At 35.8% G+C, this 72089-nt stretch overlaps 1 protein-coding gene across 1 annotated transcript; it reads left to right on the top strand.

The window, feature by feature from the left end:
* The first annotated feature begins 13403 nt into the window (after positions 1–13403).
* LOC149775602 (sulfotransferase 1B1-like) lies at positions 13404–49035 on the top strand. The gene is made up of 5 exons (XM_089943700.1): positions 13404–13785; positions 30069–30389; positions 31381–31478; positions 41070–41250; positions 44540–49035. The coding sequence occupies exons 1-5, from the start codon at positions 13611–13613 to the stop codon at positions 44665–44667; spliced, it is 903 nt and encodes a 300-aa protein (XP_089799826.1). The 5' UTR covers positions 13404–13610; the 3' UTR covers positions 44668–49035.
* Positions 49036–72089: the final 23054 nt, after the last annotated feature.

Below are 72089 nucleotides of genomic sequence, written 5' to 3' on the forward strand. Positions count from 1 at the left end.
ATATAAATAGTTTTGATACTATGAACACTTCGGACCCCCGAGTGATATTCCCATGTTAAAACTATGGACCAATTTAACGTAGGATTTCACATATGAGCCCCAAGTGCTCCGCGTACTTTGTGCATTTGTATAGTCCCCAACTGCCACATACCACTGCTACCGTGTAATTACATATCCATAGAGCTATTTATATCAAGGGAACGAATACTATTTAACCTATAAGTAAACAGTGATGGTTTGAGATGTCCTACCTCAAAATGACTCGAATTCCGACTCTGTGCATGTGTCATAAAAAGGTACATTTGCATATATAGTTTAAATGTAACAGTACATTAAAGATAAATGCTTAAAATGTGTGACCGCACATGAGATGTTTATTCTTGCTTTGGGATATAATAACCAGAATAAATAGGTTCTAATCGGCAGACACATGTTTTACTGAACGAGTAAGACAAATAATGGAAGAAAATTTGAAATGTAATTAAAGAAATATGGTTTCCTTGCATTGAAAACTTTACCTCCTAACGAGGTCTACTTGACATTGATTTTCTGTATCTAAAACTAAGGTACGAGTTTGAAGCAATAATATAAACTCAACATGTACATGTTTAGTACTTCTGAATCATATATATGTATATATATATATATATATATATATATATATATATATATATATATATATACACACACACACATATGTGGCAGCCAAATACGATTGAGAAAACACAGGCACAAATGCAAATGAACTGTTTTATTTTTGTTTTAAATTTAGTTTCTTTCCATCAGATGAAACGGATGGAAAATAATGACGATGGCATTAATGTATATTCTACTTCTAACTAAGCCTTTTCAAGAAGGCACTATTTCCGGAAAAATATGGGACCGACTATATAATATTCGGCGATTCAGACCAGGAAATGTTTATTTTGTATTTTATCTCAAGACAATATGTTTGTACTTATTAGATTCAGAATAAGAGCATGTGTGTGTGTGTGTGTGTGTGTGTGATGGGGGTTATTTAAAACGTAACTTTTCAAGCTATTTGTGGACAGGAAATATTGTTTAAAAAAGGTACAGTCTCCCACCACAGCCACTAAAATGAAAGCGTCGGTCTAAAACCCGTATCAAGTTTCTATGCTTTTTCATATTTACATGCCACAGTGGTGTTTTTCACGCTCTGTAATAGGCATCAAATTACATATTAGAAACAAAACGTTTATCTTAACATCAAACATTTGTTCTATATAAAATGCTTACCTCACGAAGGAACGCATCCATGAAAATAAAGCAGATTGCCCAGGGCCAGATTGGGGATGGTATAACTCCTCACTCCCCGGGCTAAAAAAAAAAAACCGGTACACACATCTACGTACCGTCGTCTTTCACTTAAAATTTGACCATCGTTTTATTCGTGCGCACGTTTATTTGGGTATTCTGAACACTTTTAGTAAGTAGACACACACAGTTTTTGCTTTTGTGTTCTTTCGAGGAAAGTGAGGGCTCTTTTGAAATTTTGACCCACCCTCAACACTTGACCTGACCCGGTCCTGACTGTCTGCATAAAGTATCAATTTATTCCCGTCGCTGCATCAATCAAAATTGTACTAATCCAGAGGGGGGCCCCGAGTGGCCGAGTGGTCTGAAACGCTCTCCGTTACGGATCATTGCCATCTCACCTCTGTCTGCGTGGGTTCGAGTCTAGGATTCAGCCAATGTGGATATGTGAGAAAGCGTGCCAGTAGCTTCTCGTGGGTCGGTGGTTCTTTCTGGGGTTTTCCCGGGTTCTTCCTCCACCATTAATACTGGCCGCCATGTATAGCCTATCGTGTGCTGAAAAATGGCGTTAAACCCTACAACAACAACAACAACTAATCCAGAGCTGTCAGTCAATTACCGGAAACCATGCACTAGCGTGTGACCAGCATAATCATCAGTTCAGTGGGCAGGTTACCTGGACACGGACGTAACGTAGATTGGGATCCCTGATATGGGAGCGATCTAGTAAACAGTAAAGAAGTAATGATAAGGTTTCATTATTTGCTTAAGTAATAGCCACCTCGTGACAGTCCTTCTGGAAGACTTGGTTGGGATCTAGTCGCTACCGTGTGGTCAGCTGCCATTTAATTTCTCTCTCTGAGGTCCATATCCTCTAGTTATAGTAGTCCTATCACAAAAAATTATGTATATGCGTCATAAATTTTGCCCATGGTTCAAAATAATGCACCAACATAATGCCTACGTTAGGATCCTGTCGTCTACAACTAATCAATGATGAAGCATATATATATATATATATATATATATATATATATATATATATATATATATTCTAAGTTTCTATCTCTGTCTAAGACTCTTCGAAAAGCCCTTTACCTATAGTATAACATCCTACCTTGTGTCCTTGTCCACTAATTGTACCTAGCGAATAAGTAGATATTTCTATTATTAATCTTAGACCCCTGTACATGACGTAGACTAATACACAAACATTATGCTTATTCTGTAGTGAACTCCCCCTTAAGTCCCTCTCCTCTAATTATACTGAAGTTTTCCTTTGTTCAAAATCATGTACCAGAGTTAGGTCTATTCTAAAGCAAAATACCTTAGGCCCTTGTCCTATAACTCTATTCAATGAATAAGCATTTATATATTTATTAATTACAATCCAAGGTTTTTTTGTTTGCTATGGACTCTTAGAAAAGCGTTAACGGTCAACTATAATATAATGTGGTGTTTGGTCGGGTTTTGGGGTGGGTTGCTCCCAATATATGATTTAAATTACTATGGAAGTCACACCCAGGCTCGATTTTGAAGGAAGTGAAATTAGTGATAGAGACGTAAATATCCGAGCCCCCAGCCAACAATGCCGAAAGTTAAATTATTGAGAACATGAAGGTGAAATTCAAAGGAATAACAATTTAATACAATTCAATATTCAAATGATAATATTTTCCAAACCACTCTTCTTCCTCTCATTCAAGTGATAGCCTATTGCATCCTGTGATTTATAGTGAGATCGCTTTTCCACCTGTCCTTGTTTTCTACTCAGCACGATGATTCATAATGACTGGGATTTCTAGTCTAAACTACTCAGTTAAATTCGGGTTTAAATGGTGACCACACCCTCTCTCAATTTCGACTGGATATCGATTCTACCCTGTTCTATTCAATTTAAAAGACAATGATCCGGCCGTCTGTCAACGTGATGAGATTCACGATGCCAATAAGGGTCCTTTGTTCTTGAACAAAGCTTTCCAAGTCCACATGTGATTTGTGACACCCAACAAGCTGGGCTCTCGTAACAATTACGAACAGGACCATTATAGCTGCGGGGTATAACATATATACATGGCTTCTAACCAATTCCTTTGTTCTTGACTTAAGTAATCGCGGGCAGGCAACGTGACATATAATACATACTATATATCAGAATGTTAATTTTTCGCTAAGCAACTCAGAAATGTGCGTTGAAAATGCATAGTTTTAATTCACCGAGGAAAAAATAAAGATATATTGTGGAAAATGCTCTGGAGATATTTTTATACTTCTGGTTATAATAGGATTTCTGGTAGTGGCATACTGTCGGGAAGTCACTCAAGTTTAACGTATGTGATGATAATGTTTGAATCTAGTGAACCAACTGCAGCCTGAACGAGACGAGGATGTTGGCAAGGATGAAGACCCTACAGAGAATATAAGGCATAATGAGGCTGATTGGGCTACTAATTATGGTAATTGTTATTATCATAATGGTAACTATTATTATTATTATTATTATTATTAACGGTACTAATTTAGTTCCCATAGTAAACCTATGCAAACACCATGATATTAAAAATACAATAACTTAAACTGTTTGAGCGCTGATGATCAAACCTATATTTATCAGTATAGAGGAAACCGGGATGTCAGCTTCCGTGTAGAGGAAAGGATATAAGCTGCAGCATTTTCTGGACCTGCACGTGTTTCAAACATGATTCCGCACCAAAACGTCAGATGCTAATTTTAGTAATGAGTGTTCAAACCTCAAGACTGTTAAAGGACTGGAATTCCATCAACAAAATAATGTCTCGATGAAAGAGTTCTCACTTACAATTAGGATAAGCTCTCCAAAGATTCTTTTTCCTACAACATAACTTACATTATTAACCAATATTTAGAATTTAAAAACACGGAAACCTTTGCTGAGTACCGAGGTCCATAGGTACGTATAGAAAGCACCCGTCTGTCTATGTATCTGGTTTTAGAGCGTATTTGGGCGGGTTATGTATGTTTTACAGATTGTTATTTTTAAGCTAGAGGGACACCCTTGCTGAATACCCAGGTCCCTCAGGACCTGTCAAAGGTGCCCATCTGCTAGTTCAAATTTATTTTTAAGTAAGGTCGGGTTGTTTATTTTATGATTTTAGGGTGTTTTATATTTTTTCTTTTGGACTGGGTGTGTCTAGGAATTTAAGCATGTTTTGGTAGGTCATATTTATGTTGGCGTTGTTTTTTTATATAAGGAAATCTGGGTAAGTGGAAAGGGATCCAATTTTGTTTGAGCTTTTTGAAATTCCATTCTAACATCCTGATAATTTGAGCATCTATTGAATATATGTGGCAGGTCTTCAATGGTTTTGTAGTGATAGAAATCGATATTAGCAGGCTTGGGTCCTAGATGTTTGCCAAAACCTCCTGCTAATTTTGTTTTTCCGGTTACAATGCGATTGATAATTTTGTGGTCCAGGCTGTTCACTTTGGGTGGTATGATGGACCTATTGGTTTCTTTTATAATGGAGTAGAGTATCCTGCCTTTGGTAGTGGAGTTCAGTGCTCCTGCCATTTCTGTCTAATGTAGTTTCTTGTTATGCTTTGGGCTTCTGTTACGCTATATCTGAGTGGGGCAGGGTTAGGGTTCCTTAACATATATTTTTGCAACTTTGTCGGCTAGCTCATAACCAGGTATTCCTATATGCAAAGGTATCCACATGAATTCAACTATCTGACTCGCTGTGGATAATTCCTTAAGCATATCAAAAGCTCTAGCAAAGAACTGCTCTTTTTATTTGGTGCTGTGAGATTTGATGGATTCTTTTACACTAAGTGAGTCACTGATGATAACTGCTTTTGGAACTTTTTGGTCTTTAATCTATTTTAACGATTATATTATTGCCCAGAACTCTGTGGTGAAATTACAGCATTGATCTGGTAATCTGGATCCCATTTGTTGAATTCGGGAATAACCACTGCAGCTGCTGTTCTGGGCCGTTCAGTTGTTTTGGATCCGTCAGTGAAAATTTTTACAAAGCCAGAGTATGTGTCTTGTATTTGCATTGCTACGATGGTTTTGAGTTTAGATTTTTGTTCCAATTTGTTTCCATAATTGATGACTCTAGTGTTGATCCTAGGGGTAGGGTTTGTCCAAGGGGCGGTGTCAGGCGAGTAATTGTACTCTTCTTGTAGAGCAAATGTTGGCAGCTTTCCCCGAGTTCTAGGATTTGTTTGCCACCGGGTGAGTTAGGAACTAATTTGTGGCTAAACGGTTTGTTGCATTTGCTAATGGTTACTTTTGCAGCATGCGAGTCAGGGTGATTTGTTAATCTATTGGAGTATCGGAGGAGCATTTCCTGTCTTCTTAGTTTTAATGGCAGTTCACCGGTGAGGACTTGAAGTTCGTCCAATGATGTCGATGGTAGAGTGCCAGTGCAAACAGATAATGCTTTCCTTTTGATGGTATCCAGTTTGTTCAATAATGTTTGTTTCGCTGAGTTGTAAACTTGGCATCCATAACCTAGCTTCGACCTTATAAGTGATCTATAGATGGTTAATAGGGTTTCTTGATTGGATCCCCAGGTTGTCCCTTTAAGATTTCTTAAGAGATTAATATCTTTATTGCAATTTTGAATTAGTTGTTCAATCTGGTGTTTCTAAGATAGATGCTTATCAAAGAACATAACCAGGTACTCCATTGCATTTAAGAGAGATAACCCTACTGGAACTAGACAGGGGTAAGAGTTATCAGGCATGTGTACCATATTTAAAAAAAAAAACAAACATAAAAAATACAAAATATGATCTAGATAGAAATTAACATAAACTCACATGTTGCCAAGAGGCTCAACTTTTTTTTTAAAGTCTAACAGAAAGCACAACTCTTACATAATGCACCAATCACAGTTAGTGTTGGTATTTATTTAAACGTCTTAACCACACCACATCATTCAATTTCACGCATCGTTTGAACTAGTCCAAACAACACTCACACTGGAGAAAAGGTCAGTCCATTTTTTCTGCCTATACCGCCCTCCTCCTAATAGAAAAAACCAGCTGGCTGACTCTCTCTTTTGGAGCAGTTCCCGAAACTCCTGGACTATGGAAATGCGATAGGTGGCAACCTGGTTATTCTTGGAGATTTCAGCTTTCACTTTGAATGTCCCAGAAACCCAAATACATCAAAACTCATAGATTCTATTAATGTTTTCGACCTGAAACAGTCAGTTAACCAACCCAACCATAAATACGGTCAGATTTTAGACTGGATTCTTCAAAGACCTGATGATAACATTCTACGGTCCACCCTGGTATCCCATGACCTTGCATCAGATCACCTCTGCATTATATGCCATCTTCACGTATCAGTCCCTAACCCTCCACCTTTATCTGATATTAAGAGAAACCTCCATATGATAAATATAACCAAACTAATGCACGACATCCAAGCTAACTTAACAACTTGCTTACCTCCTACCACAGAACAACTCGATAACTACCTGCGTTCATTGCTTGACAAACTGCACCAACTACCAGGTGCAGAGTATCAATTCAAAAGTGTTCTCCAGGGTAAATCAGTGTTAGGGACCAGCTTCGCACTGCTAAAAGAGACCGCCGTAAAGCGAGGAGGCTTTGGCTTTCCACCAGACTCACTATTCATAAGCAAATCTATGAAGCCGCTAAGAAGAATGTCACAAATATAGTCCATGCAGCGAAATCAGCCATCTACACTACAAAGATCATGGAAAGTTCCTGCTGCAAAGAGCTCTTCGTGATTACTAACAAGCTAATGTCAAGGAACAAATCTACACCACTTCCAACTACCTTCTCTCCAGTCGACCTTCCTGACATGTTTGCAGATTTCTTCCATGACAAAGTACAAACCATTAGAGATAAGCTTGACACCACAGTTTCAATTGATTTGTCGTCACCATACGGTTGGGATACAGAATTAGAGCGGCAACCATTAGCAGCATTTGAACCCGTCTCTATGGATTTCGTACGTACAATCGTGATGAAGAGTGCACCAAAGTAATGTGAACTTGATTCAATTCCAACATTACTGCTGCTTGTGTTCTTAGATCCAGTATTGCCTTCACTAACTGATGTTATTAATACCTCTCTCTCATCCAGGGAATTCCCATCATTTTTCAAAACTGCCATTGTAAATCCGTTGCTAAAGAAACCAATACTAGACCATAACGATTTAAAGAACTACCGCCCAGTATCTAATCTCCCACTCATATAAAAAATCTTAGAAAAGGTTGTTCTATCCCAGCTTGTATCTCATCTAAATTCAAACAGTCTTTTTAGCAATGTACAATCTGCATATCGCCCTTGCCACACTACTGAAACTACTCTTCTAAAAGTAGTTAATGACATTCTCTCTGCGTTGGATAGCGGAAAGTTTACAGTCCTCACCCTCCTTGATTTGCCTGCAGCATTTGAAACAATAGACCATGATATATTACTTCACCGTCTCCAGCATGTATTTGGCATTCATGATACAGCCTTACTGTGGTTCAAGTCCTACTTGGTCAACAGGACACAAATTGTGTCTGCAAATGTAATACACTCCAGCCCAGTTGATCTATGTTGTGGTATTACACAGAGGTCTGTTCTTGGACCTGTTCTCTTCATTCTGTACACTCAGTCGCTCTCAAGTGTCATAGATTATCATCCAGTCTCACCAATAGTACGCTGATGACACCCAAATATAAAAATCTAGCCACCCAACTGAAGTTGATGCTAACATCCAAGGTGTAGAGAGGTGCATTTCTGATGTGAACAACACAAAGACCTTCTCATTCATATCCTTTACCTCAAACAATAAATATCAGCAACACCAACATTAAATTCAAACAATCAGTACGAAACCTAGGTGTTACTCTGGACAGTACTTTCACATTGCACCAACATATCATGAACATATGCAAGGCTGTATGTTTTGAGCTGAGACGCATCAGCTCAATTCGCAAATATCTTTCAGTTGATGCCACTAAAACACTTGTGTGTTCATTAGTACTTAAAAGACTCGACTACTGTAACTCAATTCTGTCTGGTTCATCTCAATATCTGCTCCAGAAGCTTCAAAAAGTTCAAAACACAGCTGCTCGGATCATACTTAGAGTACCACGATCTGAGCACACCTCCCCGCTGCTCTGTACCCTACACTGGCTATCCATTCGATCCAGAATCAAATTGTGAGAATTTGAATTTATTAGAGAAAAGACATCATGGTAAGTAAAGTCTGATGAAAACATTATAACTTTAGTTTGTAGGAAAGCGTCGTTATTGGTTGCCAGTTGTGTGTGATATTTCTGAAAATGTGACTTTAGTTATAATGTTAGTCGACATCAAAACACGCTAGACAGCGCCGGTAAGACTCATCACCCCCAGAACAAAAATATCGGGTGATGTGTCTTACATTGTAGGACTACATGTGGCCATAAAACACAATAAATTTTACTATATGTTCTTTACATTTGTTTCTCTGTACTGACCTTTCCACTGTGTGACAATCAATATAAATCATATGTTAATCTAAAATACCTTCAAAGATGATTTCACGGTGTAGTTCTTGTCAAAGGTTGACGTGCTCATTTTGGATATGCTAGACTGTCAACAGAGCAGCATGTAAACAGAACACAGATTTCTCTTCCGGATCATCACCAAAGCCTTATTCCTCACTGTGCACTGTTGCCAAAATACACACTGACAACCACACCATGATCTAATATTCTCAAGAATAAACAATTACCTTTAAATCCCTACCAAACATTCATAAATAAAACTCTTCTATCACCACCAAAATGAGAGAGGAAAAATGTTCTAAAAATAGACTAGAACTACACGGGTACTGAACTGGAAGTACTAATTGTGACCCCGATTCCATGTATTCCGTGATGATTCAGCAATTTTAATGGGAAGCTTGGGGTTCGCAGTAACATTCTCTAAGGGGGCGGGACTAATCTACTCATTTTGGCTCTATGCATTAAATGATATATTATGAATTTTATTTTATTGATGATTTAAGTATTTAAGTCCATATGATAAAACTTATAATATTTAATGCACATTACTGCAATTTCTGACGCAGTATAGTATTTTTTTCCCCATTACAGCTCATTACTGTACATTACATTGGTGGCGCTCTATAGTTTCGTATTCTGCATTTAGAATTTTAATGAAAAAGAATTTTCACGGCTTTCCTCACTGGTTATACTGGTTATTTAAAATAGACCTTGTATATGTTAGGTATAGTTTGAAGAACCTTTCATTCTCTTTATTTTGGTGTATCATTGATGGGTGTAATATGGGTTATAGAGTATACAGCTTGGCCTTACTCCAGATGTGCACCTTTAAAAAAAAAAAGTGCTAGCTCCACTTGGTCATTTTCACTTCTTGAACTTAAAAGGTAAATTGTATTTTAAAAAAAGAGCTGATAACATTCTATTACATTTTATGTATTTGGTAATTTATTCATTGCACTTTCAGAAGCTGGTATTATCTAGTCTGGCAAGGTTCATTTTCCCTATTTTAATAGCAGCTATGGGTAGTGTACTTTAGACTAATCTAGGCCGATTTTGTAGTACAAGGAAGCAGTCATTTTAGATTGCAGTGTGCTTAAATCATGTACAATTTCCAAAGAAATATCGTCCATATTACATTAATGTAGCAAAGAACTATGCCAACATTCTCTCCATTTGACATGTTTTAAATGCAAACCTCTTCACCGTACATACGTCACTCTCTCAAAAGTACATAATAACTGTGTTTAGGGAGCCCCACCCCCCCCCACCCCCCAGTGCAGACCAGGTCGAACACTCTTGAAGGTATCACGGTACCAGTCCTTGTTCCACATACATCATTACTAATGGTTTGTGAAATAAATATACTTTCTATCCTACCTTAGCATACGTGTCACATACTCTCAAAGAGAACAATGTTAGATTGTTAATGTGACAAGGACATAAGCAGTAGTCCGAGTTAACTCTGACCCTTGCCACCCCATTTTTTTATATTTGGACATTTATGTTGGGGTGTAGGGTCAGAGCGCATTCCCTACACCATTTGGTGTCGGCATGGTGTAGCCGCTTTCTAGCCGACCCAGCACATTTGAGCCACCTTTCCTCAAGATATACCTGCATGAAATCGATAGGAATATGGTTCATTTTCTCAGAAATTGCGATCATAACATTCGTTATTTCTTTAATCCGCTGATACACAAGATGAAAGTACATCGTTGCTAAAATTTGACCTGGACAAGGCCATTTGTATTCCTAGTCACATGACTACACAACTCTCGCAACCTACATCTCAATGATATCAGAGGTCATACAGTCGCGTGATGTCAACAGACCATTTCTAGTGTTGCTGTAGGAAAACAAATCGAACATATAAATAAGTCACGTAATTTTTATAGGAAAATGAAAAACATAAACTTCTCGAAAAAATTATTGTGAAAACAATGACGAAAATCTGTAAATGTTGCAGAAATTTAAAGAAAAACAGATTCACTACGAAGAGCACGCGTCAATGTGGTAGTCACGTGACACCAACAAAAAACCTCGCTGACACGACAGGTTTCTGTTCGATGTTCTCAGAACAAATATGTTGAGAATTAAGTGTGCATTATATTTATTTACGAACATTAAGTGACTTCTATTTAATATGTCGAAATTATATGTACAATGGGAAATTTGTTTATTGTCTATATCACGTGACTATATGACGGCTGATGTTATTCACATGTAGGTTCCGAGAGTCGTATAGTCATGTGACTCGGAATGCAAATAACCAGGTCTAGGTCAAATTTCAGCAACAAAGTACTTTCGTCTCGTCAGTCAGCCGATTAAAGACATGACAAATGCTATGCTCACGATTTTTGAGAAAATAAGTCATATTCCTATCGATTTTATGCAGGTAAAATATCGAAAATGTGGTGGCAAGGGTCAGAGGAAACTCAGACTAATAAGCAGGTACTCCATTTCATTTAAGAGAGATAACTCTGTTTGAACTACACATGGGTAAGAGTAGCAATAGGGGATGATTTTTTCATAATTATAGAATATATAAAAATGGAATGTTTTCTGCATAATTTGAGCGTGCAGATTTAAAAAAATGAACCCATCTTTACAATATCTTTTCAAATAAATTCACAGGAAGCATTCAAACACATGTACCATCCACCATTTTTATAATTGGTCTTTGGCAATTTTTGAAAATTCTTGACCTCATGTTATTTCAAGCTGAAATTTGCATATTTCTTACATATATTTTATATAGAAATATTTTGTGAACATTCAGCTTTAAGTATAAATTGACTTTTTATATGTTCCAAGAATTCAGGAGACCCCTGTGCCTTTTTATTACCCACCCCCAACATTTTTTGCATGAAATACTAATTTTTTGACTTGTACACAAGTTGAAATTAATGTTGCTTTTAAAATGGAATATTTTCTGTTTAATTTGAGTGTGCATATTTCATAAATTAGCCCATCTTTATGATATCTGTTCAAATAAATTCACAGGAAGCATTCAAACACATGTACCATCCACCATTTTTAATACTAGTCTTTGGTCACTTTTTGAAAATTCTTGACCTCATGTTACTTCATGCTGAAAGTTGCATATTTTTTACATATGGTTATATATAAATGTGTTGTGAACATTCAGCTTCAAGAATAATTCACTTTTTCTATGTTCCTTGTACTTCTGAAGACTTTCTGTGCCTTTTAATCACATGCCCCCGGACATTTATGCATGAAATAGCATAATCATGAGTCATACCAAGTTGAAATTGTATGTTACTCTTAAAACCAATAGTGCATATTCATTACAGTTTTCTTGTACATATATTCATTTATCTGAAATCACAATTTAGTAAATAACAATTGCTATTTTAGAATTTAGTCATCATAAGATATATTTGGTCAGTTTTCATATCTATAAAATAAAATAAATGACAAAAGGTTTTCCACTAAGTTTTCATAACAGTAAGTCAAGATTTGTATAGTGTCAGCTTAGGATGGTGCAACATTAAATTTTGGATGTCCTAACTTTGCGATATTTTCATAATAATTCTGACCCTTGTTTTGAACAATATTACATAGTTCATGAAGTAAAGACAATTGTGGTATCAGAGATAGAGAAGAAACTGGCACTGAGTTGGTTCTCAATAAATATTTATGATTATGTATTTGTTTAAATGGAGAAATACTACAGATCAATTCTCTATTTCTTGGCTTATGATGACAATATTCATACTGATATTCACAACAAAATGGCATGACATTTTTTAAATGAATTTGTTTCATGCTTCAAAATTCTGAAAAATAGTTAACTTTTACCTCTTTTCCGTCCCTACTAAACATGAACATTTTAATTTTAATACCAGTGTCTCTAGATAAGAATCGTACGTAGGACAGATGAACTGACATTAATAGTATCTCAGTGATAACAATCACATACATATTATTAATACGTCTAGTAGTATCACTGAGCCGGTGAGTGATAATCCCGTCTCGTCTCTAACCTCGAAAATATATTACACAACAAAAGTTGTACAAATATTTTGTTATAAGTTTGATATAATGAATGACAGTACGTCTGTATAATCCGATTCCTTCCTATAAACATCTGCATTTTCATACAATCAAGTTTTCGTTTGTTTTTGAACCCAAATTATGTCGTATTGTTGTCATTGTTTACATTTTGTACGTACCCATGTGCCGGGAAGAGTTACCGTTCTTGCTGGCATGGGTGACCTTTGAAAAAGACGTAATTCGTGAGTTTTCCGCAAATATTCGCTCACATTTTAGCATTATTCTCTTAAAAAGAACTCCAAAGTATTTAAAAAGTAGGCGTAGGTTAGCGTATATGTTCGTTTATTTCGATTTTCAGCGTTTTGAAAAATTCGTTTTTCGTTTTTTTTTTTCTTCCGCTGAATAAGTTGTAGAAATGGCCCAGTGTCATATACGCTAAATATTTGACCTTTCAACCATGAATACATTCGGATGTAATAATGTCGGCTTTTTACATATTAAAGCGGAGAAAGTACCGGTGTAATGATGTTGACATTTTGAGAAAACGTTAATCTTGATCGCCAGTGCCATCTAGCGGCCTCCCCTATTGCTAGTAAGAGTTATCTAGTCAGAACAGATATACCGTAAGCTCCGCCCACCTAAGTGTTGTGCAAACGGTACCGTTATTGTCGGGTGTATTTAACGTGTCTGGAGAACTGTGCTTGTACTTGTATCCTCTGGCAAAGCCAGATAAGCATGTAATGTAGTTAGAGTAAAGAGAAAGCCATCACTTATAGCCGCACTTCGCGTGAAATCGGTATTACAAACGCAATGTCGGTTATTAAAATAGCAGATAGCGGAGGACACACAGTCACCTTGACGAGCATCGATGGATACCGCATCAGTTCTTTCAAACCACCTGAGATTCTACGAGAAATTTTTAATAACATTCCACAGCTGAAATGTCGACATGACGATGTTTTCATTTGTGCTCCAATTAAATCTGGTGTGTAAACTCTCTCTCTCTCTCTCTCTCTGTAATTTTGTCATACTGTTGGTATTTTTCCATGTGCACCTGAAATTTTGTTCATCAGTTTGTGGCTTAGCAGTACAAATGTACAAGAGTTTCCTTGGTGGAATAAGAAAATACAAAATGCACAGCATGAGATGGGGATCTTACGCATGAATTTGAATAATTCGGTGAGGTGGGTGCAGTCTACACTGTAAAACATAGCACATGTTGTTATATATGTATATACAATTTTGGAAAAATATTCCTTTTGCATGGTTGTGTTTCTCCGATTCTCTGTTAATGCTATTAACGGTTGCATTATTACATTGATAAAAAGAAGTCACGATTTTACAAATAATTTTAGGACCACGAGTTTTAATGATGGTGAGTTCAGTTGTAGGATTTTACTTTCTATTCTAAATTTTTTTCTACATTCAAAAATGAATTATTGTGTTGGCAAACTTGCAGTCTATTTTATTAACAGAGTTGCACCCAAACTTACTTAGTTACATAACTGTGGTTTAAAATCGACACTAACCGACACCTGATTTCACCAGTGACTGTGATGGCAATTTAAATTGTTTTAAAAATGGCTATACCATATGTCCCTGAGTGTTAGAGGAATTTGATACTCTGTGGGTGACAGAATATAGAAAAATAACAGGCCATGCAAATTTATTCCGTCACTGGCAGTTTGCATGATTCACCAGCAATCTAATTATACTCGTCTTTTTTCTTGTTTCTTTTATTAAGCCTTTATGGATGGTGTTTTTTTTTATTGATTTGTAAATGTGTACTAGAAGGTCAACAATATTTGCTAATTTTAAGATCTATTTATTCTGAGAAAGAGATAGAGAAAAGATGCGATAGACCTAGATATAGAAGTATGTCTGAAAAACACATAATGGCAGGTATACTTTGTAATTGAAATAAGAAAAATATATTTCCAAAAGTGACACCGTCACTTTAGCATTATCATTTCTCTCCTACAGATATACTTTAATACCTAATTATGAAATTTTTGACCAAACTAGGTTATATACATGTAAATCTTGGGGTGGAAATAGTGTGAAGTATAAAATGGTATTGTCACAAGTGTTGAACCCAAGAGCATTTTGCATGAATTTTTTCTCAAGTTGGTGTTAATCCAATTATCGCCTGCATTACTACATTGATAAAATAAATTCCTGAAATTGGGGATTTTTTTAGAACAGCAATTTTTTTTTTAATGAGGCCGAGATTGATTGTAAGGATTTTCTATTTTTTCTTCTTCTTCATTTCCACATTCAGACATGATTTTTGTTTTGTTGGGAAGCTTGCAGGCTATTCTGTAATAGAGCTCTGACCCAACTGTCGAGTATCACTGGTTTACACTCGATAATGATCAATGTCTGTATTCTCTCTCTCTCCGGGAATGTGATGACATTTACAATAGCTATTTAAACAATCTTTTACTATATGTAATCAAACTGTTTGTCTTAAAATTGTTTACCATTTATCCCTTTGTGAAAGTGGTATAGAATACTGAATGGATGACACAAAATAACGAATAGCAGCCTGTCAGGCAAGTTCAGTCACTGACAGTAAGTCACTAGCAATTTGGATCATTCATTTGGAGAAATAATTATTAAAATCTAACACTTGAAGCCCACTTTTCATTTGTTCATCGACTTCAATTTTATGCATTCTATTCATGCTTATGGAGAGAGAGTGATGGGGAAAAGAAGAAAAGAAAAACTGAATAGTTCCAAATATGGTCTGAATAACATTCTTATAGGGTCAAAGGAAAACGTACTGGATCTGTATAGTGTCAAATGAAAATGTATTAGGATTGTATATGGTCAAATGGAACACTGCTTCTTCTGAGATGAGACTCCAAGCATCATCCAGATACTCATCCTGTTTTTCTTCTTGGCTCACCATCATGCATTTATCTTGTTGAATTTTCTTTGATGATCATTTTGACATCTGCAGCAATGTTTTTTGTATCAGCACTATGGTTTTATCTGCCAGTTGTTTTGCAAAACAGGAGACTAAATGTTCAAATTGTTCTGCCCATGTCAACGTCAGAATGTCATCTTCATCTATACCTCTAGATCGCAACCATATGGGTCGGACACTTTAAGGCTTGCAAGTATAAGTGAATGCTATTCAGATTGATGTAATCTTCAGGCTGTCCATTGATTTAAAATTTGATGGGGGCTGATCCAGAGTCCCTTACAGAGGAGAGGGGATGAAATTCTACCCATTGGGATTCTTGCATTGTCATCATGGTGGGTGGCAAGGCAAACAGATCCAGTTCTGACGTCTAATTCTCTGATAGTTCTTCTTTTCTTAGTTTTTCTGGCAACATGTTTGTTCAGTCCTCTGGAAGAGTGACTTTTGCCTTCTCTTTCTGCCATGTCCTTACTGTGGCGTGAAGTACGAAAGAATGCCTTGCTTGACAATTTCCAATGCATTTACAGGAGTTTATCTTCGAGCCAAAATGTCTTTTCCAGTTTTAAGCAACACAGTTTTTCCTGCTCTTAACAAGGTTTCTTTGGGATTTTGTTCATCAATGATGACATTTTTCATAATTTCTTTTCCTTGTATCATAGTGGTATCTTTTAGTAGGTACAAAATCGCAAATAATTGGGGTAGGTGGGTTTTAAATCGACAAAGTAATTAGGTGTGAGGTGTTTGAGTGCTGTCATCATATGCATGAGTTAGCCAAGGAGTTCCTAACTCTGTTTGGTTTACACTTGCACTTGTGATTTATCTTGAACTTTTAAACAACACTGTAACAAGATAATTGGGTGGGATTTACGGATTCACAACATAACACTTTTGATGATGATATAAATACAATGTTTAATAATGAATGACTTGAAATGGGCAATTAATTATGAATATGTGCGTGTATATATAATCCAAATTATAAATGGATTAAAAGAACGCACAGACTTAATAATGAAAAATACACATAAATTACTTTACAAAATACAAAGTCAAGGGGTGAATGGTTCACATTGATTTCACAATGAAAAGATGGATATGGTTTACTCAGCTAGCAAACAATCTAGAATTTTACTCACGTAGTAAAATGGATTCACACAGGTGGTGAAATTATGTAAAAAGAAAGGGACAGATATACAAATCATCTTTTCAGTCCCAAAAGATACAATGGGTTTTATAAACCCCAAAATTAGCCCATGGCTAAAAGATGATATGTAAGGAGATACACTCCATCATCAGCACACTTTATTTCAGCTCCATGGCTGCTACAGTTCAGTTTCACAGCTGCTACAGTTAAGTCCTGTGGTTGGCTTTACAGCTTGCACCACGTCGACCCTGATCACTCTGATAACTTTGAACGCTTAGGTCATTCCAGACACCATGGACAGCTCTACACAGCTGAAGATGTATCCAATAGCGTCTACTATACATAACACGACAAGTTATACAGATTACATTATCGGCATAATAATTACAAAACAACAGGTTCAGAAGTACACATAACCCTGCGTGATAAGAATCCTAAAGTACTAAACATTTCTTAAGAATATAGCTTTATATTACTAATATAAATCCCTTGCTAAGTTGCAACAGAAATATAAATGTGTGCATTATATATACTGCGTAAAACAAAGCTGTTTATACACTGAAGGCATTTGGTTCTTCCCATCGAGAGCACTTCACACGTGCTGCACAGGATGAACCAAACTCACTATTTCGAAATACAACACAATATACATAAATCACCCTTGGGTATCTTTGTACACAACAACAAAAAAACTGTGTACATGTGTTTAATAAATAAAAGAATGTATACAATTCCATGACAAACAGTTGAAACACCATGTGATGAGCATTGAAACTGATAGTGCAATGGACTTTACTTTGTTGAAACAAATTTTGGGTAATGAAACTGGCATTATGATGATGCCATTTGCTCATAAACCAAAGTTTAATTTCTTCTTAGTCTTCACCTACCCAGCTGTAGATTTTCCATCATATTCCATGAAAAACACTGGAAAATTCTAGCATGGAAAACACTGGAGTAATTGGACTAATATTCCAGCCTCTGTCCAGGGTAGGCTGGAAAACCCTGAACAATTCTTGCATGGAAAACACTGGACAATTCTAGCATGGAAAACGCTGGAGTATTTGGACTATTATTCCAGGGTGGGCTGGAAAACCCTGGACAATTCTAGCATGGAAAACGCTGGAAAATAATAACATGGAAAACTCTGGAGTATTTGGACTAATATTCCAGCCTCTGTCCATTGTAGGCTGGAAAACCCTGGACAATTCTAGCATGGAAAACGCTGGAAAATTCGAGCGTGGAAAACGCTGGAGTATTTGGACTAATATTCCAGCCTCTGTCCAGGGTAGGCTGGAAAACCCTGGACAATTCTAGCGTGGAAAACGCTGGAGTATTTGGACTATATTCCAGGCTATGTCCAGGGAAGGCTGGAAAACCCTGGACAATTCTAGTATGGAAAACGACGGAAAACCCTGGACAATTCTAGCATGGAAAATGCTGGAGCATTTAGACTAATATTCCAGTCTTTATCCAGGGTAGGCTGGAAAACCCTGGACAACACTAAAATTTAGCCGAAAATTGTTGAAATATTTTATGAAAACGAGATTTTTAACAGTGATGCAACTTTTATTTGATGATAATTTCAAGAAGAACATGATCCAAATTACCCCAACCAACTCCTTGTATGAACTGAGGTGTTTGGTAACTTTTGAACAAGGAAACAAAACTTAAAATCTATACTTGTCACTGGTAGCTTAATAGGTTGTGCAGTAGGTAACATGGCTCAAGTTGTCATAAATGTTGCTACACTTCTACTGGTGTGTCATAAAATCCAGATTACTGGCTCCTTACATCATCCGAGTTTCTAAAAATATGTTCTCTTACTCTAGTTATAGTTTGAATTTATTCTGAAGCAATCGTGACAACAAAATAACAGAAATTCACATTAATTTCTATCTCAATTTTAATAAAAAAGTTTAAAATATATTTTTACAAGTGTTGTTTCATAGTTCATTCCCCACATTTCTTATTTTTCTGTTGTCACCACTGGAGTCTATGGAAGTGATGGTTTCACCAAATCGCAAAGCTTCTGCCTCGCCATCACCTCCCCAATGTTATACTTCTCCTTGATGATTTCTGAAATACAAATCATTGTATATTAATAAATAGAATCAAGCAAGATTTCAGATTTATTTCAATCCCATATATATATATATATATATATATATATATATATAGAGAGAGAGAGAGAGAGAGGGCGGGAGTGAGAGAATGAGAGAGAGTTATGCCTGAAACATTTCATGCAATTACAGTACTTTTACAAACCCTAAGGTTGGTAATTGTAATGAGGCACTTGGCTTGATGACTAACTTAATAGGCTTAAAAACCTGTGGTTTCCATCACAAATTAAACTGGCTACCTAACTGCTCCTGTGGCCTAAGTCTAAGTAGTTAGAGCGCTTGCTGCAGGTGTGAGAGGTCACAGGTTTGAACCCTTAACCGAGTCATACCAAAGACTTATTAAAAAAATGGTACTGTTAGCTGCCTCGCTTGTTGCTCAGCATTAACCCTTTACCTCATGCAAGCCTCTTTTGATGCCTCTACTCCATTCACGTGGAAGCGCCTTTTGACGCCTGCTGTAAACATCAGCCATTTTAAGCCGGTTTTCATAGTGCCACCTTCGGGGAAAACCCCCTATTAGATACTACATTCCTTTCTGTGAATGACAATTACATCAGATCATGTGGTCACTGTTTATGCCCTGGTCGATATCTGCTATTTAAAGTAACTGGGTCATAATCTCCACTCTCCAAAATGGAGGTCGCGGATTTCATTCAGTACTTACGAAGTTTTCACGATTAGAATCACAACATGAAAGATTCAATAACTTAGGTAAAGGCTCTGATATTGATGCAGGCAGCAATTAGTTTTTATAAATTATCAAATTCTGATGACTTAGTGATGTGGATGCTGACGAAAAATTGTAAATTTAGAGTATGAGAAATGGCAGCTATGATTGGTCACATGGTCTCACTGACATGATGGTGAATGAGTCCTCTCAAGATTTTAAAGCACATAAAAAATTCTTCAGTGAAAAATAATTACTCGGCTATAACAATCAGACTTTAATCTTAAATTTTTCCACACATAATAGATGTGTACCAAAAATGTAAAATGGTTACAGCTAGTTGCTGTTAAACGTAACATACACTACATTGCTTAACAGTTAACAGGCAGGCCTATGCGTATGGAGTCGAATAGTGCTCTATTTATAGCACGCTGCACTTTGTAACTATGCTCTATAATGTAAACAGTTAAGAGGATAGTGTTAGGACTGGTCAACCTGGTGTCAAGATAATGTGAGTGGGTGGGAGACATTATGCTACATGTCTGTGGTATGATATCCCAATACTAGACATCACTATAAATTGTCACACTGCAGACATCGTAGCGATGTGACTAAATATTTGTTATAGCTACGTTACTAAACATCTGATTCACACACACACAAACTGGCTACCATATACCATGTACATGCAGTTGTGATCATACCATTCAAACTGAAAGTAGATTTACATTGTCCATTTGAATATTGCCTGTCTACACTATAATGTTTCAAGTAGTAGTTGTGTACATGTTTAAATTTCGCAATAATGTTCCAGCCTTAGTTCATAAAAACATTTTGTTACAATTTGGCATATATTTTGTCATAGGTTAACAAAGTTTAAAACGCATGGTTAATAATTTAAAATATACCATAAATTATTTGAATTCTGGACTGGTCTTTGATAGGTGGCCTTTTGTGTACTTATTATTGGCTCTTGCCCCAGTTAGCATCTTGCCAATATATTCACCAGAGCTGTACAGCATTCTGAATATTTATTTAGCAGCTTTGTTAAAATCCAAAATTTTACATATTTCTGCCTCATGCTGGGTGTGAAAAAATTTTTTTATCCACATTTTCACCATGATGATTCATATGCACTAAGTTTCTGATGTATTTACTTATCTACATACACGACTCCAGGTTACAGCTAATGTTCTAGACATTTGAATTTGAAACAAATGTGGTATTACCTCTCGCTTGCTTGATTCAAATTAAAAGATCAAAGAATTTCAGTGAATCTGTCGCCATCAAGTTGTTTACATAACTGTGCCTTGCAACTTTTTTTTATGAAATTAAAGGACACAAACTAAACAAGTATTTTTGGTGAGGAAAATTGATAATCATTTGCAACAGTTTACAGCTGTACATTATTATTAATTATACAGTAAGTTACTATTAAATATTACTGAAATGGCTGAATATAAATTGGACAGAAACAAGCCATAATCTGAATCAAAGATTAATTGGAAAAGAGATCTACTGGTATATTTCCGAGTCACAGTCTGAAATTAATTAGAACAAATACATGTATAACTTATTGCTACAAATAGTACAATATCTGGAAAATAATAACGAAAAGGTAAAAAGTACAAATACCAGTCAGATCATTAATAATATCATGGGTGAATAAAATTTAAAGTGAAATTTACAATTTGGAAATGTATATTCACACAACAAACGTCACACAGAAGTTTCCACTTGAACCAAGATTAGTTCTTGTAAAGATTTCTTGTAATCCTCTAACTCTTCTGTTCGAATTCTGTATATACTATTGCAAACTGTTCCACGGATCTAGAGGGTCCATAAACTTATAACTTTCAACGATCCATTTAAACTCATGATCGGTTTTCAAACGGTGATTGTGCCCAAGTTTTCCATGATACGTTATAAGAACTTATAAAACTTAAGCTTGGTGTCACATTGAGGGTAGCAGATCAGACATCTGTAATAAGCAGCCGTTAAACTCGTAAATGGTCTTAGGGTTTCTAAGTCCCAGTCATCCCTCAAATACGTTCTGATGGTCTTTTTGCCTCTTTTATTTATGGCATGTTGCATCCATTTGTCTTTGTTTCACAAGTAATGCAACCAGTGAAGAGCTTTGACTGAGTAATGCCTTAGACAAAGTTGGTCGTTTAAGGGCAGTTGACAGCCAGGAACGTGCTTTGGCAATGGTGCAGACTTTTTTCAAAGGATCATCCCTCCTTGCTCCATGAACAATTCTCAAAATTTTCCACAGCATCACCATACACTGTCCACTTCAGATTGACAATACTTTAACATTTCGTCCTGAAAGTCTAAGGGGTCCAAGTTTTGGTACCAAGCATAGGAAGATTCTCATTTTGGTGCGCATGTTGTCGGGGTTGTAGTAGTGAGCATCAGGCAAATTTGGCAGAACAGCAAGTTGATTGGCTTCTATATTGATAAAGTGCAGAAAATAGCCTTTAGCCGTTTCTGTCATTCCAGATGTTTTCGGCATTCGACTCTATGGCATGGCCAAGCAACTCATCAAATCTTTAAACGGCACTTGTCCCACTTGCATGGAGATGATTTTGGCTCTGTTCAAGGTGACTTTAGGACATTATGTGCTTTATAGTATTTCAAAAGAAACTGTCCATTGTATCCTGAAAAATGTTGTGCCATCACCATGGCATAGTAATGACAATCTTAAACATTCAATGTTCTCTTGGCTCCACATCTTGTCGATAGGGTCTATGATCCACTGGGCAAAATTGGTTCGTGAGTTAGGTCCTCAAAAGATTTTTTCACATCCTCCAGGAATCTTCCTACAGTGGGTTCAATGACAAATGCATGGTTCTTGGATGCACGATGAGCCACACAGAAATTAGGAATGTGAATACCGGTTTCTTGCATGCATTCGAAATAAAAAAAGTTGAAATTGCCTTTCTTCTTCTTGTCATCCTCCTCCTCCAGTTCGGGTTGGTATTTTTGAATGTAACATTCATATTCCAAGTCCATGATTTGACAACAGATGGGACACCATTTCTTTCTGCAACAAACATGTGCCTTTTCATTTTTGGTACATATGACTTGTCCACAAGTAGAGCACCATTTCAGGAGTCTGTTGTGAACCTTGCATCTTGAGATGTTGCACTTTATAAATGTTCGTAACTGGTAGGATTAACAAAGGTTAGCTGGCAAGCTGGGCAATGCACTCATTCTTGCCCTTCATAAAGAGTTTACAGGACAAACAATATTGACATTTCAATCTGCAATGCTTGTGTTGCTCTTGACTGTTATAACCATAACCACATTTCTCACAATAATAACCATATCCCTGGAATGAAGTGATACTAGTAATTGCATTGAAATGTTCATCATGATGATACATGTGAATGTATTTTTCATCTTTGTAATTGTCACCTTGAAACAACAAGGCGATGATTTCGTCTTTGTTGCAGATTGTCGAGGTTAATGTACTTCTTGAGGGTGCACTTTAAGTGTCGAGTGTGGAGCTAAGACATCTTGCAATTTTTGCATTCCAGGAATGCCAGAGGTCATGTCTTTGGATAGCCTCGATTGCTGGTACAGGAGTTCTGCTTGTCTTTGTTGTTTGGCTCAGTCCAATTGTTGAACGCTCTCCCAGGCTCTATTCCATTCTACCATGTCGTTCTTATCGGCATACGTGCGCTCCACGACAATGGCAGGGGCTAAACACATCATGTCTTGAGTGTTAATTTGAATGAGCCTGCGTACTGTGCTGTGCAGTTTGTCCACCAATATCACCTTTTTGTGTCCGGTTCCTTTGGGAAGGGAAACGTGGGTCATCTGCAGTGTTGCTTTTCTGTCGTTTATGTGAAACTTGTCATTGGACTGCTGCACGTGCTGAATCTTATAGATGACTTTGGTAGCTGGGCTGCTAAACTCAATCCAAATAAGTGATAAATGGAAAGTCTCAAGCAATCGTCTTCTTTAGAGTCACATTGTCATTTCAGTATGGTTAACAAAGAATCCCACACATTAGTCATGAACCCTTCTGCTTTCTCCAGACATTTGTCTGACTTGCAATCTTTGAACTTCACCATGTACGTGTAGACTGTCATTCTAAATTTCGGGAGGAGCTTTTATCTGCCTCTCGAATGTGGTAATATTTTTTCAGGTGATAGTGGTGACTTTTAGTTTGGCATGGACTCTCAGCTTAGGCACAGACAAAGAGATGTGGATTAAGGCTCACTCATGTGGTCTTGAGCCAAGACTTCTGCTTGTGTGAGGTGATATGTCACGTTTCTGCCTCTTACTTTCTTCTCCTTTCTCAGTGAAATTGGGCGATGATTTCGTCTTTGTTGCAGATTGTCAAATGACTAAATTTTAAACACCATGGTTGCCAATTTATGTATGGTGAGTGTCTTACCTATATAAAGGGTGAGTGTCTTCCCTCAGAGTATTCATTCACTCTCAGTCATTCAAGAAGATGGAAGAGCCAGTACCAGATCGAGCATCTGATCAAAGATTTCATTCGAAGGTTTTATTAAGAGAGAACAACAGACTACTCTCCCTCCTTTCGAGATTGAAGTTGAGGCATTTACTATATCTGTCAGAAGAAAGGACATTGGTCTTCAGAATGTCCAGAACGTAAAAGTAAGAAAGCCATTCAGACAGGCAGAGGTCAAGATCCCTGTTATCATCATCAAGAAAAAGGACATTGGTCTTCAGACTGCCCTAAGAAAAAAGAATCCTTCCAAGAAAGAAGAGAAGGAGGAAAAGGAAGCAGAAGAACCCATACCAGTCAAGAAAGAGAAGAAAGGAAGACAAGAAGAAAGTGAGAATGAATAGGAGGAAAAACCTGTGACTGCAAAGAAATTCAAATGAGAGAGTGAAAAGAGAAGAAGACAGAACATTTTAGTAATGTGTTGTGAAATTTTATTGTAACTTCTACAAGAATAGACCAGAAAGAAAAACATAACTGTCTCTTGGTTTTGAATTTTACGATAATAAGGACCTACACTTGCACACTCACACACACACACACATCATGGGGAAAAAAGATATTTTTGTTTTACTTGATTTGGCAAATGCCGAGTACTCACTGTTTTTGAGAGAGGTAGGTGGCCCTGAAAATGACTGTTCACTGTTTTTTTTTGTGTGTGTTATTTTTCGTAACAAAGCCAGGAACGGGATGTGATGAGCTTTACTTGCCTTGTATATTTACCAAAGACATGGCCTGCTACTTGACCTGCTACTGTTAATGATTTGGTAGAGTTTTCACACGTGTGGATTGGTGGAAGATGTCAATCCATTTCGATCCACTCTTCAACTATTAATACCCGCAACTCACCTCATTCCACTCACCAGTTCTCTTCACAAGATGCAGACTATTGTAGAGTCATCTACCCTCATATTGTCAATGCTGTTCAACCCGGACTATCCCATGGATGCGAAATCATCATGGGCTATCACGAAAACCACATATATGACCATTTGGAAATGGAGGATTTATGTGTAGAGACATTAGGCTGTCTGAAACGAGTCTTAATCTACAGTCCAGATGTCAGCTGAAGTTTGACAGGGTTCCCACGCTACCGGGAAATGGGGAAAAAGTCGGGAGAAATGATAATTTTTTCCCGACCTTCAAAAGTCCTTGAAATTTGCAAATATTGAGTAAAGTCGGGGAAAACCCGGGAATTTTCCTCCACAGTTTGATGCCCAAAACAATTACATAATTGAGTCATAACTGAACTGATCATGAGTTAAATTTGTCGAGTTATAAACAGAATATTAGGAGGTTGCAGTATGGATCATTTGGATGCTTGACATATAAATATATTTGTTGAGACAATCCAAACACTCAGTGGATTTGATTCGCCTAGTAGACTTTTTGTTTCACAGTTCGATATCCGTATCTTTTTTTATATTGAAGGTATGAAAACCAGTCTAGCATCACAAGTGGAAAACATGGTGGCATTAAAGCATAGCCGCTTAGCGGATGGGCTTGCAAATGTAAACGTGGTTAAATCGAGTTAAACCTGCATAAAATTGATATGAAAATTAAAATCATTATGCCTTTAATCTGCTGAAAGACCATAAAACTAATGCGTTGATGAAATTTGAGCAGGTACTAGCGATTTCGATTGCTAGTCGCACGAGCACACATAATCTTTCAACCTTCATTTTCATATATTGTAGAAACAAATTGAATGAAAGTCATATACTGATTGTAATAAAAATACAAAAACGAAAGAGCATAAAATTCTCTATATTTATTCTGAGACCTACTTCCGGAGTTTTGTTGTATCACATGACTACGATGTTAAAATGTGCTCTCTCACGCAGGGAGCATACGAAGCAGGGTACCAGACTACTCTGCCTGATGACTCGGACTGGCCAAGTTTCTAGTATTTGTTCTCAAAATAAATATGCTGAGAATTATATGTTCTTTCTGGTTTTTACATACGGTATTAGACTTTCATTTAATATAATATAAATTTTGTACAACGACATTAAAAAGGAGTTTGTTGTGGATATCACATATTTGTTGGACTTCCGATGTCGTTTTATGAGCATTGTGAAAAAATGTGACTGTTATTGCAAATGGCAAGTACCGGGTCAGGTTTCATCCATGCAGAGTTTTGTCTAGTCTGTAAGCAGATTAAAGACATAATGAATATAATATTCCATTTTTGAGAAAATAAATAATTTTCCTATCGATTTCATGCAAGTATAAGTCGATATAACATAGTTAAAATTTGCTAGGCCCGCTGATATGCTATCTTACAGACTGGTGGCAAATTCCAAATTTTTATATGTAATTGCTCTGAATCCACACTCTGTCCTAAATGTCCAAATGTGAAAAAACGGGGTTGGAATATTCTGTGGAAACATGGATTAGAAAAATGTTGAATCTCTGACCTTAACTTTGGTGCAGAAATATTACACAGTGACATGTAGCTTGAAGTATTGGTTTCAGATCTTAAATAGAACACAGAAGAAATGGGACATTGTTGTCCCTCTTATTATATATTAAGAAACGATGAGAGCCCATGTATCAGTACAGGTTTTGGGACTAGTTTATTGAACTACAAGAAGACAAGTTGATTTTACAGAAAATTCAGTTCTTGTTTATACAACAATATATAATTTTGAAGGATTTTGTCAAAATTTAAATTAACCCTTTGTAAATGTCTTCAAATGATGGATTTTTAACCAAATCATCTTAAGGAGTTTAGCTTGGTTGAAAAATCTTGTTTGAGATTTTATTGGCACATAAATTTAGGGTTAACCTTTTTTCCTTACAAGATAATATTCTAATACCTTGCAGTTATTGTTCTTTTTTTCATACTGTGAAAGAAAATGTTTACTTTGTATAACATGCACATATATTGCTCTAGAACTCTTTAGCATTAAAGGTTTGAAAGGAAACAATATAATTTATGCTCATTATGTTGTTTCCACGTAGCAACATAATGCAGGTCAGCAAAGTAAAGTTAGGGTTTGTATTCTGTACATTGAAACGGCTTTCAATGCCAATTTATAGGATTTGTATGACTTATTTTGTGGTTTTGTACATGATCATCTCTTCTGACATGTATGTTTTCGAGCGTCTTGAAAGAGAAACATCTTCAGATTTGGAAAATGCATGTTTAATAATCCAAAATGTTCTTTAATTCCATTCAGTAATGGTCATATGTTAACCTTGAAAAAATTAATTTCATCCTGGAAAAACCTGGAAATTTATATTTAGAAAAGCATGGGAACCATGGTTTGAGGAAGAGAAGAAGACCTACAATGTCCTCTATATTAACTCTGTGATGTTAACAAAATCCCAAAGGCCCTTTTCATGGCTACTCCATTGCCTCAAAAAGGTGGCTAATCTCTTGCCCAAAACATAATATTGTCTTTCTATCGTATAATATTTGTTTGTATATGTCTACGTGTGTCTATGTCTCTATTGTGTTTGTCCATATAAAACCCTTGACCATATATAGACCCAATACATTTTCATTTGACCCTATACAGTCCCAATACATTTTTGTTTGATCCTATACAGTTCCACCATTTTAAATTCAAATTTGACCCTATGGTACAACGCGCTAATTTTAACATAGAGGTCTATGTGAAAGGCGCTGAATATAGATCATAGTGGGGTGGCGCTAGTGTATTTCAATAAAAGGTTGACTTTTGAACTCTCATTGTACATGGTGCATTCTGTGAAGTGGCAAATTTTTGTCGATCTAACAATAATACATTAGTTGAGACCAGAGAACCATTAATTAGATTTATGGAGACAAGCGCGTATCATATCGCCATACTACCGTGTACGGTAATGTCCTTTAGAGGGAGAATTTTGTTCCTAATTAAGCATTTGTTTATACAGCAGCCAGACAGACTATTACGGACAAGGAAAACTTCGTTTTTCATGGTAAAGCTGTCACAGTTGAGAAATTGCAGAAACTCTGTTACTCAGACTACCAGGTCAAGCTGACCCTGACTTTGGCGCCTCTGGAAAAAGGCGGCAGAGATATTTGATTCTGATTGGTTACGCTAAATAAGGGGCGTGTTGCCCACACAAAATTTTCTAGCTTTTAAAATTGTCACATTGGAAATTCTAATCAGTCTAAGCTTTTCTACGTGAGAAACCAGAGTAGGCTCCGGGGATTTGCAAGAAATTCTCGTTAAAAAAAAAGAACTGTTGTCCAAAAGGGACTATTGTCGAAAGGAACCGACAAACTAATTTGCCGATTAGATGGAGGAACGTTGAAAGCAAAGGTAGTGTGACAATTCCATGTAATTTGTTGATGCCATATTTAATGCTTTGCTGAGGATATTTACTTGTATTTGCATGAATCTTTTTTCTACATTCGTATAATAATTTGCTTTATGAAGTATAACTGTGTTGAGTTTATGCATAGGAAGTCATACATTAATCTTCTTTAGATAAATTTGATGAATTGTTTGAATTTGTTGTCTTGTTTGCATAAGAATCGGGTTCTAAGAATTTAATACATTACATTAGTTAATATGATTACGAGAATCTGTGTGAATTCACCGAATTTAGAAGATTTTACATATGATTAAGAATAAGTGTATATTGACTGAAATGATCTAGTAATTGATTGATGTGATGGATCCTATTTATTCACTGTGTAAATTGAGGCTGGCTCAGAACGTCAGGCCTCGTGTATCTGTTATTGTGTAAGGTCAAGGCGTAACAAATTAGCCATTTGGCTAACTAGGGTCATTATAGGACATGTGGAGTCGATTGATAGCCTTAGCATCTGTTTAGCACTGATAGTGAAATCTGATAACCGGGGAGAATAATGAAGAATTAACTGTTTCATAAATAATGGGAAACTTAGGTTGTCTCTATTTATATTTATTTAAAAGGGGGAAAATAGCTCCTGAGACCTATTATCCCAAGACGCAATATGCTGGGATGTATGATGTGATGTTATTCTGAGACGTATACTGAGAAGCATAGAGAGAAGTGCAGTGGGACGTACAATCCTGTGACACAATCCTGCGACGTATTAATTTCTGAACGTATTCTGAGAGTATCCTGAGACGGATGGTGGAAAGTATCATCCTGAGACCCAGGCGTCTGAACAGCTACAGTGGAAGCAGAACAACTGAGGACGAGTAGGTTATGCAATCGTACAAGACATTGACTTCGATTGTTCACTCGATCCTATGATGAACTAAATCTGTCAGTAAACAGATTGGCTATTTTATTTAAATCTATTTGTGTTTTCTTTGTATTTCGGTGAAAGTTTAAATTTCTAAAAGCAGAGAATATTCCTGATGTAATGAATTTTCACAGTGTTTTTATGTAATTGATTAAATTGTTTGTTTACATGTATGGCGGCTCATGTTGTTTTGTTCTATATACCTGCTCAGATCTCTATCTATTTCACCTGTAAGTTTCACCACTTATATTTATATTTACTCAAACCGGGCAATAACATCGAAGGCGGTCAACCCCTAGATAACGAAAACCAAATTTGGCGGAACACCCACCAGGGACAATTCTCCCCCCGTTACACATTCATTCCATGTATGATCCTGAAAATCAAATTGTTGTGTCATGTTCCATTAAACAGATACAGACACATTAAAACATGGTGTGTAGTTCATTGAAAATTGTAGACATACATTTGAAAATGGTGAATTTAGGACAAGGGATTTGACTCATGATATATCGTCTCTTAAGAAGACTGATAAATCATTCCTGCATATATTTTCCTTACGCAAGCATAGTGTGCATCTTACCTTCCTGTATTACAGGTTTAATATTGCAGTGTCATACAAAACAGTATTAACCATTGCAAAAGACTCAAACTCTTCCCTTGCTATATCGAAAGTGTTTGTACACAGCAAATTGTCACATTTTAATGCTTTGCTTCTTTATCACCAGGAACACACTGGGTGTGGGAAATAGTGTCCATGCTATTAAATCGTAAAGCAGAAATCATTCCAATATCAAAGTCGAGACAGATGCTTGAGGGTACGCCCACTGAAATCATAGACGATATCCCTTCACCACGTGTCCTCAACAGCCATCTCCATTTATACCGGTTACCCAAGGAGGCTCGAGAAAAGAAGTGCAAATTTGTCTTCATTTTGCGTGATCCAAGAGATGTGGCTGTCTCGTATTACCACCATTGCAGGGGGATTTCTTTGTATGAGTATGATGGAATGTTTGAAAACTTTCTGCCCTTGTTCCTTGAAGGAAAGTGTAAGTTTATGTTTGGTCTTTATTGACAGTGATATAGTTTGAAAATAAACAGGTGTAGCGCGTCCCCCATAAAACATATTTCATCCTTTTTGTTCTAACTGGTAGATTTGATAGTTCTAAAGAGGGTTTTATTTAGATAAATCAATAGATTAGATGAATTAATTGTCCCAATCAACTCTTTGTTTATAGGTGCTAATATCACAAACACATTTAATTTTGAGGGTTGAATGGGTTTCTGTAATATTAAATTCAGATGCAAAAGGTTAGTCCAAGAAATAAGTAATGAAGTGGTATAGTATAGGCGATTATGAGTTCTCCTATGAGAAAATACAATTTAATTGAGCAAGTACTTGAATTTAATTTAAACTTTACACTGCCTTGTAAAAAGTTATCTTTCCTGTTAGCTTTTTCTGCCTCTTGGGGGCAGACATTCTTCATTGTAATTTGAGAAGATTCAAGCATTGACTGTTTAAGAATAATGAATTAAATCCCTTGTGTATTCATTCACACCTGGGCATAGAATGCGCTTCCTATTTGATTGAGTTTCTAATATTTCAGGCAGTTAAATAAGGGGGAATACTTTGTTCTGGTGTGATTTGTTACATAAAATGTTTCTTTTAACATATTGCCATAGATAGTTAAGTTGCTGAGTTTTGTGCTGCCACCAATATCCCATTTTATTAGTGGATTTCGTGGTTGAGCATTTCAAGACAACAGTAATGGTTGTGTCGGAAAATCCAAAACTTTACAGGCTTCACTGACGCATCTCACTTTGCGATAGTAAAATAATTATTAGCATCTGCGAGTCATTCCATTATTATACTAATTCTCTTATTTACCTGAGCCTGTTATGTATAGGTGGGTATATGAAACCTGTTATGTATAGGTGTGTATATGAAGGTAAATGATGAGGCGAGCTGTAACTTGGACGACATTTTAAGAAGCAGCTGCTTATTTTATAAAATATAAATCTTTCTGATTTTCATTTCAGTGGACTACAATAATTATCTAGATTATGTTGTAGAATGGGAGAAAGCAGTGGAGGAGCGACCAGAGATCCATTTGATATACTATGAAGACTTGAAAATGGTATTTTCTCTCACACGCTTTTTTTTCATCCTGGATTTTTTAATTTCTTTTTGCTAATTTTCTTCATTGCAAACTTCAAGTGCATTTGTTTTTCTTGAATAGGTAACAAAACAACTAGCTGCATTTAAGACAATACTTCTGGTAATTTCTTTTTATTTTGATAACCAGCCATTTGTTATTCCCATGACGCTTCTCCCCTCGTGTATTCACTTTCGATTGTGAGAGAAACAACATTAACTACAGTTATTTAATTTCCATTGTATTTAGCAGTTCTAACTGTGTAATAGCATTTTCCTAATTCTCACTACGTCGATTGGGAATTAATGACACAAATAAGACTTTTATTAATAAATATGGCTGTCTATATAACATGGTCCTACACAAAAATACATACCGCTACAGGAAGACAGGCATTAGATAACAGAGATCACTTATCAGAAGTCGTATTTTGGAAAGAGGGGGGCATACAGGAATTAACATTAGTCCGTAGGTTATCATATGGGCGGTTGGGATGGGTGGTGTCGTTTCATACAGGTAATCTTATGTTAAAATGGTTTATAGGTTTAACATGGAGAATGTTTATTTAGGGTTAAACGTGTTTATATGGTCAAATGGGTGGATAGGGTCTGTTATGCCTATTTGATTTGTATTATCTGTCACATTGGGTTTTCTTAATGATTATATGTTATACACAGTTTTACTTTGTACGGGACATTGTCCAAAGTGAAGTTCATGGTGTTCCTGACCAGTGACGTTTATTTTGCAAACATAATACAAAGATAATATTGCTCTAGGAGTATAGCTTAAATATTCAGATCATTATATTGGAAGGTAAACGTTTATTTGAATCTGAGTCTAGGACACTTACACTTAGAAATTCCTAAACTTCTTTACAACTTTGTTTTTGAGAGGATGCTGGACTACACCCATGCTCAGTTATTGTGTCTAGGCTTTTCATATAATGTTGTTTAGTAGAAAAACGTCGCATTTGCCCCTTAACATCTTGAAGCAGAACAGTCTATTGTTGTGTGTAGTTTTTCATTTGGGTGGATTTATTTTTTCAAATTATTATTGACTAGAAATATAAAGTGTTCACCAATAATAGTCTTCGACTGGAGCATTAAGTTGGATTTATATTGAAATATAGATAAGAACATTTTTGGATTAGATTATTATGATACGTCAAAAGATTCTTAGCATATTGCCACACTTCAAACCACTGACATATTAGCATGTTCGAGACGGATGCATATCAACACATTCAGTATTGGAAGTTATTTGGAATACCACTTGAATTCAGTTGGAAATTTATAGGTTTGGCCTTTGTGATTGAACTTTTATAAATATTTGCGATTTAATTCACAATACTAGAATTTCTTTTAAAATTTTCAAACTGATTTAAATTATCTGTTTAATTTTACAAAACTTGTTGGTTTGCTCTTTTCTGCTACTTAGTTTTAGACCATAGAGTCATAGCAGGTTAAAAACATTATATGGTGAAAAGTTTTTATAGGGTCGAAATTGTTTTTTGGGACAAAAGCATTTATAAGGTCAAAACATTTTTGGGGTTCAAACAGGAATGGTAATGTTAAATTCTGTTATTACAAACACACACCAATCATATACATTATTATAAACTCCTGTTTTTCTCTGTTCACTTTACATTGTCAGAATCATGCAGTATTTTACGATACTGAACACTCATTGCACTCACGTGCATGACATGTTTACCTAAAGGAATTACTTTGTAAACATACCATATAAACTCATGTAGTAGACCTTAGGTTTCAGTTTATTAGTTTTGTTTGTGGATGAACTAAAACAGCTGTTCATGTATTTAAAAGTTAAGATGATAAATTGATGTGGATGAGTTTACTGAGTCACAAATGAAATTTTAAAACAAGCAAACAAATGTCCACACCAGACGTGAGTGATGCAATATTGAAAATATTATGATTATTTAATGTGAGAGATGCAGTATTGAAAATACCATTTTGATCATTTGTTTAGGAGAAATGTTTGTAACATTTTGTTAATGGAATTGTTCAGACTATGACCAGTGATCTATGGGGTATATAAAAATAGCATAGAAAAACATACTGTGGGCAAGGGCTAATGCATATATATCTGATAAGTACCATTTTCTACGTGAAAGTACTAAATTTGGGGGGGGGGCAGGAAATGAAGGTATTGTTAGAAAAGTCAGAGCCAGTAAGCCAAGACGGTGAAGAATTCTTATTTCCGCTGGGTGGATGTATTGTGATATGCCAGATGCTTTGCAGTTTCCGTGTTAACTTTGTTGATACAATGTTTCGGATTTATGCTATCTATAGATGATACTGTGTACAGGTCAACATAACTGGGAAGTGATGCAAGTGACCAGGTATAAACATATCTTCTTTAGCTGGTAATAAGAATGTCAAAAAATATACTTCCAGTTTTGTATCTTGAATTTCCTCAAAATGTACTTTGTTCATTCTGCAAATCCTAATTACATGAGCTATGTCATGGGTCCTAAAGCTTCCTTACACATTTATCGAATTTGTATTGTAATTTTGACTATGTTTCAAGTGCATTCTACTTACTGCATTCAAAATGAAATGAACATGAAATTCCATAGCATCTTTCTGATAATTACAATTGAAAGAGTTCATATCTTCCCACATTATGATTCCAAACATTCAGTGACAGAATTGAAACGGACGTGCAGCAGAGTCAAAACTTGTCCAAGGCTCCCTTCTCCAGACCACAGACACATGTATTTTGCATGGAATTTAAACAATAATTAATCCAGCAGAATTGAGCAGAATTGATAAAAATAAGTCCATTCATTCCAGACCAACTGGACAAGATGTTACAATGCTGATTCTTTCACAATACGACTCTAAATTTAAAGATTATAAGTAAGTGGACAGTTCATTTTAAAGTGATGTCGAGCATGCGACTTAGTTCAAATTTTGATGGGCAGAGTTGTGTGATCATTAATATTCTTGTCGTGTATTTATTTTGAAATACAGCATAAATTCAGTTACTTTATCTCTTTTAATGTATTTTTGTTTAAATAATTAACCCTAAGATAGAGTAAGAAAATGAGTATATAATAAAGAGGTTACTGCATTTGTATGGAAAATATGAACCCAATTTGTGGGATGGATATATTGCATTCCCAAGGTCATGCAGTATCCATCCGAAAAAGTTCGTTCATATTTTCCCATACAAATGCAGTAACCTATAAATCCAGTACCTGCTTTTTGATTATGATCCAAACACATGCCGTTGCAATCCACCAAAAATGGCAGGTAGTGTTGATACACATATAAACAAACATATAAACATGCTTTGAAACAAGAAGGAGGGGTAGGATATAAAATTATATAAGCTCCCCCCCCAGGACAGAAGACCCCCAACAGAGGTAGGATGAAAGCCACTTATGGGTAAAACCCTCCCCATTCAGATGTCTTGAAATAAATAAGTGTATTATGGCTTTCATTGTTTCAGTTATTTGGCATGAATGATAGCATTTTTAAAACACAATCACTGTGAGTGTTTGATCAAAATAAAAAAGTATTATTTCTGTTTCATAATAATACAATTGTTAAAATATAAAATTTTATTACATGTTTTAAGTTTTAATTTTACACTGAGGAATGTTTAAACAGTTAATTGTTTAATGTTGCTGAAAAAGAGAAAAAGGTTTAAAGAACCAGAACTGTACAATAGACTGCAATTGATGGCAAAAGTAATGAAAGGTATCACTGGGAGTACTTTTGTTGCAATAACACCCATCAGTAGCAAACATTACTACATACATCTACATTTCTTGAAACCAAATGGTTTTGTATTACAGACATGCTCTTTAAATCTGTTAGTTTGTAGGACTTTTGTGGGTTTAATTTAAAAGATTACAGGAATGTTCTTTGATATAGTTTGCATACTGTACTATTCTGTGTAATAATGATTTGTGATGTGATGTGATTTGAATTTTTTACGTAGCTTTAACAATTTTTCAGTCATATCGCTACGATGTCTGCAATGTGGCAGTTTATAGTGATGTCTAGCACTGGGGCATCATGTCGCAGACATGTAGCATGATGTCCCACCCAGTCACATTATCCTGACACCGGGCCGACCAGTCCTAACACTAACCTCTTAATGCTGAGTGCCAAGTGAGGCAGCTGTTAGTACCATTTTTGTAAGTCTTTGGTATGACTCGGCCGGGGATCGAACCCACGACCTCCCGCATCCGAGGCAGACGCTCTAACCACTAGGCCACCAGAGCGGTTGATAAAAATGATTTGTAGGCGAGTGTGAAACAAAGATGGGTTCTACACATTTGATCATTTTGTTTAATATTTATGAAAATAAACCTTTATTGTTATTATGACTCTTTAATGCTAAAATAAGTAGTAGAAAAGCAACAAGCTTTCTAAAATTCAACAAATAATTTATTTCCCAACAATACAAAGTGAAAATGTAAAAAACGGAACTCACTGTATTGCAAATTAAATCTCAAATAATCATGGAATTACAGAAACAAATCCTAATCTTTAAAGTTCTGTATAAACTTTAGTGGAAATCCAAATTAGGTCTGATGCTGAAGGTATTCATGTACCTGTGGTGACCCGTATCGTGTTGCTGTGCAGTCACAATAATACAATCCAAGAATATATCCTTGTTTGAAATTTTAATTTACATTAAAGTCTTTTTTTCCAAGAATGTTAAGTTTCGAAGAGCACTCTGTATTTCCAGAGAAAAATCACTTGAATTAAATAATTTGAAGAAATAAATTCCAGCCCAAAAATTAATTACTGGATTCAACAATAATTCAACTGATAATGCCTCAAGATCTTAAAACACGAATGAATAATTTGTCCAGCCACAAGTTTATTATGTCTTCCACCAGACCTCAGGTCACAATTAACATTGTCTAAACAAAATCATTGCCTAATGAAAAATAACATTCTGGAAGGTTCATAATATTTACAAAATAAAAATCTTGTCTGTGTCTGATTTGGATTTTTAATGTAGCTTTAGCATTTTTCAGTCATATCGCTACTATGTCTGCAGTGTAACAGTTTATAGTGATATCTAGTACTGGGGCATCATGCCGCAGATATATAGCACGATGTCCGACCATGTCACATTATCCTGACTCCAGGCCGACCAATCCTAACACTAACTCTTAATATTTGTACCCAACGAGGCAGCTCTTAGTACCATTTTATAATTCTTTGGTATGACTCGGCTGGAGTTCAAACCCAAGACCTCCCATTTCTTACCGAAATTGCAACACAAAATGTATAGCAAACAGGTCAATTCTATTGGATTTCCAAAATTCTAGATACAGATTGAGATAATGGTGTTTACCACAAAACCAGAATTAATAAATTCAGGTCAGGTCAAAAATGAACTCGATTTTGGATATGATCAATTCCAACATACAATGTTACATTATCAGTAGCATATAATGAGAAAAAAAAGTTTATTGAAAACTAAAAAACAATGGAAATTAAATATTCATAACAATTGTATGATAAGAAATATTATGTAAAATATTTTATTAAATTGCTTCGTCGACATTACAGAAGATACACATTACATTAGATACTACAGAAATTACTAAAGTGTATGGGAAACAATTGCATATCACATTAGTTACAATAAATGAATAAAATCTCGATCAGATACAAAAACCATTTTATATAAATGAGCAGTGAAAATACATTTAGTGGAACCCTGCTAAAATGCGTTAATTGGGGTAAAAAAATTTTGGATCATGTTAATATCGGGATCACGTTAATGATGGGTTTTACAGTATTTTACTTTTTTCAGAGAACAAATCATTGTCACGTATACATATATTCATGTCTGATGTATATGATGAATAGGGTATCAACACCATTTACTATCGTGCTGTCGTGGCATGCAGTTCATCCATAATGCATGTAATTCCATTGAAAAATTGCACACAGATTTACAATATTCAATAATTTTTTCCTCCAAATCATTGTCTCATTTCATCGCCTAATATACAGCATAAACAAAGTATCAACACTGTTTACTTGCCATCTGATATCGTGCCATCGGGGCTTACAATTATCCATAATATACGTAATTCAATTGCAAAAATTGCATACATATTTAGATTATTCAATAATTTTGTCACACATCATTATGTGTCTGAATTCAATGGGAAAAATTACAAGCAAAATTAGGTTAAGAAAGACAAAGCACGTGTACAGTTCATTATGTTCCAGGGTCTATGAATGGTGTCAGTACAAATTTCATTCTGCTAAAATTGTCTCATATGCGTTTCTGTGTACATTTATTCATTGCAAATTTCCAATAATTAACACTTGTACACTTATTTGTTTGAACGAGAACAGCAAGAATAATTAACAATCAACACATGATTTCAAAGTGCATATAACTTTTACTTAAGATTTTGTAAATATCGAAAGAAACGTGTGAAAACTACTATACTAATCATTGCGCAAAATGCAGAGAATGACTTGCTTTTGTGAACTTTTTTCCATAACGGTAAAATATTTTTTATAAATAAAAGGAAATTAATAACGAATTCATAAACAAGCACAGTATCCATGTAAAACCAGAAAACTCAGTGTAGTAGGCCTGCAATGGTCATGAGTCACTTTTATAAATTGTTTTAAGCTGAATGCATGTACAATTTCATACCCTTTCAATTTCCAGCTAATAAAGCGGACATTTTTTTTACTGGTCAACTGATTGCATCTTATAACACCACCAAGCCCAGCAAACATGTTGGCAGCTTTCATTTTTTGATGTTTATAAAATTTGAGAATTTTTTATCAGCCACCGAATTGTCTGCTCTTCAGTTGTGTATGCAGTTAAAGAAGAAACATATATTGGCTATTGTTTGAGCAACAGTTGTGAACAGAATTAATTGAAGGCAATCACAGCCTTTACTCATGAATCAGTAATAAGTAACATTTCCGATAATGTTTATTTTGGCATAACAGTTCAAGAACCTGGTGATATTGTTAAATTTAAGAAGGCAAGCCACGATCATATTATATTAAAATTCATACGCGAACTCTTCCCCAAAATGATGACAAATGTTTTACACACTATTTCTCATGCTTAGAAAAATATTTTTTCCCTGCTATGAGAAAAATACACATACATGTATTTAACATTTCAGGAACCACACCACGATCATATTAAATTCGAATTCATATGCGATCTCTTCCCCATAATGATAATACAATTTTTATACACTATTTAAAGTACTTTGAAGAAAAAAAATATTTGTTCTTGTTCGAATGAATATACAAAATTTCAGGAACCTTGCCACGACCGCGTTATATCCGAATTCATGGTATAGTGGGGTTTCACTGTAATACTGTAAATATTAAAGATCAATGGGTTTTGTCCTCCTCCTGAGTGGCTTTTCTCCTATGGGACTTTTGTCCTACCCTTTCAGGTGCTGCTGCCCTTGGGGTGGGTGGGCTTTTGTCCTGGAATCTATAAAGGAAGGTGGAAATAGATACACACATATAAACAAACATCACTTTTCACACAAAGATATTATCACATACACACACAACAAATATCAACATGAAAGGGAAGGAAGTGTTTGTAGGCACACTACTATAACGCTATGTACAAACACACACAAGTGAATAGAGAAAGGAACAAATGTGATGTCTTTGTAGGAAAGGGTGTCTGTCTTCTTCATCCTTGTTATCTCTTGACCTCTCCTAAAAGTGTCAAAGTGGCCCAGCAAGAGAACCTCACAAAGGAGTAGCCACATTTAACAGGGGTAAAAATCAGCAAAAATCCTCAATAAAGGACCATTTTCTACTGATAGGCATATTCTTTTTCGCCATTTTTCTAATAATTTTTTCTGTATCTTTGACAAAATTACCGTTCTTTCCCAACATTCAGGCAGTGTTCACACATGGTATCTGTAATTTCATTGGGTGCTTTTTTTTTCGAGTTGGAGGATTTAATTTTATCAGTACTGTCAACACATAAATTTTGAGCTAAACAGGCAGGAATCCCTTTTTGTTCACTTTTTGGGAAGAAGTTTGTGGCTTGGGATCTTGGTGACATCTTTTGTTTCATGAGAAAAAAACCACTTATAATAAGTGAATTGTATTACAATCTTTTATTTATACTTGAATTCGTCTCATCTGTTAGTTGGCATGTCATATCAACATCATCATGGGTAGCACTTGACAATTAGGTCTTTAGCAGACTAAATATTGACAGGTCTTGTTTGTATAAATCTGATAAACTTTGTAACACCACTGCTCAGTCACGTACTTCTAAGTGAAGTCACATGTTTTAGCTACAGGAACATTTATTAAAGAAAACGAATATGTTGTCACTGTGGCTGGAAAAGGAGTTCCATCCTTTAGAAATGGGCCTCCATTCTTGTCATCAAATTAGGAAATACATGTGTTAAATCAAGTTTGGAAGGTATCACAGTGAACGACAAAGAAGTATAGACACTGTCAGAGAAAGGCATTGTTTCCTGGAGTACATACGTGTCCATGCAGTTGTACTTCTCTTTGGGGCAGGCAATTTTTTCATGGGGCTTTTAATTTTCTTGTGCAAATTTTAGGCATAGCCTCCCTTTTTCGGTTCTGCAGCTATCTTTTCAGGGATTTGGCTTTAATTTAACAACATCAAATTTAAGTAAATGAATAATGAACCTCCTACAAGCCGCTTCAACCAGGTTTCAAAAAGCTTTGGTTTTTGATTACTGACGTGTCAAATTAAACTATAATAATAAATGATGTTTGCTTGGTATTTAAATAAAATGGTGCCAATTTTGCATACACTGCAGCTAACTTGAAAATCTTGATATTGTAAGAATATCAGAGATGGTTTAAACATTTAGCAGTTAAAAGGAAGAAATGGTTTTATTTTGAATTCCTGGAAATTCATTTCGACCAGTAAGACTGTCATTTGCATCGAGAGGCTCTTGTAAATAAAGTTGAATTTACATAGTCACTGTAAAGTACTGTTGATTTATTTTGACCTTGTTCTTTCTAGTCTATATGATGGAACAAAACAAAAAACAACAAAGAAAGACACAAATTTGTTTTCTTCATGTTTCTTTTGTATTTTCCCCAGAAGTTGTTCTATTAAATATTATTAGGAACTTTCTTAATTTAGAAAAGGTATTTAAAAATGTAAAAGGTTATGTAGAGATTCTTACATTCTTCATAATTTGTTAATAAAGTTATGAAAGAACTAATTAATTATATGGAACAAGATTGCTTCCAGTGACTGCAGATATATTATTGTATTCTTCAAAAACTGTTTTTGTGCTCTTTTGAAAGATTTTCGTACACTTCTGTTGACGAGTTAAACATTATGTGTATGACATAACGTCAAAAACTTTGCAAAAAGAAATAAATTTGGCGTTTTGCTAAGTGTTACGCCAAAATGTGTCAAACAATTTTTATGACATGACGTCAGGATCCGAACACAAATAAAGCTGAGCTTTTTGTGAATATTATATAAATTAATATGGAATACTTGTTGATTTCATCTGTAGTGATCCTTCTCTTTACAATGCAAAACCTTCTTCCACAGAACTGCATTGATGAAGTTCGAAAGCTTGCCTTGTTCCTTGGAGTGACTTGTACCGATGACCTAATAAGAGATATATCAGACAAGTGTAACTTCGAGCAAATGAAGGTTGAAAAAGAGAAACACATTCCAGAGGAAGTGAGAACGACTGTATTCAGAAATAACTTTTCAATGTTCAGGAAAGGTAAGACGTTTTTCTGCAAGAGATTGTCATGTAATTATGTATTCTGCAGTGCTTCAGAGCTAGATGATCGGTGCCATTACTCACAATGCAAATTTGATTTCTGCTTGTTACAAGTTACATCTCTCTTACTTGTTTGATTCAAGGCTAAACATTTTCCTCTTTGTCAGCTGCAATCCTACCTTCACGTCGCCACATGCCATGTCTCATTTAATTTTGAAAAAGTCGTAATTGTGTTGCTTGATAACGTGGTATATAGTTCAGATGAGGTTGCATAATTTGTTTTCATCTGACAATACTGGCTGTGATGTTCCTAATTTGCGAATCATAGTTACACATTTAGCATGTGCAACATAGTAGGATATTTCCATAAACAGTATCTTGGCATAAGGTCATTGTAGCATATCCCTTTTAAGACCGTGTTTCTATGCAAGACATTCTTTGTCTGTCTCATCGTATGTACAGCTTATTTTTTTATATAATGATTTTCATAAGTGTAAGTTCTTATTTTAGTACAAGAGTTATACAGTCTGTAGTTTTATAACCTCTGTATATTGTATAAAGCAAGCTTGCTTTTGATTTACGTGATTTGGATATATATATAGATCTGAGAAAAAATGGAGTCACGCCAAGCAAACAAAGAGATAAGGGAATTAGAAAAATACTTCAACACTAGACGGATAGAAACAAATGATGGATCTTTTTTTGGAATGTACGTACAAAAAAGGAGCCCTAGAGATAGACATGTTAGGATTATCGAGAGATAGAGTGAAGGTAATAGCCTCAGTTATGATGGCAATTAGCGTTCAACACCCAGACAGCTTGAACAAAATCTACTCAATTAGCCCGAAGGGATATCAAGGATTTATAGTACGCCCAAAAGGGACAAAACCAGTACTACCAGAAATTCAGGTCGCTGATGAAAAAGCTTTGATTAAAGAACCGACACCAATCCAGTGTAAAATAAAAAAAGCAAACTGGAGAGCTACACCTGTCGGACATTCCATTAGAAATACCTTTGTAGGTTACCGTCCAAAACTTTTAGGAAAAATTTAAGATAAAGGTTATCTCATCAAGACTGGATACAATCTTCTCGACATCCATATACAACGGCACAAGAATTCTGGAAATAGAAAAAAGCAAATTGACGGAAGTAAAAAGAGATTTTTTTCGTACATGGTGACCAAAGCATGGTACAAAGGATGTATGTATCACAGAAAATTCAGCAGATGCTAACAAACTGGACATACAACACACAAATGCCCCCAAAACCAAGAGACTACGACAAGGATAAATGAACATGGAATACAAAGATGACAACAACAACAACAACAAATATTCATAGACGAACAAATAGAGGAAATGCACAGCCCAAAACAACAACAGCAACAAGACAGACAACAAGAAAAGCAAATAAAAGAAACAAACCCCCAACAATGGAAACCACAACAAGTAGAACGGCAACAGGAACAATCAAAAGAAAATCAAGAGAGACAAGAACAACAAGCAACAGCAAAAACTGCAAAATGTCCAATATTCAAAACAACAGTGTAAACAGCACCAGCAAAAAAGAAAAGAAAAAACTTTACAAGCCCAATCATCAATAATAATCTCAGAACAAATACAACCAGCACGAGAGGAAAATCGAGGATTGCTACAAACAATAAATCCATTACACCAACAGCAACCTGGATTACAACCAGAGCAAGAAACATCAACCAGGCAGAGAGGTCAAATACATTACTCACAACTGCAACAACAACAGCAAGGGGACCAACAGCAACAACAGCAAACGAGACAAAGTAGCCAACAATGGGAACAACAGAAACAACAAAAGGCACAAGCCCCAAAATCAACAACAACAATAGAGACTGAAACAGCAGGGAAATCTTAACTTTGAACCAACAGCATCAACAAAATCATCAGGACCAGTGACAGAGAATAGATATATAGTAAAACAAAAGCAACATACTAGTGCACAGGACCAAGATGCAGAAAGACAATTATCAAAGAGAATGGCACAAGGTGAACAAAATAGGAAAGAGCAGATACCCGAATTATCAACAACGGCAATTACAGAAACTTCAGACCAAAAAAGAGAAAAGGACAGAATTAGGAGGAAAGAGAAAAGAAGAAGGCAGAAAGAAGAAAAAACGCAAGGATGGCAGAACATTTTTTTCTTCTTCTAGGAAAAGATGAATGTTTAGATTGAAGAAAAGAAAATCTTTTTTTTTAAAACAATACGCACACAAAAATAATATATATATATAAATTATTATATATATATATATATATATATATATATATATATATATATATATATATATATATATATATATATATATATATATTCCACACAATTAAATATACATTATATCAAACATTTACAAGTAGGGCAGGAGGGCCTCCTAACTGGTCTGAGAAGATCAAACATATATATATATATATATATATATATATATATATATATATATATATATATATATATATATACAGTGTGACTCCGCTATAACATGGTAGTTGGTAGTTGGGAGCCATAGAATCTGACCATGTTATATGCAACCAGGTTAGTTAGCTGAAGAAAATGATGCATGTATCCAAAAACATTTGTGGGGAGGTAGGTGATAAATGCAGGCGCAAAAATATGTGTTTCATTGGCACAGTTACCATCTTAAATCGATATAAATTAAATGAGAAATATGCCTGTAGTAAAAACAGAAGGCATACGTAATATACATGCATATCAAATTTTGGGAGCCACACCACGACCATGTTATATCCGACTTTGTATTATAACGGTGCGTGCTATAGCAGGTCACACTGTATGTATATATAATGCTATCATACAGATCAGATAATTTTTGTTCATACCTTACGGAAATTCAAACCCAGGTCAGCGGGTAAAGGGCATGAACCAGTCCATATTGCTACTCAGTTGGTGTAATATGCACTTGTGTGTACCAAACACTAACATTATGACCTAGTAATTAATTCTCATCTATTTACAGTCATTGCAGATTCCTATGACATATATCATGTAGACAGAATTAATTATGAATAATTACAAATGTACACCAAACAGAACAGAAAGTGCACCTTCTGTTCTGTATGGTGTATATTTGTAACGCTCTCTCTCTCTCTCTCCTATACATATATACTGATGTATAAATAAATGTTATTTCTCAGACACCCATTTATCTGCCCCTGTGCACACACATTTAAAAGATTACTATACACGGATGGCTTTTCCGGCTAGATTGGTTTTATCACAATGATGAAATATATATTTCAGGAGCGACTGGGGACTGGAAGAATACGTTTACAGTGGCCCAAAATGAATATTTTGAATCCATGTTTTTGGAGAAGATGAAGAACTCCAAGTTACTGCGCAGATACACAGAGATCATCGCTATTTCTTAGTTGTCAATTCAAACAATGTTGCAAAAACATATTCACTGATGTAACAGCTATTTCATGGTATACAATACAGTTATTACTAGAATTAGAATCCATATCATAGACAGTTAACGATTGAATAAAGGAGCTACTGTGAATCAAACTTTATTGTGGGCGTATAGATTTAATAAATATTTCAATACAGTTTGGATATAAGAATTAGGACAAGCTACTTGATATTGGTATAGACTGTTCATGTAGAGTAATCTGCAGTAGGTGTAATAAAATAAAATGAAGGAACATTTACCGACTTTTTATGCACTAATTGATTTCGTTGAGGTGAACATCTCTCATCGCTGCATTTTTACGCCTATAACTTACTTAGAATAAAGTTACGGTTTTTAATGCAAGTAACTGAAGAAAATGCAAATAAAGATCTCTCACCACTGCATTTTTATACATTTAGCTGACTTAGACTTTGACTTAATTCAAATAACTGAGGAAAATGCAAGTAAATATCAAATTGAAATTGTATATTGTTACAAATATTTATAAATATGTTAATTATTATTAGCTGTTTGGATAGATCTATACCCGGGGATTCAAAAACATAGGCTTGATAAAGTCCATTCATTCTACATGTTTAGTCCTTGCATACCTATAGAAGCAGGTAGATAGCAGCAGGAGACGAGTTCTATTATCCTTTCAGGCATAATTATTATGGCACACAGATAAATATCTGTATCATGCCATATTATTACAATTGTTCTGATACAAATTTGATTTGTTAAATCGACAAATGTAAAGAATTTAAGTAATGTTTGTAATGAATCGTGTTATTCTGAAAATCTTTTCAAAGCCTGTGCTATGTATATCAGGGATTGTCCTGAGCTTAGCCAATGTAGCAAATTGCATTTTTTTTTTCCTTACTGGCAACAAAATATACCATCTGGCAATTTTTATTGGCGATAGCCTTTTTAGCTGTTTAATTTGTACATACAGTCATGACTTTGGAGTGGAGAAATTCAAAGGGACTATGAAAGGAAGCCACAAACTAATATACACAATGCACTGGAATCTATCTTATGTAAACAAATCCTTTGTTCGTATTGACAAACCCATCTCTACAGGGGTGCATAGAAACACCGGAATGCACTTCAATTATATCGTATATACGATGGTGTATATTGGCTGTGTATGTATAATTCTTATCTGTGACATTTAATATTAGTTATATTATAAATTAATATGTACTTTTTTTTCTGCAAGTGATGCAACACCAAACTAAATAGAAGCTGGAAACTGCTCAATTTGGTGACAGTTCATAAAGTAACAAAATTTAATATTAACAGCGTGTATTGCAATTTATACCTGATTTTAATGCTTCAGCTATTAATAATAAACACATATTAATATTGATTTATTAAGTTGATTATCATATCTAGGTTATTAATAATTACATTTTTCTTATTATCTTAAGTTCCGGTGTGTGTGAAATTTGCACAACCCAACAGGTGTTTAGTTTAACTTTAACTGTCATGATGGTCTGAATACAAAGAAACATACAAGAATGGCCTGTCAAATCATTGCCATCTTTCGTTGATTGTTTTTTTTTTTAAATTATTCTGCTTTTTGGAAAAATAGTATGTGATAAAGGATAGTGGCAGAAAATGGGTTTAATACACAAAGACAATTTTTGGAACATATTTCTAAATGTATTTGTTTCATATAACACACAAATGTTTAAAAATTAATATACAAATAAGGCAAGTCGGACTTGCCCACTCGGAGAAGAAAAAGATTAAATGTATCAACAACATGAATCAACACATCCCAGGTTATATCAGTTAAACTAATAAGACTTTGGCTTCTGCATACTACTCTCAAAGTCGCTGTTGTCGTGCACGAAGACCTGTCCTGTAAAAATTGGTGGTTGTCCTGTATGCTGTCTAATTACAGAATTTCAAAGTTGTTTATAAGACGTCACAGTCACATCATGTGACAGAGATTAAATGCTTTATCTACTCCTAAAACGGCCTGTCCAGTGCAGTACATATTCTTTATGTCAGTTAGCTGTTCATAGTCATAAAGTAAAATTCATGGCGTTTTTCCATTAGTCCGTATTAGAGCTCTTACGAAAGGATGGCTTCATGTAAGTTGCTTCTCAAGTTGCTGAATATAATCCAGGACAGTTTTTCTATGTCCGGTGGTATGTCTCTTCAACTTTTCATACTTTTTTTGTCAAGTGTTTGCTGCATTCCAGTTGGTCACGTCATCTTCTCATAATTTCTTCATAAGCTTTGCATAGATCATTTGTGGTTTGTCTGTCTGTAACATGTCCTTTATTTCTGTCATAACAAAGTCTTGTGTACGTAAATATTCTGATACTAGATTTTGAAATGGGGGGGGGGGCTAGACCAGGAAATGTGCCATTGTATTCTACTACAGCAAGTCGACTGGTTAATCTCCCTTCCCCTAACAAAGTAACTCGTTTCTTATACAACTTGTCTGCTTTTAGCGAAGTATAGTACCTATGGACCACAACAACTTTGATTCTGGCTGAGGGTCCACTGGTATATACTTCTGCTCCATCTGCCCATGTTATAGAACTGACCGTAGTAAAAATATGTGTTTTTGAGATCACCGTTTGCACATAAAAAGTAATAGGGTTTCAGTGAGGAACCCAGAACCGTGTTCCACCTACCGCAATCATCAGAAAACTACTCTTTGATTTCTTGCTGCGATTTATGGTATTGGATCTGTTGTCTATAATTAAATATACCTTTACGTGGATGTTTTAATGGCCTGAGATGTTGCTATTGTTGAGTCTACTGGACAGTGTGCTACATTACACACTAGACTCATTATATGTTCGGTCTTTTCTTTCGGTCCACGATTTATATGATAGTAAGGTTGATGATGTAATATTCATTTTTGTTCAATGGCTATCAGTAAAATCCCGAGACTTTTAAAAATGACGTGTTTGAGTGTCTTAGAGTGTATTTCAATATATTTGAGTGTATTTGAATGAAAAGACGCACACGGCCTCCTATCAGTGTTATTATTTATGTTTGATTTTTTTGTGAGAAACTAATATAGTTCAATTTCGTTTATTACTTGAAGTAAAAAGCAGTTCTTTCTGACTTAGTTTAAGGAAAATATTATCTTGTATACATGAAGACACTATTTTTTAATGCAAATTACATTCAAAGTAGTTTGAAACTTAACTTCATTGAAAACATTTACTAAAATGAAGAATAATAACATACTAAATAAATCTGTTTAAATCCTCTTACCTTGATAAAGCCGCTCCTGGATCATACTCATCACCTTCAAATGCACAGGATTTGCAGATGAATTATAGTGATTTTAAAGAACAAGATTTAAGTTCTTGCTGAGATAAATCAATACATCACCTATGGTACCATTTACAACAATATGAGCACTTAATGGTATGATGGTCACATTCCAATTTACACTTGCCAAAGGGAAATTTAGCCATCTATCTTGATTCACTAATGAGCATAGCCAACTGACCAAAGATTTGCAGAGTTTAAACGCTTCTGTACGAAGAAACATGACATTGTCATCAATTCGTGTTCTGAAATAGCACATACATATGCCCCGATTGCAAAGTAAACATGCCAGTTTAATGTTTTATCAGTATATGCTGATAATGCTCTTGACAAAGAAGTGAATACATATGGGTATTGAAGATAAACTTTCATAAAAGGAAAAATGCGTGCACATTTTTATCTTATTATTATCATCAAGCAATCAAAAGGGAAAATGTAACATTTTGTTGTGACGTAAATTCCAAAATAAATACGGAAATGATTTGACATGTCATTTTTGCATGTATCTTTCTATTTAGATCATTAAAATAATTCTTGAAAGTTAAACTTACACTGTACGGCTGTTTAAATTGCTGATTTTCACGAAGTTCATTCATCCCGGCATTATTAATAAATCATTAATAATGTGTATTTATTAGTAGCAGATTAAGCAATAAACTTAAACTTATGTAAAAATTGTATTAGACACTATTAATAGTAAATTTTATTTTCTGTACAGAAAATCTTCTCAAATTTCACAATATCCAGCTATGGTATTTACAATATTATGTTTCGGTGCGTTCGGGCATTTCGGTGCGTTCCAGTGTTTCTATGCACCGTCTCTACAGTGCATTGTTACATCATAATCCACTTATGTTGACATCTGGCCTGAGTACTGTATGCTGTGATACTCAGTCATGATACCAGACTATACCTACAATCAACCGACCTCTGAAAAAGCGAACAGAAATAGCTAAAAATTAATTGAACTACATGTATTGCTAATCCTTGTACTGTTTTTTTTTTTTTAAATATACCAATAAAATAGTTTGCTGCATCTTAAGATTAAACTGATTACCTTTGAAGTACCGATTGCTGTGTGTAAATACGAATGGGAAAAAATTCAATCAGAATTATATAATGTCAACAGTGCAACTTTATCGTGGGTAAACTTAAGTTAGACGTTGCGTGTTCATCGTCTCATCCTAAGATTAAGTTAACAAAATTAACAGCATTTTGATTTAGTGCAAATTCATCAGACAACAAAGTCACTGAACTTGATGTTATACCTGACAGTCCAACATCATCTACATGTAGTGATGGTAGTAATGCTTCAAGTAAAACACCACATCATGATGAACAGGTAGCAGTAGAGAGGGTGAACCGACCTCATTTTATAAGCGTTATTTTGGTAAAATAAGGCTCATACAAAAACGAAGAAAAAATATGCTGATAACGTGAAACCGAAGCCTCTAACCTTTCAGGAGCTTCTCTGTGGAATAGCTTCTTTGTTACTTTTTTCGCGTCATCGTTTTTGAAAAACATCGTAAACTTTACTACATTGACACCTCATCGTAGTCACACCCACTCTGCTACTATCAATTTAAAAAAAATTATAACAATGGCACCAGCATTGGAGTCTTATACAGCTAGATTAGCTCGAGAGCTACTAGAAGCAATTACAAAATTTCTCCCGTAAGAGATTTTTCTCGGGAATAAACTACAAGAATGGCAAGAATCTCAAGTTGAATACGCAGAAGGCACAGAACAGTTATTTAAACCTGTCACAGAAGTTACTGCAAAGGTCGTAATGGCTATTAAGGAGGATCTTCTTCTATCAGTCGAACAAACCGCAGAGCGAACCGCAAAAATAGCAAAGAGAACTAAGAAAACAAAAAGAATTTTAAAAAGACTTCCAATTGATATAGCTGCCGAGCAACTTCCACCTGCTGATGAAGAAATACTTGAGGGTGTCTGTGAAATAAAAGAGAAACTCGTGCCTAAAGTAAAATTAAATGAAGCAGCGGAACCAGAAGTGCAGATTAAACTGCTTGATACATTTACTAATAATGCTATAAAGCAAATAAATGTGCTTGATGATATTTCCAAACTAGGTGGGTTTGCAGCTTCAAGTTTTAATTATAGAGATATTAAAAACCCGAATATGATAAACCCGTAAGCAGGGAGATTTGGCATAAATGGATATTTCGCATAAAATTTAAAAAGTATCGAATCTCAAATAGTGATGTAATGTATCTAGCGTATTTAGATGAAATAGATAAATATATTTTAGGTTCTCAAGTTCGACAAAAACCCGTTCAGCGAAAACCTTAACCCATACCACAACACAAACCTCAACCATATATCTTGGCAACACCACCACCACAACTACCTTCTCCTGCTGAAATGTTTAATGATTATGCTCAAATACAATTTGCTGATAAAAGAAATCCGAAACTTGCACCTAGTATTGCTGCGTTTGGGTATAATAACAGAAAAAAACTATTTAAAACCCGAATTTAACAAACCGGAGATAAAGTTAAGTGATTGGATTCCTTTAGTATTTTCTGCTCCCAAAAAATTATCAAAAGTTGATACAAATCATACAAAATATGGTGCGTTTTTACAAATTGTAAAAGATCTTCGACAAGGGGAGAGAGAAAGAATTCAACAATAAAACCTTTCTAAACAGCAGCAGATTTTGTCACAACCACAATTACAACTTCCTTCACCACTGCAACAGATAGAACAACAACGAAAGATTAAGATTTTCTTACTTAACAGTTGGAGGACGAACCTCCAAAAATAGGAAGTGGTTTTGTTACTTGTCCTAACAATATTCTCTGCGACATAGGACGACTAGAAGTTCTCATAGGAGGAAAACGAGCAGGTAATAATTCTCTGGGAATAATTAATGAAGCAGCTGATATTTGTCAACGATTATTCACAGGTGGTATCATGAATATTAGCGTTTACCGGGAACTTATCAATGAACTTGTTGACAACCTTGACTAAGTGATTAGTTGTCACAATGATTAGATAAATGGCAAGTAAAATAAGATGATCGTACATAATAGTCAGCGGGGACCTGTAATGGTCAGAGTAAAAAACTCAAGATTACCAACCTACAGAGCAATTTACGGAGACGGACTAGGTGTTGTTGTTCAGGGATTATTCAGAAGGTTAGATCCAAAAGTTGCACCTGCTGCGAAAACAATTATCGATGAAAGCTATTGACGTTGTTTGTGAAAAAGCTCCTGGTGCAGTTGTCAACGTTGCTGGTAAAGCATTCTCGGCAATCAAAGAACGACTAGCACGATTAATACGACGAAAACCACAGCCAGTTAAATTACCAAGCACTGAAGTTATGCCTGCAAATGTCAGTAAAATAATAAATCAAGCTGCAAATCAAAAACTGGCAGCAATAATAGATAAATGGGCCTAGTGAAGCAGAGAAGAATATTGTTTCAAGTTTGATATCAGGAAGCGGAGTTTCTTGAAGGCAGTAATTCTCATGTTAGACGAAAATAATTATAATAAAAATGTTTAAATGTATATCCGATACAGCATTTGATATGGAAGCACCAGTCCTTAAAGATGAGTCTGCGTGATTATCAATGCTATTATAATGACACACGACTACCAAATCAAAGTGGAAGAATTGAATTACAATTCCATGATAGAAGTAGATACTTTCTACCCACTGAGACTTTTATTGAGGTAGAAGGTGCAGTTATAATACACGATGATACTGCATATGCAGTCGGGGATAAAATTGGTTTTGTTAACAATGGCATTATGGCATTGTTTGATAGCGCCACTTACATGATTGATGGAAAAAAAACCGAGGTAACTCAGAAGGACGTTGACGTTGCCACAGCTATAATAGGTTTAGCAAGATGCTCGGATGACTTTACAAAATTAACCGGTCCTACAATGATGTTTGCAAAAGACACTAATAACACCCTTGAAAGCGATCAGTATAATATAAGATGACTAAAAAACCGCACTGCCAATGACGCAGATGTAGAAGCTGTGGTTCATAGTGTTAATCCAAATTTCGACCTAGGATTTGCAACACGCCGCAAAGTTGGAGCGAGGCCGTAGAGCTTTTTTGTGTGCAGTTCCACTGTCACATATCTTTGGATTTTGTAGAAATGTTAGAAAAATTATCTTTGGAGCTAAACACAGTTGCTCTTGTGAGAAAGGCTACAGACAACGATGTTATCTGGAGATATGCTGGTGACACTGGTAAAGTAATACTGACAAAACTTTCGTTGATGCCAGTAATGACCCCAGTGATCGAAGAAGAAGAGCGACTATTATCTTTTATGGACACAGGTGGTAAATCACTACTGTCATGGTTAACAACAACCACGGATAGTATATAAACTGATATTAACTGGGTATTTACGTGGCATATATCATCACAGCAAGGTGTTTCTGCACCACATCATATAATGCTTTTCAGAATTATAATCGATTAAACTCACAAGAACGTAGTCATATGATATTTGACGAACTTGGTGTTACCGATGTTTCTTTATGAATAAACGGACAACAAGAACCGACAGGTAACATACTACTAAACTATGAACAAAATTGTAAAGCACGTGTATACCATCGGTTAATGACGTTTATGGGGCGCGATCAAAATGTAGATACCGGTTTCCAAATCTCACAGTTGGATTTTAAAAGTCGATATCTGATCTATTATTTTTCGCTGGAGTATCTTGATTTATCCAGACAATCTGTCAATATACAATTCAGAGCCAGCGTGAGTACAGGTGGTGGTGTTAATTACAGAGCAATCGCTGTCATACTTAGCGATAAAGCAATGTTACTTGAAGATGGTGGTGAAAAAATGCGAGTCGTTGATGCACCAGTGGAAAATCTTAATGTCTCACCTTAATCTATGTGAATTAGAAATACGAGTATTATCATAAAATGTCGTCATATCATCACGTTAGTGTCAGTCTGACTCATGGTCAGATTAAAAAGCTACAATCCGCATCAGTGAAAAAAACAGGAATGGCAATAACGCTAAAACACAATCAGATTGCAGGTGGTCAAAATAAACTATCGTTGACAGGCCATAAATTTAAACATTTTAATAAAGCCAAACTATCCAGAACTGGAATACGACTTGAACTTTCCGCGGGTGCCATCAAAGATACTGCTAAGACAGGTGGCATATTTCCACTTCTCGTGGCAATATCAGCATTGATAGCTGCTGAAGCTTCAGCTGTTGCAAAGGCGGCCAAGTTAGGTTCTGTTAGAACCGCTGCTGAAATGGAATTAAAAAAAGGAACGGAACAGGGCTTAGGACTTCCAGGAATTCATCGAGGAAAAGATCTGAAACTTCCAGGAACACTTCGTTTAAAACCTGTGGTTTTACACCCATGTCAAATTTTGATTTACTTGATGCTGCTAAGCAGCTAAAAATAAAAAAACTTTAGAGGTGTTTTTATGCGAGATCAATTATCACAATGACCAAACAATATTGAAACCGGTATTATTAATCTCGATAACAGCACTGGACCTGGAACTCATTGGGTATCGTACGCAATTGGTCCCCATGGAATTGTTTATTTCAATTCATATGGGTTAGTTCCACCGCAGGAATTTATCAAGTATGTCATGCCACTTCACATAAAAACATGGTACTCAACGCTTCCAACACAAACATTAAGCGATCCACCAATATGTGGCCGTGAAGCACTTGCTGTACTACACGCTGTATCAAAGACATCATTGTTGCCACCTCACAAAGTTGTGCATAATTATACAAGTCAACAGTTTGAGAAATCATTGATTTAGATCACCATTTGGAAAGACGACAAAGAAAATAATGGTAGATATTTACAGAAGATCCCGCGTTGATACTACTGCGAGTAAAAAGAATCAACGACATAGATTAGTCAAATCACGCCTCTAAGGACGAATTCGCTGATATTATGAACCTCTCTGGAGTTGACCGCGATGAAGTTGTTGTTTTTTAGGATAAATAAGGCATTTTTAAAACGAGTAATATCAAATGGAATGATATAATTCGTAGAGTTGTCGGTGCTACCACAGATAGCATCTCTGTGTTTACTGATGGAGGTAGCATTAGAGACTCAATTATATCAATCGCGGTTATCAGAAATGAAATTGCAAGAAGCGTTGCTAATCGTTCGAAGAATACCTGTGACGCAATGACAGGCAAACTCGGCATGAACGGAAATAAAATAGTCGTGCTAAGAGATCGTACATCCGACAAAGACGCAGAAACAAAAACATGTGGACATTAACAACAGCGCCGTAGATGATAAATTATCCACGTTGCGGCCCGAGTATCACGTTCTTCTAAATATGTTCACGAATCTTCGTAGAAATTTTAGAAAAATTAATGAAACCGCAGAGGAATTCTTTGGCACCCCGTTGACTGTTGACGTGAAACTCTCTGATATCAAGACGAGCATTGATACAATTAAGAAAATACAAGAATATGTTGTAAGTGGAATTCCTGATGTCGCTAAAAAAAATAGTCTGATTAAAATCCCTCACAAACACATTTGTCAATATAGTATACACAGTTTCATCAGGATTATCGACATGGTCACAGCAAAATAATACTATCAAACATACCACAGAAGTCACTGGTGTGTACAGACTGTCTGTGTTCAGTGCTGCAAAATTTAGCATATACACTACATATCCCTGGCGTCAATCATCCGATAAGTTTTCCGGAGTTGTGTCTGTTGTGTTAAATAGCGGAGATGAAGAAACATTTATACTGGAGGCAGCTGATAAGAAATTAACTTCAGCATCTTACTGGTGGTGTCTGGAATTTGTTGCTGAGACACCTTAATTGGTTACTGCGTAAAGTATAATGAGCATTTCAATTGATGTTCAGAAATTTAGATATGATCAATTACGTGAATGACAAACAGCACTAAAATCCATCATTGACAAGGATAAAACGAAAGTAAGAAAATACCGAAGACGTGCAGTTCTCATTGATGTTGTCTACTTGGTATCTACACTTGTAGCTGGCACTGGCGTAGTATTATCAGCGCTAAAACTAGTGACAGCAGCTGCAGCTGTGACAATATGTATTTCCTCTTCGGCAACCATTGCTGGGGTTTTCAATATTGTCGCGAAAGAAATATCCACGTGCACGAGTACAAAATTGCATGATTATTACACACAGCATCGAACGCTTATTCAAAATTATCGTCGTTGATATCAAGTCTTGACAATACGAGGATATCAGATTCACAATTTGACATAATGCTTAAGACATGTAATGAAGTAATTGATTTAGAAAACCATAATTTGAAAAATGGGATTAAAAATAATGACAGAACTACTTCAACAGATAGTCTCAAATACAACTCCGTTGAAAACCACGATGATAACAGTAAACTCCACTAACCCTGGGTTCTGCATTAATTTTCCAAATGCGAGTCCAGTAGTGGAGATAGCTCTGGCGCAGTTGCAAGTATCCTACAGTTTGCCCAATATCCGGTCAAGATTATTTGGTGGACATCAAGCCTTGACAATACGACGATATCAGATTCTGAATTTGACATAATGCTTAAGACATACAATGAAGTAATTGATTTAGAAAACCATAATTTGAAAAATGGGATTAAAAATAATGACAGAACTACTTCAACAGATAGTCTCAAATACAACTCCGTTGAAAACCACGATGATAACAGTAAACTCCACTAACCCTGGGTTCTGCATTAATTTTCCAAATGCGAGTCCAGTAGTGGAGATAGCTCCAATATCACGGGAAAAGAATCCAAGATGACCATAACAGTACACAAGCCGACTCTATCAGCTGCAATTGAAATAAACTCACCGGATTACGTCGTTGATATATATCAGTCATCGATCAGATCTGTGCTTGGATGGCCTAAAGTTGCTCCTTGAATATCAAGGACCGCCAGTACCAAAAAAGTCTGATTTTATCACCAAAGAAATGAAATATATAAAGGAACCAGAATACAAAAAAGAATTTTGGAAAACGAAGATAGTAGATTTCTACTATCCTGGTAATTATCTCCCAAATCCTGAAGAAGCAGTTAAAATATTTATACAAAAACCCAGACGGATTTGACGTTATTATAAGCGAAGAATATATCAATGTCAGAAAAACTTAAACCTGAACTTACACGCGTATTTGGTAATTTAAATAAAATTTATGTGTTAGTATTACACAATATTATTCTGAATTAAAACAAATCATCGAAACAATACAACATTTTGATCACATCATGGACGATATTAAGTCTATTAATTGGCGAATTCATGATGTAATATTAAAAACTAAAAAAGAGGACGTCCATGATTTTAAAAATTATTTCTTGATCATTATAAAATAACCGAACAACAATTACCACCATATGTAATGCCATCACTTGCAACCAATGAACTAACAAAATCAACGATCTAATCAAAGAAAACTTTCCAAAAATATTCGAGTGATGAAGAAAAATAACGCAGCCACCAAGTATTCTCCGATACAACAATAATCAACACGGTGAAGGCCGTCTTATTTCTCCTGGAATTGTAAATATAACCTCAACGATCGCGGTCAATCTTATTTGTGATGCAATTGAATTATCAGACAAATACTGATATCAAATCAGGCACAGCAAGGATATATAGTATATACTTTTACACCGCAAGTCCCACCCGCATAGCTGATTGTGCAAGATTACTGCGTAATGTTAGTAATGAGTGTTCCAAACTCGAGCCTGTTAAAGGAACATAATTCCATCAATAAAACAAGATCTCTAAAAAAAATCTACTTACAACTAGGATAAGCTCTCAATAGGTTCTTTTTCCTACTACATAACTTACATTATTAACAAATCCTGGTCAGCCTAACCCATATCTACTCTATTTTATTTTCACCCATTTCCAAGCTGGTTCCCATTTTTCTATTCCATGTGTTCTTTATTAACTTTATGATTCGAGTTTGTTCACAAATATGTGATTCATTCTTGTGGTACAATAGGTAAAACAAACATATGACCATCTGACCAAGTATCACATATACATATATTTGTACTTTGAAATGCATGAGCTCCCCATACATTTCATCTACAAGTTTGCTATCTAACACAATGATGAATAATAGAGTGTATTTACCATGTATATTAATTTATTCAGGTGTACCTGTGGAAATTGTGAGGTGGTAACCTGTCGATGAAGAAATACAACAAATATTTGATAGCATTTATAAAGTCCACAAGGAGGTCAGTGATGTAAAGAAACTTGTTACGCCAGAATCAAAACCACCTTCAAAACCACCAGCTCAATTTACCAAAGAGGGTTATAGACAACTTCAGGAGAATCCCAGGGTGATTGCCGCTTACGGATATCAAGTTCGTGATAAATTATTACATCCAAACACCTCCGATGTTTCAGAAGAAAAATGGATTCCTTTTATATTTCGAAGAGTTGAAAATATACAAAGAATCACTGATAAATACAAAGATAAATTTGCACAATTTGAGAAAAAAGTTGAAGAAATCAACAACATCAGTTACCGGGAGATATTTTATCATCAAAAATAAAACTTCATTCTCTCCACCTCGTATTGAGGAGGAAGGATTTTACGATGCACCTGGCTTCGGTGCTACTGTTACCGGTTTTACAGAAAGTGGTCTTGTTGATTGTCCTAACAATATCAATGACGTGCAACGATTAGAAGTTCACATAGGAGGAAAACGAGCTGGAAATAATTCTCCGGAAATAATTAATGAAGCAGCTGATATCTGTCGGCGATTATTTGAAGCCGGTATTATGGATATTAATGTTTACCGTGGTCTCATTGATGAAATCGTGGATGGCTACCACAGCGATTAAACGAATAACTAACAAATAAGATGATCATACACGACTCTCACCGCAAACCTAAGATGGTCAGAGTAGTAAACTCACGATTTCCCGATTACAGCGCGTATTACGGGAATGGCCTTGGCGATGTTGTTCAGGGATTATTTACAAGGATAGCTCCAAAAGCAGGGCCAATCGCAAAATAATTATCAATGAAAGCCATTGATGATATTTGTGAAAAATCTCCTGGTGCAATCAGTGACTTTGCTGGTAAAGCGTTCACGGTAATGAAAGATAGAATAGCACTATTAATACGAAGACGAAAGGTGGTTCAGCAACAACCAGAAAAATTACCAAGCACCGAAGTTATGCCCGCAAATTCCAGTAAAACAATAAAATCAGGCCGCAAATCAAAAACTAGCAGAGTTGGCTGGTGTACCTTCCGCCAAGGAAATAGAAAAAAATATAACTGCAAGTCTGATAGCAGGAAGTGGTCTTCTTGTTAGACGAATGCAGCAATAATAAAAATGTTCAAGCGTATATCCGACACAGCATTTGACATGGACGCACCAGTCCCCAAAGATGAGTCTGTGCTTGATTATCAGTATCATTCTTATGATGCGCGCACACCAAACGCACGTGGAAGACTTGAATTACAAGTTCATGATACAAGTAGATATGTTCTACCCTCTAAAGGGTTTATCGAAGTTGAAGGTAGACTCACAAAAGCAGATGATGCAGCATACGGAATTGGTGATCGAGTTGGTTTTGCTAATAATGGCATAATTGCATTATTTAACAGATCTACATACTCTATTGATGGAAAGAATGTTGAATCATGTCTTGAAAATGTCGATGTTGTCACGACGATACTTGGTCTTGCAAGATACTCCGATGACTACAAAAGATCGGCTGGTCCAACAATGATGTTTGCAAAAGACACATCTGATCACCCAGAAAACAGAAACGTAAGAATGAATGCAGCTGTAACCGAAGTAGCATCAATGAATCAAGATTACTAAATGGGGTTAGCTGCACGCTGAGGAATGTTAAACGACAATGAAGAGTTTTTGTGCGCGATTCCACTGTCCCATATTTTTGGATTTTGCAAAGATGCTAGAAAGGTTATATTCGGCGCTAAACACACAGTAGCACTTGTTAGAAAACCCACTGATAATGATGCAATATGGCATTCTGCTAGAGTTAATGATGGCAAAGTAACATTAACAATACTGCCACTGTGGATGCCAGTAATGACTCCATCGCTTACTGAAGAACAGCGATTACTTTCTTTTATGAGCATAGGTGGTAAATCGATGCTATCATGGCTTACAATGTCAAAAGATAGTTCTCCCGTTAACGCCGCTGGTTTGTTCACGTGGCAAATAGCATCATAACAGGGAGTGTCAGCACCACGACATATAGTAAACAGACAAGAAGGAAATCAAATGGTATTTGACCATTTGGAGTTTTTGAAGTTGCTTTGAGGATAAACGGACATCTAGAACCATCTGAAGAAATACTTCTGGATTTTGAGCATAATCATGTTTCACGTGCATATCATCGATTATTATCATACATGGGATGCAGACAAAACATCGATACGGTTTAAAGATATCTCAGCGCGATTTTACAACACTGTATCCGATTTATTACTTCGCGTTGGAACATCTTGACTTAGTTAGGCAATCTGTCGTTGATATACTCTTTCGAGCTCGCATAGCTCGAGTACCACCAGGAGCAGCTGGTCCACCAGCTATTCCTGCTGGAGCTAGAGCAATCGCGGTTATACTCAGTGACAAAGAAATGCTGCTTGAAGGCGCTGGTGGTCGAATGAACTCGTTGACGCACCAGCAGAAAAATGTAACGTTTTCCAAATATGTAACGATTTAAAAACACGAGTATTTTATAAAATGTCTTACCATCACGTTAGTGTCAGTCTGACTCCTGATCAGATTTAAAAACTACAATCCGCGTCAGTGAAAAAATCAGGAGCTACAATAACGCTAAAACACAATCTAATCACAGGCGGTGAAAATAAACTGTCGTTGACAACGCGTCAACTTAAACATCTCGATAAAGCCAGACAAACCAAAACCGGATTACGACTTACACTTTCCACTGGTTCCGTCAGCGACACCGCTAAGACCGGAGGAATATTTCCACTTCTCGCAGCAATACCAGCGCTAATAGCTGCAGCAGCACCAGCGGTTGCAAAAGCAACCGCGTTAGGTGCTGTTGGAACAGCTGCTGAAATGGCATTTAAAAGAAAACATCGGGAAAGGGCTTAAAACTTCCAGGAACTCATCGAGGGACGGGTCTAAGACTTCCAGGAAAACTGCGTTAAAAACCAGCGGAGTAACATCATTATCAAATTTTGATTATTTCAATGCTGCCAGGCAAATAAAAATAAAATCTTCAGAGGTGGTTTTATGCGAGATCAATTATCGCAACGACCAGGCAATCCCGAAACAGGTATTATTAATCTTGATAAACTCACCGGGGTTGGAACTCAATAGGTAGCATACGCGATTGATCCACGTGGAATTATTTATTTTGACTCATACGGGTTAGCTCCGCCGCAGGAATATATCAATTATGTTACACCGTACAAAATCCCGGTTTGGTAATCAACGCTGCCAACACAAACATTAAATGATCCACGATATACGGGCATGAAGCAATTGCTGTACTTGACGCTATTTCAAAAACGCCTTCGTTACGACCTCACAAAGTCGTGCACAAGTATACAAATAGTAAAATAAACAGATCTTAAAAAATAATAGCAGATATTTACGGAAGATCCCGCGGTGATACTACTAAGAGTTAAATAAAGTCGACGAAATAGATCTGTCAAATTACGCGACTAAAGATGAACTCGCTGACATCATGAACATCTCTGGAGTTGTCCGAGATGAAGCTGTTGTTTTTCAGGTTAAATACGGCGTTTTGAAAACGAGCAATATCAAATGGAATGATATAATTCGTAGAGTTCTCAGTGCTACCACGGTTAACATCCCTGTGTTTATTGACGGCGGTAGAATCAGAGAATCAAATATATCGCTATAACCATCAGAGATGAAATTGCAAGAAACGTTGCTAATCGTTTGAAGAATACCGGCGACACAATGACAGGTGAACTCAACATGAACGGAAATAAAATAGTTGTGCTCAGCGATCCAACATCCGCCGAAGATGCAGTACAAAAAAATATGTAGACGTTAACTACAGCATCATTCATGGTAAATTATCCATGTTGCGGGCCGAGTATGATGTTCACGTGGGTACGTTTACAAATCTCCGTCGAAACGTTATAAAACTTAATGAAATCGCAGTTGATATCTTTGCACCCCGTTGACCGCTGACGTGAACCTCTCTGATGTCAAGACGAGCACTGAAACGATTAAAAAAAACACTAGAAGATGTCGTAAGAAGAATTCTTGATATCGTTAACAAAATTAATCTGATTAAAACTCTTCACAAACAGATCACCAATATATTATACACAGTGTCGTCGGGATTCTCAACATGGTCACAGCAGAATAATAGTATCAAACATATCGCGGAAGTCACTGGTGTGTACAGGCTGTCTGTGTTAAGCGCTGAAATTTTTTGTATATACACTACATATCCCTGGCGTCATTCAACCGACAAATTTTCCGGGGTTGTGTATGTTGTCTTAAAGGTCACCGGCCACCTATAGTGTACAAACGTGTGATATTATTATAGTTATAAACAAAACGCATTGGTATTGATTATGTATGCACACCATAAAAATGTTTAATTAGACTTAAAACTCCGCTTTATTAAATGAAAAAAATATTCGGCAATCTCCGTAAACAATCGGTAGTTTCCGCGAGCCAAAACCGGATATGACGTACATTTATCCATTCTCTTCAACCTAGCCATTCATGTGCTTAATTTCCTCACGTAAATGTATATGCGATATAGCGTACGATCGTGCTTTTGTACAGTAAATATGGTGCACTGTGTTGCATACGATGTAACCAAAAGAGTGATGATGGGAAAAAAGCGTTCTTTCTTTTTTCGAGAAACCATGTTTACCAGAAAAAAGTGTATTTAATATGTGGGATCGAATAGTGGAGGGATGGGAAAGTTGTATCATTTATGCCGAATTATAGTGAATTTGGCCCAACGACAATGCGGCCCAACTTGAAATACAATTCGGCCAAACTTAACAATAGTTTGTACATTCTTTTTCTTCAGCAAAAAAGTAGATGCTATGTAAGATAGGTTTTAGGGAAGAAAACTTAATTTAAACAAACTATTTTGTTATTCTTTGAAAGAAAATAATCATACTTCGTAACATACATATTTATGAGAGAAAACACAAATTGACATATCTTGCTTGTTCATATTAACATATTTATATACATTTTCTTATGCTGACAAATATATGCATCTGCACAACGACATTCTCAATTTAAGTCTTCCGGTCAAATTATCAAAAATTATTTATAAAACAAAAATACGTAACAGATAATATTCTACATAATACGTATATATGTTGCTAAGGGTAGTGTACATGAGATATCAAAACAAATATACTTAATTTTAGGCTTCACGTTGTAACACAGCTGCATACAATACATACTAGATTACACATGAGAGAGAGAGAGAGAGAGAGAGAGAGAGAGAGAGAGAGTATAATGTTGAGCATTTTGTCAGTATTTAGTTGCTGCAATATGAAGCTATTACCAGTTAATTTTATTGATTGTTTTTATTTTTCAAGTTGTCTTAGTGTTTGCGCGCGTAAATTGAAAGCTTGTCATTACTGGTCAATATCGTCAATCATATTTGCTCCATTATTCCGTACAAATTAGAAAGGAAATAATGTTGTGTTTACTTTGTGCCCCCCCCCCCCCACTCACGGTACAAAATAAATTGATAAACATACACTTATTTGAAAATAAAATGAAAGAAATTAACCTTGCACTGTTATCATATATTCCTTCTTTTTTCATCATGCGAAAATTATTTTTTAAAAATATATATCCACGAACTCCGTATATGTAGCGGATGCCGGCTTGCGTATCCATCGTTAGTGTAGTGTGTATCGCTTATGTCAAATAACAAAATCGCAAATGAGACGAAAGTATCACCCGATTGCTTGAAGGCACATGCCATTTACGCATGATAAGTAACTTATTCCAAACTGACCCAGATTGTATTGTATCGAGGTTAACTATAAGTCGGTATCTCGCAAATGAAGAAAAAAAATCATTATTTTAAAATACATTCAATGTGAGTGCAAATGGTAATCTTTTTGCTAGCATGTGTTACAAAAGTATTAGTAAAGCAAGTTATTATTGTGTATAATATTTGCCCTGCAAACATCATTATGATTACATATGGACAACAAATAGAAGCCCGGGTGATAAACACAACTGGCATGGAGCAATAAACTCATTGTTTAAACTTACCGACAGGATATCAAATACATAGGTTATTTTATTACAATGCAAACGAACCCCGGAAATTGACTTTGGTATATTTTTAGTGTGCCGATTTTTTCTTCTTAAGTCGGCCGAGAAAAGGAAGTCAAGTTTTGTTCCTTTGGATTCTTTAAGTGTGCCGATTTCTTTCATCTTTTTTATAAAGTCTGCCGACACAGGGAAGCCTGTATTGATTCTTTTTACCTGTATTAACATGAATTTTCAAAATAAATTGAAACAATGGAACAATTTGGAAACCGATATAGGCTGAACAGTAAATTAGTTTTCATTAGTTTCATCTAAAATATTTCCTATCCATAGTTTATAGTGTTTTATTTTTCGACAACAAGAAGCATGTACTTCGTCTTGTAGGGATAAATGTACGTCATTTCCGGTTGCGTCCTCTATAGGTGGGAAATCGTAACTAAGTGGAAGTAACAGCGTTGTATAATTCTATTTCGAGTAATTAAATTATTATTTCTTCTTTACACTTGATAATATTTTTGTTTTCTTTTGTGCGAGTATAAATATTTGTAATCATGTAATGCAAATCTGATATGAATAGGAAAATGTTGGAGTGTGGCCGGTGATATTTAAAGGAGACCGGAAACCAATGGAAATATAGAATAATAATAAAAGTACTATAGCAGAAAACCTTATTCTGAAGTATCATCTGCGACCGTAGTGCCAATAATTAAATATTGCCCTATCTTCTAGGAGCTGAATTTCCGTGACCTCGTATGCAAAATTTTCGCACCTATTCGGTTACTTTCGGGATGTGACGTCATAGTAGCGACTCCAGCAGCCCAAGTGGGAGTTGCCAAAGTAAAAGACAATGCCGTTTTGCGTTGCTTACGGGTGTAATAGAACATTAAGAAAAGTCTGTGGACAACATTTTTTTTTTTTTCCGAAAGATAAAGGCATAATGAAAGAATGGATACATTATTACAAACGAGTAGATTTCAAACCAACACCATACAGCACTCTGTGCTCGTTACATTTCTCAAAGGAATGTTACGAGAGGGATCATGAAAAAGTAGCAGCTCAATGGTACGAAAATGCTAGGCCTAGACGAAACGTTGGCGCTGTTCCAGACATACCTTTGGACATTTTAAATCCTGGGAAAAGTGTTAAACGTGTGAGTTACGAAAATAGGCAGAAGGCCGAGTAAGTGACCACAAAATGCAACAATCAGTTCACACATTTTTTATCTACACCAGCAGTGCTAAAAACAAATCTGATAGCCCGACACCCTGGACCCTCTGGTTTTAGTTCCGGCCCATCCTGTATTCAAAGTGAGGTGCCCGTCAGGCTTGTCGAAACACAAATTGTTTGCCTGAGGGAACTTTGATCGCTCTGGTGAAATGAGTAAATGTATTTTCAAGTTGTTAACATACATGCCTTAACACGGCACACTCTAAATCAAACCACCACTGTCCTAGGTGAAATGTAGATCTGATTTTAATCAAATGGAAGCTTTGCAAAAAAAAAAAAAATTCTAAACCTGTTATGTTTCGAGAAAACACAATTTTCAGTAATCTTAAAAAAAAAAAAAATTAAAGAAAACTTTGATTGTATGCCTGTTACATGTAGTATGCATAAACGGTAATCTGTAATGATTGGAACTGATATAAAACTATCCCTTGGGCAGTTGAAATAGCAGCGATTAAAAGAAAAGAGGTCAAAGTTTAACATTAACTGGCTGACAATAGGAACTGGGGGGGGGGAGACTATTGCCCCAACCCCCTTGCCCAAATGTGCGAGTGCCCATGGGACGTGCCTTTTCTCCCAGTGATACGCCTTATTATTTCCCCAGGACAAGCCTCTTTTGCATATTCTGGTCAGCTCTGGCTAAATTGCAAAATATCTAAAGTTTTGATTTAAGAACGCAAACAATAAAGCCAGCGTGAGTAAAGAACAGTTAATCCTTATCCTTGAATTTATCTTGTGAAAAGGACTGTCCTTCGGACATATTTGAAATAAACCATGTTCGACAGTGTGTGTATGTAAGCACCAGCCATTGATTACCAAATAAACGATGTCTAATTTGTTGTTACTTACGATGCCATGGACTTCCTTATTTCCTTAGGTTTGTCTTAATGCATGTAACACTGTTTGCTGAATAAAATATTTATTCTCAACTAGTTCTTTAGGGGCACATATACTGCATGGTACATTTTGTTTTATTCCTTGTTTTAATTTAATCATGGTAATTAAACTTTACATATACGGTAGAGGAATGTCAGGTGTTAACTGGCCGAGTTTCTTTGGCGGAAATGGAGATGCGATTTTGTTTGCAGAGAAAATTTCACAGCATTCAGTGGTCATTCATTTAAGCTAATTGGTGACAATTTTATTTTTTTAATCATTTTTACTATAGTACTGTTGTAATTGTTTAAAAACATCTGAAATTTACTTGAATAATGTATAATCTTCACGTTCTATATACTGAAGAAAAATAAAGTGTTGTGTGATATTAATTATTTTGTCCAGTGCCGGATGACGTGTGTGCGTGTGATCTGAATTTTTAACGTAGCTTTAACAATTTTTCATTCATATCGGTACGATGTCTGCATTGTGGCAGTTTAGACTGTGGATGGCATACGTTAGATATATTTATAAAAGGTTTCGGGTTGGGTTTTCTTTTTTCTTCTTCTTACAAATGAAAATTGACAGACATAAAGTAATAATCGGGACTTCGCTGCGAAAAATTGAGGGATATTACGAGATCGGGAGGTATATGAGGAAATACCCCAAAAATCGGGAGTTTTTTTCTCCCGGCTTGAGAGCTGACAGGTATGAACATGTCCGGGCTTGTGGAATTTCAGTCAGGGCTTGAGTTTTTATTTAAGTCACCAGCCTGGGGCCTGTGCCTAAAAAAATTCTTATAGCACTGACCAGTACAGTACATAAACTATTATATCAGACAGCAGATTCAACTTTTGAATGTGCAACCCAAATGTGCTCGCCATGTTTATGTTTGTATTTGAGGACTGGCTAGTATTGCGTCACGGGACCACGTGATCTGTCGTCTCATCAAAACTCGGAACAACTCGGCAATTTACGGAATCGTGGTAACTTCCATGAATATAATCACTACCCGCTTACGATATTTAATTTATACACATTACAGTTGAATTAAAATCTGTAGAAAATTACATACGTAAAAGGAAAAGTTTGATTTCTGGTCTCCTTTAAATAGCGGTAACGAAGAAACATTTATACTGGAAGCAGCTGATAAGAAATTAGCCGCAACATCTTACTGGTGGTGTCTGGAATTTGTTACTGAAACGCCTCAATTGGTTACTGTGTAAGGTATAATGGATGTTCAGAAATTTAGATATGATCAAGTACGTGATTGGCAAATAACTTTGAAAACCATCGTTGACAAATGTACAACGAAAGTAAAAAAAATACCGAGGCTTGTAGTTGCCATCGATGTCATTTTATACTCTATATCTACACTCGTTGCTTCCACCGGCGTAGTGTTATCAGCACTAACACCATTAACGGTAGCAGTAGCAACGATATATCTCATCATCGGCGACCATTGCTGGATTTTCTTTAATATTATCGCGAAAATAATATCCACGTGCACGAGTACAAAATTGCATGATTATGCTGTGCGATTACACACGGCAACAAACGCGTACTCTAAATTCTCGTCGCAGATATCATCAAGCCTTGACGATACGACGATATCAGATTCTGAATTTGATATAATGGTTAAGACATACAGTGAAGTAATTGATTTAGAAAACCGCCATTTGGAAAATGGAAATTTAAATAATGACAAAACTACTTCAGCAGATAGCCGCAAATACAAGTCCGTTGAGAACCACGACGCTATCGGCGAGTTCAACAAACCCTGAATTCAGTATTAATTTTCCAACCGCGATTCCAGTAAAAGAAATCGCTATTTCGCAGTTGCGAGTATACTACTTCTCAGATAAAATAATGGACAACATGGACAAGGCCGTCATATTTCTCCGGGAATTGTAAATATAACCTCAACGATCGCAGTCAGTCTTGTATGTAACGTAATTAATGGAAGCTATCAGACAAACACGGAAATATCAAATCAAGCACAGCAAGGATATATTTTTTTTTAATACTTTTACCCCGCATGTCCCACCCGGATATCTGATTGTGCAAGAACCGATCAATCCAGTCTATCTACGATGTCATAATCCGCTATTATCAAGAATACATTTCAGACTAACTGACCCAGTCAGGCAACTTGCTTGACCCTCGTAGATAGACGCTGAGTCTGAATTTATATGTGAAATCGTAAAATTCTACGATTTTCGAGGATTTTTAATCGTAGATTGTTGTATCCCTTGATTTTAGCAAGTGAACAAGTATATACTTTAACAATGTCACTGACGCGTGATACACATTTAAAACAGTATAAAAAAGAATAATCCCCTTCCTTGATTAGTATCCTTGACAAGGGGTGGATATTTATTTTACTGACAAATGGTCTAAAATCTGATACACTTTCACATTCATTTCCACGAATGAGTCTAACTTTCATTTTCATTACTACTAACAGTTTCTGATATAATTTTTCTTAACTGTCTTATGCGAGTATTGATTGTCTTTTGTGCCACATTTTCACGAGATAGTTCTGATCTAAATTTTTTTAATGCGAGTGAGAGAGAGAGAGAGACGAATTCCCTCACTTGATTTTCTTTTACTGTGGCCAGCGATTGAAACATTGCCGTTTGAATTCGTTTTACGAACTTGTATTCCGATGGTAGAGTGTATCCACCTTCATATGTACGTTCTTATGATGTTTCCAATTCAGAAATATTTATTTCAGGATTTAGCTCATCAGATATATTCATGCAATCCTTTTCTAGTATTTTAATAGCAGAAATAATATCATTGATATTTTCGTAATTCATTATATACTAAAAATACGTTTAAAAGAAAAATATTTTACACTCTTATGTGAACTTATGGGATGCCATATGACATTCTAGCAAGTCGAGAAGGGTGTTTTTCTTTTTACATCGAGAACGACACAACCCCATGTGAGGCCCTATATTGCCATATCACATTCTAGCAGGCTCAACGGGTACGAAACACAACCCCTATGTGGGCCCCTAGATTGTCAGACAACAGCCTAGCAGGCTCAAGAGGGTGTTGGAGGACGGCACAGTACATAAATCTTAATTCTAAGGACGACACAACCTCTTATGTTAGACCCTAGATTGTCAATCAACAGTCTAGCAGGCTCAAGAGGGCATGTTTCCAGTAAGGACTGCAAATTACATAAATCTTAATTCTAAGGACGGTACAACCTCAATGTGAAACCTCTAGATTGTCAAACAACAGTCTAGCAGGCACAGGAAGATATATTTACAGTAAAACTTAATTATAAGGATGACACAATACATATAATATGCACAGTAAGGACGTCACATTCTCCCAAGGATACCTAGATTGGCATATGACATTCTAGCAGGCTTAAGAAGATACATTTACAGAAAACCTTAATTCTAAGGACGGCACAATACATGTAATATATACAATTATAATTAAGGACGGCACAGTACATATATTGTTTACAGCAATGACGGCACAATACATGTATTATATAAAATTTTAATTGAGTACAGCACAACATACACGGGAGCCATTCTCTACATTCAACAGATTTTTCCACAACCTCCCCCGAAATCAACCCCGGGAGAGTGCAAAAAGGCATCCACAACGTGGTGACATGGCGGGGCGGGTCCTGTTGAGTTTCGAGGCGGAGGCTGGGCCCCCTTTTGATATGGAAAAATTGCGAAATATTCGCAACCATCGACAGTTGTCAGTCATGGGATTCCTTCGCCAGACCTCGAGTATCAAAGGTCTATGCTTTAGCAATGAACTACAGAGACATCTGACAGATACATGTTTCAGAAATTATTAAAAGGTTACCTATGTTGGATTGCAAGAAAATAATAGTTACAACTTGAATTTGTTATGCATACACTAAGTCAGAAAAAACGCTATTAGAAACGTCTTTCTACTTGACAAGTCAGATTTGAAAAGTATGTTATTTTCTGGATAATTTATATAGCTGAAGAAAATTCAGGAAATGGTGTTGCTGCTCGCTGTTTGTTTTTATTAATTACAATCGCTGGAAACATACAGATGAACCAGGAAACCGGACAGATTCAGTAAACTGAAAATATTGTTTCTTAAAAAAACGATTACACCTACTTATACTGACAGTCCTTGATGGAAAACAACGGAGACAACTGTCAACGTTTCAAGTAGATACTATGGCTTGTACTTCCTGGTGTAACACAGGCTCGACAGACCGTAGTTATTTACCTCCGTATTTGTCAAATTAACATTACAGTATTACAGATTGTTTTGTATTTTTTAACCGTTAGATTTTGTGACTTTAGGAATACATGACCCCGGAGAGGGACTCAAAGAGGGACTATTGGGAGAGAATTAACCCAAAAAATATTTATTTACAAATAATCCTGAAATCTCCGTTGAATTTATCAAGGACAATGTGAAGGGAGCAACAATAACTCTATCAACCGCGTTACATATCCGCTGCAGAGTTGTCTGCGTTCTTTTTTCAAGGATGTCGGTATCTAATACAAACGGGACATAACAAAATGAAATCCATTCATTATTCATATCTGTGTGAAAACACTGATTTTTGTATTTTATCTGCAACACGTTGTACCCCTTGCGAGTGAATACCGAAATACCTGCCATCTGCATACATTGATTGAAATATTATTTCTTCATTGCGGTCAATATTGACAGATTTAACTGCCTTCCTTGAAAAAGTTCTGCATCTTCCGGTATTTCCACGTGCAGACTTTTCGCTCTCTGTGATAGCTGGTAAGTTATTCAAAGAATTATTTTTTTTATCCGAGTCAATATGGTCAATCACAAGACCGTCTTTGATCACCACAAAGTAACACTCGTATACGAACCTATGACTGTAATACTTCTTCCCCCTCTGGGCGCCGAACACTAGATAACCGGTACTATTAACAAAACCAACCGTATCTTTTAGTCGACAGTATCTGATTAAACCAACACGAGATGCTTCATAATTTTTGATGATAGGATGTCTAACAAGTTCTTTTTGCTTCATTTATATATAATATTATTTGTCTCAATTATAATATGTCTTCAAATCTAGCTATATAATCATCAGGGGTTCTTATAACTTTATCAAGAGCGGAGTCCTTGACAACGTTAGGGCTGTTATTTTTTTAATCATAATACCGCTTTAGTTCTCTGTATGTTTTACCACCACTTTGCACTTACAACTGCGTTTTCCCTCCCTCTGACTCCAACACCACACCGTAAACACGGTTTTGGACCAAGATTTCCCCGACGCACGCTTTGTAAATGTTGTCCACAGAATTCATTTACAAAGGACTGATTACAAGGAGTTAAAGACCCTACCATCAACCACTTGAACTGATTCCTTATTTGAGTCATTGTATATATAATATCTTAATTTAAATACTTGTTTTTAATATAATATCGAAGATTTTAGGAGGTTATCTACAATCAAGCCTTGGAAAACTCCGTTTCCTGAACCCAGATTCGATCTTGACATAATAACTCCTGACTTGCGAAGGCGAACTCTGGTTGATCCGACGAATAATCTGATTAATAATATTCGGAATGCTAAAAAGGAATTTCGTGATGATGAGACATCTCACACCTTTTCGACATTCAAGGTCATACGCAATTACAAAGTCCTCGACAAAGTCATTGATGCTACAATGAATGATGAGCGGGCGAAAATGATTATCGATTATCTAAACGATCAAAAATATTTTTTCTGAATAAAGTTTATTGTGCTAGCAGAAACAGATTTCGCTGAGTGGATTATCCTTGACAAACGTGACCATGTCCTTACTAATGGAAAAACCGCTGTGCTAAAAAAATCTATATTACGCTCAAGCGTATCCTATGACCGAGGTTATTTATGGAATTTATCAGCTAAATGATAACCCTAACATTAATGCTCTTTCGCCAATGATATTTTCAAAGCTGAACTGTGGAGCCGAACGAGTAATCGAACAATTTAAATACGCGATGGGTAGAAATGGGTTAACGGATCTACGACGTGAAAAAAAATAAACAAATGGGCTGAATCGGTTAAGGATACCGGAGCTACAATAAATGATGTCGCCGAGTTAGGATATAAATTAAAATTTCCAATAATACTAGCAACGATATTCGGAGAGATTTTATACGAATCAAAGAATAAATCGAGAGGAGCCCCAATTTAAATTATTGATCATAATGCTCACACCTGGACCAGCGCAATCACGATATTTCCACGAGATCGAACCGTAAGGTTTTCCCCTCAGAGAATTCTGGGAGGGGAAATATGTTTGATTTTATTCACGAAATAAGTAAAAACGATCCTGTGTCAATATGGCTATTTAAGAGTTCAGATGATGAAAAGAAAAGTATGATCAATTTATACGACCTAACGACGAACTATATCGTAAAGAATCTCTTCATGAAGAAATGAAAAATCTTGCGCAGAAATGTTCAACAGAGATTACTAAATAATTGTTTTACAGTTCCATCTGTTGCAGGTCACTTCGCAAGAGAGAAAAATTCGTGGAAGCCAACACAATTTGAATTTCTCGAAGACGTACAACTAAGTTGCTGTGAATACGGACACGGTGGATTATGGAATACTAAGTATAATTACAGTGACGTTATCTCGGTTGATATGGTCGCGTGTTATCCGGGAAGTTTTCTTGATTACGGAAAATATTTAGGATATTTTAAAAGATTTGGACACCGCACAAAC

Source organism: Sinohyriopsis cumingii, chromosome 19 (genome assembly GCF_028554795.1).
Source record: "Sinohyriopsis cumingii isolate HCF-2022 chromosome 19, ASM2855479v2, whole genome shotgun sequence".
Classification (NCBI taxonomy): Eukaryota; Metazoa; Mollusca; class Bivalvia; order Unionida; family Unionidae; genus Sinohyriopsis; species Sinohyriopsis cumingii.

Excerpts from the sequence above, each read along its gene's own strand:
- LOC149775602 (XM_089943700.1), top strand. The coding sequence starts at position 13,611 with ATGTCGGTTATTAAAATAGCAGATAGCGGAGGACACACAGTCACCTTG. Across the intron at positions 31,479-41,069 it reads ACTATGAAGACTTGAAAATG|AACTGCATTGATGAAGTTCG; the intron begins GTATTTTCTCTC and ends CTTCTTCCACAG. Across the intron at positions 41,251-44,539 it reads CTTTTCAATGTTCAGGAAAG|GAGCGACTGGGGACTGGAAG; the intron begins GTAAGACGTTTT and ends TATATATTTCAG.